Source organism: Pistacia vera, unplaced genomic scaffold (assembly GCF_008641045.1).
Source record: "Pistacia vera cultivar Batoury unplaced genomic scaffold, PisVer_v2 Contig461, whole genome shotgun sequence".
NCBI classification, from domain to species: Eukaryota; Viridiplantae; Streptophyta; class Magnoliopsida; order Sapindales; family Anacardiaceae; genus Pistacia; species Pistacia vera.
Genome location: NW_022196292.1, coordinates 1720795 through 1792883, shown reverse-complemented (window position 1 = coordinate 1792883; position 72089 = coordinate 1720795). Strand labels below are relative to the sequence as shown.

At 35.6% G+C, this 72089-nt stretch overlaps 3 protein-coding genes across 4 annotated transcripts; 2 read left to right on the top strand and 1 right to left on the bottom strand.

Annotated features, from left to right (window-relative positions):
• The first annotated feature begins 23784 nt into the window (after positions 1 to 23784).
• Positions 23785 to 25382, top strand: LOC116145339 (polyubiquitin 4). Its single transcript, XM_031430791.1, has 2 exons — positions 23785 to 23943; positions 24040 to 25382. Exon 2 carries the CDS (start codon positions 24040 to 24042, stop codon positions 25186 to 25188), a length of 1149 nt encoding a protein of 382 aa, XP_031286651.1. The 5' UTR covers positions 23785 to 23943; the 3' UTR covers positions 25189 to 25382.
• A 1566-nt stretch (positions 25383 to 26948) lies between these two features.
• Positions 26949 to 29957, top strand: LOC116145358 (CASP-like protein 5A2). Of its 2 annotated transcripts, XM_031430812.1 has the most exons (4): positions 26949 to 27454; positions 28163 to 28295; positions 29098 to 29126; positions 29335 to 29432. In XM_031430812.1, the coding sequence occupies exons 1-4, from the start codon at positions 27240 to 27242 to the stop codon at positions 29420 to 29422; spliced, it is 465 nt and encodes a 154-aa protein (XP_031286672.1). In that variant the 5' UTR covers positions 26949 to 27239; the 3' UTR covers positions 29423 to 29432. The 2 variants fall into 2 exon arrangements, with proteins under 2 accessions (XP_031286672.1, XP_031286671.1); XM_031430811.1 differs by lacking the exon at positions 29098 to 29126 and having other exon boundaries at positions 26961 to 27454; positions 29335 to 29957.
• A 2026-nt stretch (positions 29958 to 31983) lies between these two features.
• Positions 31984 to 34919, bottom strand: LOC116145398. Its single transcript, XM_031430864.1, has 4 exons — positions 34709 to 34919; positions 34438 to 34549; positions 32842 to 32913; positions 31984 to 32435 (listed from the first exon to the last, which is right to left on the bottom strand). Exons 1-4 carry the CDS (start codon positions 34831 to 34833, stop codon positions 32355 to 32357), a joined length of 390 nt encoding a protein of 129 aa, XP_031286724.1. The 5' UTR covers positions 34834 to 34919; the 3' UTR covers positions 31984 to 32354.
• Positions 34920 to 72089: the final 37170 nt, after the last annotated feature.

Sequence of the window (72089 nt, the reverse complement as noted above, 5' to 3'; positions counted from 1 at the left end):
TGGAGGGAGTTTTGAGCAAACCCTATGGGAGTGTTTTGCCTTGATAGGAAATTAGAGTGTATGAGGGAGTTTTTCTCCCATTTTGGATGAGTAAAGAGAAGAGTATAGTTATAGATAAGTAGAGCTTTGGTATGCACATGAGTTGTTTGAGGAAATGCCTAAGTGAAATCTGCCCTGTCACAGCCGTGACTTTATAAGTTAATTTTGGGCATCTTACGAATTGAACTGGGCTGAGACCAAAACATCAAAGTTGTAGCCCTGTTTTTAAGATTTAAAACTAGACCAAAACCGTAGTAATCCGATGTGTATAACGCAAGTTATGCCCTTTTTAGTGTGACTTGTGCAGAATGACTGTTTTGATGCAATATTGCATTTGGCATTTTATAAGTGCATTAGTGAGCATGAGCTGTCCATACACATTATTTATGCACTTAAGAAGTAGCTTGAGAAATAGTAGAGAATGTGAGTATAAGCTACTTTAAGAGTAAAGAGAGAGAAAGAGAGAATGAGCACTAGAGAACGAAGAGAAGAGAGAATAGAGTAGGTTATGCGATGGGGAACCCGTGAGTAATGGGTAGAGTTTCCCGAATGTACGCCGCATTGAGAGAGCGGCATGAGTATGAGAGAGAGAAAAGTGGTGTAGCCCGTGAGAGTGCATGCGGATGAGGGCTATACCCGAGAGTACCCGAGAGAGAGATTATATACTCACATGGCCAAGGGTTCCGAATCCATGCATAACCGAGTCCGATCGGCTAGAATGAGTAGAAGTCACGTAGAGTGGGAGCGAGTCCCAGCCGTGCCTCCGATAAGATGAGGTCGTGACTACTAAAGAGAGTTAGTAGAAAAGAGTTATGAGAAAGAGAAAGTAGAGAGAAGTATAAATAGAGAGTAATTGAGAACTGTAAGGAAAGAATTAGAGAGAGAGAGAGAGTTACGAGGATAGATGCGTAGAGGATTTACTTACTGAGCATTAGTTGTGCTCACCCCGTTGTTTCTCATGTTTTGCAGGAGCTAGGTGAGGACACGGTCAGATGGGCGTTGGCAAGCGAAGGGAAATGGCTACACTGTCCATCTTATTTTTGATGTTTTGTACATGTTACAATGTTTGTGAAAAGAATATTTATGTACATATATATGTTTAATGAAAGAAAACATTTGGGCCCAATTATTTATGTTACTTTATATGTATTTTATTATGTACATTTTTATGAGTGTTTGAGTGTAAAGCGGCTATTACAGAGCCGCTTTTCATTTTTTCTTTGTTCGATTAGGGTTCTTTCTTTTAGTTCTGATTTCAATTGTAATCTGTGGGTTTCTTGAGTGGTTTGGATTAATCAGTCAAGGGAAGAACTTCTATGTTCTTGTTATAGGAATTTCCAGGTTAGAGTATTCCTAGGGCAGATTACGGGTTTGAATCAGAGTTGTTTGATCTAGGTTTTTGGGCGTATTCTTGTAATCGTGATTGTAAGTGGTTGTTCTATAATCATAGTGCAGCGAACTCCCTTTCCGGAGTTCAACGTGGATGTAGCTTGCTCAAATAGGGCAAGTGAACCACGGTAAAGATCTGGTGTTGATTGTTTGTGTGTTTCTGTTTTCTTGATTGTTTGTGGTTGATTCTTAGGTGATTGCATAACACCAGTTTTATGGCATTAAATTACCCAATTTGATTTCCGTATGGAGAGGTTGGATACAGGGTTTGCATTAAGCATAGAGAATCAGGCGACAAAGAAACATCTACAAGGCATAAACTGACTATGAGACAATTTTATGCCTTGCAATTGCAGTATGGATTGAATGAAGGACACACTTTGATGAAAACTGGCAAACTATTGCAACAATACATGGTATATGGCTATTGAAGAGGAAATGTTTCGTTGGATTAGAAGAAATAAAAAAAAAAAATTAAGAAGTGATTTATATAGCGAATTGATGGACACTATTTCAAAAGGGGATGTTAATGCAGAGAATATCGGCAAGTGTACATTGCTACCGTCCTCTCACACTGGCAGCCCACGATATCGTACTCAAAATTATCAAGATGCTATGGCAATTTGTAGATATCATAGATATCCTGATATTTTTTTGATATTCACATGTAATCCAAAGTGGCCAGAGATACAATATATACAGAATGCTATTAGTCAATGTGATGAAGAAGAAGAGTAACTACTGTTTGTAGAGTGTTCAAGATGAAATTGCTTGAACTGATGAAAGAGATAAAGAATGATAAATATTTTGGTGAAACTATGGCAAGTAAGTTATGTTATAAGTAATATGTATATTTTCTTTTAAACTATTTGTTCGTTTATGATTTATAATATGAAATTTACAATATATCAACAATTACTGACAATATTCTATTATATTTCCTAGTTATTTATACTACTGAATTCCATAAAAGAGGTCTCCCACATGCACATGTATTGATTTTCCTCTACAGTGAATATAAGAATCCTTCACCATCAAAGATTGATAGGATGATATTTGCTAAATTACCAGATAAAGAAAAGGGTCCTCTTGCTTATGCTGCTGTTGGGAACTACAATATCCATGGTCCATGCGGAAATTTAAATACAAGTTCACCTTGCATGGAGAACGGGAAATGCAAAAAACATTTTCCAAAGAAATTTGTGAGTGTAACAACTGTAGATGATGAAGGGTACCTAGTATATAGAAGGCGAGATACTGGAGCATTTATTGAGAAAAAAAGTGTCAAAATTGACAACCGTTTTGTTGTTCCCTATAGTTGATATATGTCGGTTAAGTACAATGGTCACATAAACATTGAGATCTGTAACCAGCATAAATCAATCAAGTATCTATTCAAGTATGTCAACAAAGGACCCGACAAAATCAAAGTTTCTATGGAGGTTACAAAAAATAATGAATGGAGTTTTGGATGCACAAATATTATAGAGGAGGATGAAATTAAAGCTTATGTCGATTGTAGGTATGTATATAGAACAATAAAATAAAATATATTTGTTGTTATTAGTTATAAATATAATATTGAAAAATGCAATTACTACATTTACAAATATATTTCCGCCATGGAGGCTTGCTGGAAAATATATCAATTTGATATGTACTATAGACAACCAGCTGTTGAAAGACTTCCTTTCCACTTGGAGAATGAACAAATAGTCATCTTTGATCCAAATTAGAATTTAGTCAAATATTTGGAGAGCAATTTTGTTACTCAGACAAAATTAACGGAATGGATGAAATGTAATCAACAATATGAAAAGGCGAGATCATTGACTTATTCTGACTTCCCAACATAATGGGTTTGGAATGACAAAGAAAGGAGATGGCCGGTCAACGAGGAAGGTGGAAGATGCATTGGCAGAGTTTACTTTGCATTTCCAGGCAGCGGTGAAAAATATTATTTGCGGATGTTGTTAAATTTGGTTAGAGGAGCAACATCATTTGAAAAAAATCAAAACTGTTAATGGAAGGATATATTCTACATTCAAAGATGCATGTTATACATGAGGCTTGCTAGATGATGATAGAGAATGGAATGATTGCCTAGCTGAAGCATCAATATGGGCTACTGGAACACAGTTACGACAGCTATTTGTAGCAATTCTTTTTTTGATGAAGTCGTATACCTAGTAGAATTGTGGCGAGCAAATGCAAATTGACTATCTGAAGACATCGCATATAATCTCAGGAAAAAAACAGGAATGAGAATGATGAGATATAGTACGAAACTATTACACAATCATGCATTGACTGAGATTGAAGACTTCATTAAAAAAGGAGGAAAACCAATGGCTGATTTTCATGGATTGCCAATTCCAAATCGCACCAAATTTGAAAATACGTAGAATAAGTTGATTGCTGAGGATTTGAATTACGATATTGATAGCAACAAAATCCTGCACAGTGATTTATACAGTGGTCTAAACAATGGACAGAGAGACATTTACAATTCAATTATAGATTCAGTTTATAATGAAAGAGGAATGCCGTTTTTTGTTTACGGGCATGGTGGAACAGGCAAAACATTCCTATGGTCAACAATAATAGCAAAATTGCAGTCTGAAGGTAAAATTGTTCTTGCTGTTGTGAGATCAGGTATTGTTGCCTTGTTGTTACTGGGAGGAAGAATAGCCTATTCACATTTCAGGATACCTTTGGATGTAACTAAAGAGAGTACATGTGATATTAAGAAAAGAACGCAATTGGCAAAATTGATTTTGACAACATCTTTGATAATTTGGGATGAAGCACCGATGGCAAATAGGTATTGCTTTGAAGCACTTGACAAATCTTTGAGGGACATTTTGTCTGATAAAGATCCGTCAAATGCTAATAGAATATTTGGAGGAATAATTGTTACACTGGGTGGAGACTTTAGACAGATTTTGCTAGTTATACCAAAGGGGAAAAAATATGATGTGATGCAAGCATGTTTATCTTCATCTCCCCTTTGGGAACATGTCACCGTGTTGAAGCTAACATAAAATATGAGATTGAAAAAGAATTTCCAAAGTGATGCAGAATTGGATGAGTTGACTAATTTTGAAAAATGGTTACTACAAATTGGTGAAGGAACAAGAGTATCAGAAGATGAAAGCTTTATAGAAATTCCTGAAGATTTGAAACTTTCTCAACACAAAAATCCAGAAGAAAGAATTATGAATGTTGTTTTCCCGAATCTATATACTGAGATAGGCAATGTTGATTATATCAGAGAGATGGCAATATTGACAGCCAGATATGATACAGCACATGAATTGAACAGCTGCATTATTCAAAAATTGCAATCAGAATCGAAGAACTATTACAGTTTAGACAACACTTGCAAAGCAGCAGGGACTTCAAATGATGATGACATTCAATATCCAACAAAGTTCCTTAACTCTTTGATGTGCTCTGGTATGCCAAAACATGAATTGCAATTAAAAATTGGAGTTCCAATTATGTTGCTACGAAATCTGAATCAATTAGATGGCCTTTGCAATGGGACAAGATTGATTGTGACTCATCTAGGGTCTTTCAGAATGATAATGTTGCGATTCCTAGAATAACAATGTCCAATGCAGATATGAAATGGCCTTTCAGAATGAAGAGAAGGCAATTACCAATTGCAGTTAGCTTCTGCATGACTATAAACAAAAGTCAAAGTCAATCGCTCAAAACGGTGGGATTGTATGTAAAACACCAATTATTTACCCATGGACAATTATATGTTGCCCAATCAAGAGTAACTTCGAGAAAATGTATCAAGATTTTATTAGTCCAACAACAAGATGAACCAGAAGAAAAGTTGCGAAATATTGTTTTCAAAGAAGTGTTTCATAAGATAGAAAATTAGACGTGATATTGATTCTGTAACAATGCAAAGTTTCAAATACAGAATATTTGTCAAATATTTCACAACACCATTATACTGTTTCATTATTTGTACAAGTAGTATTGCATGGTGTGCATACATTTTCAGTAGCATTATCACTAGTACAAACTTCATTAGAAGGATTCTGCCCTTTCTTCAACACAACTTTTTCCAAAAATTCAGAGTCTTCATTTGGAAATTTTGACTTGAAAGCATCTACACAAGCTTTTCTGGCGGCCATAAACATATCTGCCACCAAATCTTCAGCTTCATTCTTCTCTTTCTCAGCTTTGACAACCAAAGATTGGATTTTTCTATTCTTATTAGACAATTCGTTCAATCTTTTTAGCACAACTTCTTTTTCTTTTTGTTGATTTTCAATAGATTGTTCAACAAATTTAAATGTTTCGTGAAGATGTTTCAAGTCATCTTCAACTTTATCTACCCTCTCTTTCAAAACCTTTCTCACTTCTTCTAATTTTTGTTTGTCAGAATTCAGAACTTCGATTTCTTTTTACATTCTGAAATAACATTCTCCACTGCTAGCCAATGCTCCCGAGCTTCTTGCCAAAGTTCAAAACCCTATTGCAGAAATACAAGGGAAGAAGATAAAATCTCATTGACACGTTTGAAAAAAAAAAATACAAACTTAACCGACCATTCAATTGTTCCAAAAAAATAATACCTGATTACCAACAAAAGATATCTTATTATCTAATTCTTCTATCAATGGTGATGTATATTTCCTCTCATTCTTTATATTCTCACTCTGTAGCTGAGATGTTTTATGTCGCTTTATAAACCTACATAATGGAACCTCTTTAGTTGCATCATCTTTCTCTTCAATAACTTCAACATGACATGAACCAGAAGGGGATATAATAGGGTTAGGCATTGATACAGATGAAACAGAACTTTGTAATTGATTTATCAACTTCATTGTTGTGGCAATGCTTAGTCTTGTATTAGATGTTGATTTGGCCTCAACTCTACCCATAAACTTCAGCAATTTTTCTGAAGCCATATCTAAAATTTAAAAAGCACACTTCATGACTTAGAAAAAAAAGAACAATAGAATCATCAGTCAACCTAAAAAAACAATATTTCCAAATTGCCTAAAATCGTCAGCAAAGAAAAATAATAGTACAAAAATTTATTTGTACCTTCTTAAAAAATTGCATTAACAAATACTAGAGCATACCAACAAAACAAATTTTACACAATCATGAGTTTCAAGCAATTACAAACCATTCAAATCTGGAAATTCATTACTAATTTTGATTTGGATATTCTATTATACAGATAGGGTGTAAATGCATATCCAAATAAACAATGAAATAAATTTTACCGTTGTAAAGTTGTGCAAACTGATAGGATTTTTGACAAAACTGTTCAACATTATCAATTTGCTTGAAATTACAGTAGTAAATCCGGTGCGATGGAAACATAAATAGATACGATAGGGTTAGAGATTTTGAATCAAGCTGAAAAAATACTCTTAACAATAAAATGTCCTTAAAAGTAATAAACATATTGAACAACAATGTTTAAACAACATATAAATTTTATCAATCTAAACAACAGTGCACATCAAAATAATAATGACAGTGTTTTTATCATTAAATAATAATTCATTTAAAATAGAATAACAATAACTGCATATATTATTTTAAACTTAATGAATACATGTCGTACAATAATAATTGCATATTATTCTTATTAAAAAAAATATTTTCACTGAATAATTTATCATATGAACAATTATAAATTCTTGAAATCCAATTGCCACAGAAAAATATAAAATAATATAAACATGATTACCACTAATCAAATATAATAATTAGTGAAAAAATATAATATCTTATGAAAATGTTGTCTGGTTTTCTTTTCATCTTTCATTACAATAAAATTAGATTCAAATTCGAATAAAAACTTAGTGATTTGAAACAAACATTATTTTTATAATAAATAAAAATACTGATTATAATTTAAATATAAATTGTTAACATTTATTTGGGTTTAAATTTGATATAATGTCAATGACCGTTGTCTTTCACAATTTCCAAACAGTTTTTGCACATTCTTCAATTGACCAGTTTATTTATTATGATACGTCTGTTCATTTCCCAACTGTTCGGTTTCCATATATATTCAAATGATACTTTCATATATATAGAACGATCACTAAAACTGCATCTATATCATTATATAAATTTTTATTATAGTTTAATTATTTGCTCAAGCTTTGTTCACGTTTTTTAAACTGGCGGATAAAGGCAAGAAGAAGGCAAATGAAAATATTTCAAGTTTCTCAACAAAAAAACAAAAAGGTAAGAAACGAATCCATTTGCATTGACAATGTTTCTCTGAATTAAAGTACAAAGAATTTTTTATTTGTAATATTTTATAAATTGATACAATTCCATGAATTTCTTTTTTTTGTCAGTTGGTTTGCTAGTGAATAAAAAGGACGAACTGAAAAACTTGAAGCAACTTCTGCACAAAGTCCAGACAAATCTGGACGATTTAAATGCAGCAAGACTCGATTTGAAAAATGTTACCAATAAAATGCGTAACATCATGGATTCTTGCATGGGCATTGGCTCTGATCTAAATAAACAGGAGAGTTTGGCTGCCGAAGAGGAATTGAAAATTCTTAAACAGAAAGTTCAAGATCTTTCCTCTACATCATCCAAACATACTTGATAGTAAAAAATGATGATGTAATCATGTTTACAATATAAATATAGTAAATAAAATTCTTTTTCAATTGTCTCATTGTCAAATGTTTAACTGATTTAAAAGTTAATTATAGCATGTTCTAAATATTTTTTGTTAGATACAATATCAAACGTTAAAATACTATAATAAAAGCAATTGATATTGTTCATCAATGATAGTAACTAATAAAAAACATAATGAGCAATGTTTAAGTATATCAAACAATTAATCAAGAAATAGCATGAAGAGATGAATGACAAGAAGGGAAAATAGACAACAATTAAATATAACTCACTTTCGAATACCAACTGTTAAATTTTAAGTGTTGTAAACTTTATTGTTAAAAAAAATATATAAATTATTCGCAACAATATTCAACTGTTGGTGAACAATTTTGAATTAATAACTGTACTTGCAAACCCATTGACAATAGTATTTAATCTGTTTTCTAAATGTTTTCAAATTTATACATTTAATAGATAATTATATACCTGTTTTATTGCATATGGTTCGAACATTTGCTTTCATCTACTTCCATAACTATGGTTTGGTGAACCATTGTATTGTTCTCAAATATTTTAGATATGTTTAATTTCATAACATACACAAAAATACAGACCATTTAAATTTAAAGTAAATATATCTATGTATATATATTTAAAAACATAACAATATCAATATGTATTTGTATTATTTTAAAATTTTAATATGTCTGTGTTTATTTTTTAACAGAAATCTATTAATATTCTGACTTTTAGACTCCACATTATATGAAGAGTTGTTTAAATAGTTTTTAATAACTAATGCCTTTATTTATGAACAGATACATGTTGGGTTCCCAACTGTTCATATTCTATTCTCATTTAAAACTGTTAAGTGAAGCTTCAATATGCTGACGTTTTAAAGAATGTGTTAAGTGGCAGATCTCAGCCATTAATCTCAGCCTAATCTAACGGTGGAAATTAGCCCAGATGGTCAACATATTTAAAGCTGAAATTCATTGCAGAAATCAGATTGAAAATTAGATTGAAAACTCACTCTCTCTCTCGCGTTTTCATCAAGTGCTGGGTGCTTAGTTTGTTTCCTTCAAGTAGTAATCAGGTCACAGTTTTTCTTAGAATTGTGGGTAGAAGAAGCTGTATATTCTTCTGGTTTAGACGTTTGTTTAAGTTGTCTTGGTTGTGTTGATTACGGGTAGATTGAGGGGTTGTGTGAGAGGAGAGATTTAGGGGTTATTGAGATTTCTTGTTGTAATCTGTAACGAATTCAATCCTTATAGTGCAGAGAGTCTCAAATTACTTTGAGCTCAACGTTGATGTAGTTTATTCCATTGGAATAAATGAACCACAGTAAAAATTGGCTGTGTTCTTGTTTCTTGATTCTTTAATGTTTGTGTTGTTTCTTGAGTGTTTGTTGGTTGTGTTTGTTGGTTGTGTTTGTTAGAGGAACAGGTTAAGTTGAGTTTGATTGATTCTTAACAGTGGTATTAGAGTGAGATTAGGGTTTTTTGGTCTGATTTGAGTGATTCTTGAAACCTAGGGTTTATACAAATTGGGGGTTTCGGTATAATCAGTCAAATTAGTGTCTTAGGGCTTGGAAAACCTTAGATTATCCGGTCAATTTCTTGAAATCAGTTCTAATTTGATCTTAAACAAATTAGGGTTTCTTCTGTGTCAACCCTAAATTCAAACACCAACCCTAAATCTAAACACTATGACTACTACACGAGTTGAAATCACCCAATTCGATAGGAAATTGATTTCAACAGTTGGAAGAAGAAAATGAAAGCCTTATTATCACATAATAAGGTAGCGATTGCACTGGAAAAAGATGTAACCAAATGGTCAGAGGAGAAACTGGAAAAGAAAGCAAAGCTAGAGGAGGAGGCGTACAACCTAATCATTATGAACCTCTTCGATGGGGTCCTGCGAAAGGTAGACGGCTTTGAAACTCCGACAGCGGTATGGCATAAACTCGAATCCCTTTATGCTTTACAGTCTGTTCCTAATCTAGCTTACTTAAAATGTGTTTTATTTGCATATAAAATGGATAGATCTAGGACCATTGATGAAAATCTTGATGAGTTCTTGAAACTGACCCAAGTGTTGAAGGGTACAGATCAAGAACTCGGAGACTCTAGTTTAGCTATGATTCTTTTGAACTCATTAACTGAAGATTACCAGGTTGTAAAAATGCCTTACAATACACTGGTACTGTCCCAAGCGTGGACTTAATAGTTTCAGGATTAAAAGCTAGAGAGTTAGAGATTAAAGTACAGAGAAGAACTGGTAGTAACCTATTTGTAAAGGGAAAGGGTGATTTTAACCAGATAAGCAATTCTGTCCAGTCTGATAGTGGGCCTAGGAATAAGAAAAAGCGAAAACAAAACAGTAAGGCCAAAGGAGAAACCCGGAAGTGTTTCTTCTGTAACAAGGCTGGCCATTTGAAAAAGAACTGTTATGTCTGGCTTAAGAAACAAAAACAAGGGAACACTGAAAGCAACCTAGCAACCTCTAGGTCCAGTTTAGAAGAATCTAAAGTTCTAACTGTTTCTAAAACAGAAAAAATAAATGATTGGGTGATGGATTATGGGTGCTCATTTCATATGAGTCCCAATAAAGATTGGTTTCAGGACTATGAGGAGAATAGGTTAGAAATTGTGTACATGGGGAATAATAATGCCTGCAGAGTTAAAGGGATAGACAACATAACCTTAAAACTAAACAATGGTAAAACTGTCAAGTTGACTAAAGTGAGGTATATTCCAGAATTAAAAAGAAACCTAATTTCATTAGGTATTTTAGATTAATCTGGTTATAGTTATAAAACTGAAAATGGTTGCCTTTATGTCTATAAAAATAACTGTGTTTTGCTTGAAGGGATGAAAAAGAATGGCTTGTATATTCTATCTGGTTCCTATTATTCTGACTGTTTAAATTCTGCTTTGGTTTCTACTAACTTGAATGCTACCGAAAAATGGCACTTAAGACTAGGCCATATGAGCAAAAAGGGCCTGGACATCCTCCATAAGCAAGGCCTGTTTGGTAAGGACCCAATTGAACCTCTTGAATTCGGTGAGACCTGCATAATAGGCAAGCAACACAGGTTGAGTTTCCAAAAGGGAACTCACATGGCTGCCAACTGCTTAGAATATTTGCATGCTGACTTGTGGGGACCTGAAAGGCTCAAATCACATTGGGGTAGTAGTTATTTTCTGTCCATAGTAGATGATTACAATAGGAAGGTGTGGGTTTTCTTACTTAGGTCTAAGGATGAAGCTTTGGGTAGGTTTAAGAGTTGGAAGGTTCTGGTAGAGAACCAAACTGACAAAAAGGTTAAAACCCTTAGAACAGACAATGGGTTAGAGTTCTGTAACCTGGAATTTGACTCTTATTGCACTAAATATGGCATCCTAAGGCATAGAACTGTTAGGAGAACCCCTCAGCAAAATGAGATTGCTGAAAGAATGAACAGGACCCTTTTAGAGAATGTGAGATACCTTTTCTTCACATCCAGCCTTCCTAAGTCATTTTGGGGAGAAACCCTCAACACAACTGCCTACCTTATTAACAGAAGTCCCTCAAGTGCCATCAGCTTTATGTGTCCCGAGGAAAAATGGAGTAATAGGAAACCTAGTCTAGGACACTTGAGGACCTTTGGATGTGCTTCATACGTCCATAATAGTGAAAGGAAATTAGATCCTAGGTCACTTAGGTGTGTCTTCCTAGGTTATCAAGAGGGAACCAAAGGGTATAGGCTTTGGGAGAGAAGTACCTCGGGAGTTAGAATAGTAATCAGTAGGGATGTAATTTTCAATGAAAATATTTTTCCTTGCAAAGTCACTAACCTTGATGCAAGATCAACAAGCAGCAATCCTATGAACCAGGATCAGCCTGAGAGAGTCAAATTGAGGTGGAGCCTGCTGAAATTCAACCTGGTTTGGAACATCAGGAAGTTGAAGTAAATGAACCAGACCTGGACCCTGACTTGGAAGAGGGAAATGCAACAGAACCTGCTGAACCCCATCCTGACCCCTTAGCCCAGTACCAGCTAGCCAGGGATATAAGTAGGAGAGAAATTAGACCACCAACAAGATACTCCTACGCTAATTTGATTTACACAGCCCTAGTGGCAGGGGCTAGGGGTGAGCGGTTCCGGGGGAACCGGAATCGGAATCGCACAGTGCAAGTTCCCAAAAAAGGAACCGGAACCGGAACCGGAACCGCACAGTGCAGGTTCTTTAATTCAAGGAATCGGAACCTAAAATGCAGGTTCCGGTTCCTTTCCGGGGTACCCTATAAAAAATCAATTACCCCCCTATTAGTTTAAAAAATGACAAAAATACCTTAAAAGTTTACAAATGCACCCCTAACAAACATACTATTTGGGTTTAGGGTTTAATTATAATGTAATATTATAATTAATTAAATTGTTAATCATTTAATTAAGTATTGTAATATTATTTATAATAGAATGTTATAATTAATTAAGTAATCATACCATAAATTTATAATGTAATGTTATAATAATTAAAAATTCTAATCATTTAATTAAATATGTGTAAATTATAATAATACTAAATGTTTATAATATAATGTCATAATCAATTAAGTAACATTTAATTATGTAATGTTATATAATTATATGATCAACATAAATAGTATAATGTAATGTTATAATGAATTTAGTAATTATACTATAAATCTATAATTAATATTATAATTAATTAAATTTCAAATCATTTAATTATATACTAATGGTTATAATGAATGTTATAATTGATTAAGTATTCATATTATAAATATATAAGGTAATGCTATAATTAATTAAATTTTAATCGTTTAATTAAATAATGTAATAATATAGTAAATTCTAATGTTATAAGGTAATGTTATAAATTCATAATTAATTATGTAATCATTTAACTATGTAATGCATAATTAAGTAAGTGATCATAATATAATGTATATAATAATGTTATAATTTAATTGAGTAATTATTTAACTATAATGTAATGCTTAATTAATGTTTATAATGAAATGTGTGCTAATGTTATATAGTAAATTAGTAATTACTAATGTTTAAAACATAATATCATAACTCATAATCAATTAAGTAATCATTTAATGTAATGTATAGTTAATTATGTGATCATAAATAATGTAATGTTATAGTGAATTAAGTAATCAGATTATAGACTTTAATGTTATTTATTAATTAATTAAAATTTAATCATTTAATTAAGTAATGTAATAATAATAATGTAGTAAATTACTAATGTTTATAATGTGATGTTTAAATTTATAACTAATTAAGTAATTATTTAACTATGTAATACTATAATTAATTAAGTGATCATAATATAATGTAATGTAATAGATTATAATTAATGTTATAATATAATGTCATAATCAATTAAATAATCATCAATTATGTAATGTATAATTAATTATGTAATCAACTAATATACTATAATGAAATAGTGAAATGTTACAATGAATTAAGTAATTATACTATAAGTCTTTAATAAATATTATAATTAATTTGTTTATAATATAATATATAATTAATTAAGTATCATTAATTATAATGAATGTTACAATTAATTACATAATCGTACTATAAATTTAAAATGTAATGTTGTAATTAATTAAATTTCTAATCATTTAATTAAGTATTATGCTAATGTTATGTAGTAAATTAGTAATTAGTAATATTATAATATAATGTCAGAACAATTAAGTAATCATTTAATTATGTAATGTTATAATTAATTATAAATCATACTATAATGTAATGTTATAGTGAATTAACTATAAGTAATCATACATAAATTTTTAATGTAATATTATAATTAATTAAATTTTTAATTTTAATTAAGTTTGTATTAATGTTATAATAAAATGTTATAATTGACTAAGTAATTATACTATAAATCTATAATGTAATGCTATAATAATTAAATTTCTAATTATTTAATTAAGTAATATACTAAATGTTATAACTTATAAGTCAATTAATTAAGTAGTAATCAATTAATGTAAGCTATAATTAATTATACTATAAATCAATTAAGTAATATTATAAAATTATAATTAATTAAGTAATCATTTAACTATAATGTAATGTTAAATTGATTAAGTATGATATTTAACTAGTAATTAAATTTATTAATGTTTATCAATTATCATAATAATTAATTAATACTAATTTATTATAGATATACTTAGAACTTATAATGAAGTAAATAACTAAATATATTATACTAATCAATATACTATTTTATTCACAAAATAATTCTTTTAATAACATTAAAATGTAAAACACTTTTAATTGAATCATAATTCCAATTATTTACTTAATTAATCAAAACTTTAATATTAATGTATTATAATATATTAAAGCTTTTAATATGGTGTAATTTATATGTAATAAGTATAATTGTATTCATATGTTTATTTAATTAGGTTATTCTAAAAATTTAACTTTTTCTATTTTAAATTTTTTTATATGTAAAATAATAGAAACCCTCCATCATTCACATTTCACAAATATTTCATTGTAGTCCAGGTTCCAAAACAGGTTCCAAACAGGTTCTAAAATAGGTTCTAAAACAGGTTCCAAAACAGGTTCCAAAACAGGTTCCAAACAGGTTCCAAAAATCGGTTCCAAACTGGGTACCCCTTACAGGTTCCAAACAGGGTACCCTTTTTACAAGTTCCGATTCCGGTTCCGGTTCCGGTTCCTCCACACATAAGAACCAGAACAGGAACCGCACAGTATCGGTTCCAAAAAATTGGAACCGGAACCTACTCGCACAGTACCGGTTCCGCGTAGGTTCCGATTCCGGTTTCGGTTCTACTCGCTACCCGTGCTCACCCCTAGTAGGGGCTCAAGTTCAGAGGACAGAACCAGACTGCTATGAAGAAGCAATCAAATCCAAGACAAAGCAAAATGGCAAGCTGCAATGGAGGAAGAGATGCTGTCCCTAAAGGTAAATGCAACCTGGTCTTTGGTTCCAAATCCAAAAGACCAGAAACTGATTGAATGTAGGTGGTTGTTCAAGCTTAAAGAAGGTATAAACCCTTTTGACCCTCCTAGGTATAAGGCTAGGTTGGTAGCCAAAGGCTACACACAGCGGGAGGGAATAGACTTTAATGAGATATTCTCCCTCGTTGTTAAATATAAGACCATTAGGATTATACTAGCCATAGTTGCTCATAAGGACTTGGAATTAGAACAACTGGACGTTAAGACCGCTTTTTTGCATGGAAACTTAGAAGAAAGGATTTACATGAGATAGCCCATAGGTTTTGTAGATAGAAACCTGCCCAACCATGTATGCTTACTTCACAAATCCTTATATGGACTGAAACAGTCCCCTAGGCAGTGGTATAAACGTTTTGATGCTTTTATTCTTAGCATTAGCTTCAATAAAAGCAAATATGACAGTTGTTTCTATTATGCTTTATATGATGACATGCCTTTATATTTACTGCTGTATGTTGATGACATGCTTTTAATTTGCAAGTCTAAGCCTAGGATAGAAGAGTTAAAGAAAAAATTGAACTCTGAATTTGATATGAAGGATTTAGGAAGTGCTAAATGGATTCTAGGCATGGTAATAGATAGAAACAGAAAGGACTATGAATTAAAAGTCCATCAGAAGGCTTACCTGGAAAAATTAGTGTCTAGATTTGGCATGGCAGGTTCTCAAACTGTGAATGTACCCCTAGCTGGTCACTTTATGTTGAATAGATCACAATGCCCCAAATCTGATGCAGATGTAATAAAAATGGAAAATATCCCTTATGCAAACGTAGTTGGGTCAGTAATGTATGCCATGATTAGTACCAGATTAGACCTTTCCTTTGCAATTTCCCTCTTAAGCAGATTTATGTCAAACCCTGGTTTTGAACATTGGCTTGCTTTTAAATGGCTTCTTAGATACATTAATAGTTCTATGCATGTTGGCTTGAAATATGGAAAAAGATATGACTCACTTGATCTGGTAGGATTTGTAGATTCTGACTTTGCAGGTGATAAGGATTCAAGGAAATCAACCACTGCATACATATTCACCTTGGGAGGAAAATGTGTGAGCTGGAAGTCCCAACTCCAGCCAATTGTTGCCCTATCCACAACTAAGGCAGAGTATGTGGTTGTAACGGATGTTTTCAAAGAAGCTTTATGGCTCCAAGGGTTAGTGTCAGAGGTTAATCTGCTTGAGGGTGCTATCACTGTCTATTCAGACAACCAAAGTGCCATACACCTGAGCAAAAACCCCGTGTATCACGAGAGAACCAAACATGTTGATGTCAAATACCATTTTGTAAGGGACTTGGTGGATAAAGGAGTGGTCGTTCTGAAAAAAGTGCCAACCGAGGATAACCCTTTAGATATGGGAACAAAAATGGTGTCTCCAACCAAGTTCAAGCACTGCTTGAACCTGCTGCACGTTGAGTAAGCTGCAGCAATAGAGCTATGATGAGTAATTTGTGGATGAATTGCACTGATAAGGTATTTGATCAGGTAATGTGTTGAAGCTTCAAGGTGGAGTTTGTTAAGTGAAGCTTTAATACGCTGACGTTTTAAAGAATGTGTTAAGTGGCAGATCTCAGCCATTAATCTTAGCCTAATCTAACGGTGGAAATTATCCCAGATGGTCAACATATTTAAAGCTGAAATTCATTGCAGAAATCAGATTGAAAATTAGATTGAAAACTCACTCTCTCTCTCGCGTTGTCGTCAAGTGCTGGGTGCTTAGTTTGTTTCCTTCAAGTAGTAATCAGGTCACAGCTTTTCTTAGAATTGTGGGTAGAAGAAGCTGTATATTCTTCTGGTTTAGACGCTTGTTTAAGTTGTCTTGGTTGTGTTGATTACGGGTAGATTGAGGGGTTGTGTGAGAGGAGAGATTTGGGGGTTATTGAGATTTCTTGTTGTAATATGTAACAAATTCAATCCTTATAGTTCAGAGAGTCTCAAATTACTTTGAGCTCAACGTGGATGTAGTTTATTCCATTGGAATAAACGAACCACGGTAAAAATTGGCTGTGTTCTTGTTTCTTGATTCTTTATTGTTTGTGTTATTTCTTGAGTGTTTGCTGGTTGTGTTTGTTAGAGGAACAGGTTAGGTTGAGTTTGATTGATTCTTAACAAAAACGTCTTCTCATGTTAATATCTATATAAGGATAAGTAAATTTGTATTTGTTTTCCCTTTACAAAATACTTGATTGATTTTCTATGCTTCTCTCAACATGGCTGACAGATCATCAAATCCAAAGAACTTTGCAGACGATAACAAACATCTAAACCATTCTAATATTTTCATTTCTATGCAGAAACTCTGGATCTCTATATATATATTTTTCAAATTAACAATATTTGATTGTTATACTTAATAGATGAACCAGCTTCAATCGACAAACGGGTAGACTTGAAAGATATTCTTCACAATATCGAAACCAACATGGAGAAACTAAATGCTGCAATCATGCAGTCAAGCATCAGTGTTATTTCTGATCTAACCAAGAGGGAGTTTAGGATTGTTGCAAAGGAAAGAGAATCTTTTGATGTTTACAATACAATTAATAAAAATATAAATATATTCCATTAAAAAATACAATAGCAACATTCCAAATTTGCAAAAATACTTAAAACAACAAACTAACAAAAATAACTCATTTTTTGTAAATATTATAAGTTTAACAATTTTAGTGTATAATAACCTACACGCTGAACAATAATTTAACAACAGCGTTTATACTAAAAAAAATCTTCAACTTTGAATAATTACACCTCTTATATGATAAACATTATTTTATTATGCAGATTATAAAATTACAAAATAATCAAACAATTCTAATGAAATATTATACATCGACATTACAATTATGTATTCAACAAACAAGTCAAACAAACTGAACAATTTATTAAATAAAATTAAAACTTGCCATTATCAATGGTATATGTCAAACAATTTTAATAAACAATACTCTTGCCATTTCAATTACAGAACAACATATACCAACGTTTTGCCGAACAATTGTATCATGCATTTTGAATATTTACAACGAATCTTCCAATGACAAATACTTATTACATACTGTTTTGGCAACATACCTATATCAAGATATGTTGCTAATGAAGAATTTTCCTTTGCCAACCATAACAAGTAATTATTACAAAACCGTTAGCCGAACAATAATTAATAAACATTAATAATCAGTTAATACTGATTATAATGTTTCCAGGATACGTTTATGTTGACACACAGAAAGATTGACTTTGGCAAACCATTTTCACATGATAAATCGTTTGGCATATGATGTACAATTACCCAAATACAATTCAATGCTCAATAACAAAATCAACGTTAAGAAATACTAAAAGCTAGATGCAATTAACAATTTTATTAAAAACAATAACGTGTAATGACTATTCACTATCAACCAAAAAATTATATAAACTACGACGCAAATATCCAAAATGTAAAGTTTTCATACACTTAAAAATCTTACAATGGCTGACGAAGATTCAACAACACAAATCAGTAATATTTTACAACTACTGGCAGATATACTACAACAAATCATTTTCAAAGCAACTCGAAGAATCATCCAGACTCTATGCGCAATTCGGTTGACGTAAGTACTACTAACACCAGTGGTATTGATTACTATATCAAAATACTATCACAAGATATAAATTAATTACACTTTATTTATCTAACATTTTGCAGATGCAAATATCTTAACAAACAATCAAATACAAAAAAAGTAGTGTGTAAAAGAAATATCTACAAGCAAAGATCAAAGCTACCAGCAATCACGCCACAAGGACTTTTAAATCTAAAAAAGTTTGCAAACGCAGAAAATATACATGCTTTATTACTGCTTGGAACACACTTAGTCTTCATCAAACATGATGTACACACAGGTTTACTGATGCTGAATGCAGCTTGCAAAACAAATACAATGCAAGCACTATATCACTTCGCAATTGCTCTGCTAACCATATATGAACGGAAAGGTATACGAATTCTACTGAAGTTGGTCAAACAACCAAACTATTTTGTCAGGATGAGAAATTGTAGAGAAACCTTCAAATCTCTGACTCCAACAGCAAAAATTCTTATCAAAAGAATGATATTTGGGATTTGTGACAAACAAGATGAAAGTGTTGTGCACTGGGACCGAATAACAACACCAAAAAATATCACCTACCAAAATTGTTGTGTAGATTACCAAATAATATGTGTAAAATACAATTTGTAATAGAATCTTCAAATTAGGATTTCATAATATTTTACTGAATTTTAATATATCGGTGATTATTCATAATTAATCCTATTGACGATACGTGCATTCTAAATTATATTGTTGAACCAAAAATCTCAAATTGCATAATCCTATTTCCTAACCATAATAACAAAGTACGTTATTAACATAACATGTAAACGATTTTCCAACACATGATACCATGTTGTAAGCCATGATTTTTGAGTTTTAGATTTTACTGCATGTCATTGATAATGATTTCTAATATATACATAAAAACAATTTGCTATGACATATAGCTTAATATAATTTGTGTTTCATAATTTTTTTGCATGAATAACATATATTAACAACCTTAATCATTGAAGCCTGCTCAATAATATACGTCACTATTAATTTAAAAGGCAAACTTCACATTGACATTAAATATTTTCATTTAGATAAACTAAAATTTACATAAACCTAAAATGTTTTATACCTAAAATTCATTTGATAATAATTTGAAGAATTACAAATATTAATGTAAATATGAACAATTTGAAAAAAACTAACAATTCACAAACAAATTTATTTATTTATTAAACTTGATTGTTCGAATCCAATTGTCAACTTTTCATTGTGGTAAACTTCATTCTCATTGATTGTTGTTTGTTTCATATTGACAATAAATATTAATCTATTAATATTCAATGTTCATGATAAAAAAAAATTTGTGAATGTAAAGGATCTTATACATTGTATGCTATTCAAAATGCATTTATGTGCATTTAAGGGGTTTATGAATATGAATGATTTGATAAGTTTTTATTTTGTTATATTGTATGTGTTATGTGTTGCTCTTTAATATAAACGGTTACAAATATTTATGAGAATGTGAAGAGTTACGAGCAATTTATTAATCTGACTTGATAACTATGCATTACGAAGTACGAACCATTGAATCTATTTCCTTGCACAGTGTTCGAACAATTGTTTTGATCTATTGCCATATATTTTTACCAATCCTTTTAATAATAATAATAATAATTAAACTACCAAATAAATACTTATTATTGCTTCATAGCACACTATCCAACAGTTTTTTTTATCTTCTTCAATCCCTGTGATTATTTTTTAACATATGTCTTTTCGTTTTCTATTCATTCAATTGCTATTAAAATCGACTCTTGATATATATCTATTTTGAAGGTTAAGCAAATTTGTATTCATAATGCATTCACAAAATATTGAATTTTTATTGATGCTTTCTACTTTTTTTGTCTATTTTGCAATGCCAGAAAAAACATCAAATCTAAAGAACTTTGAGAGCGTTAGTAGACATGTTACTCATTTGGTTATATTTTTTTTTATATACATAAACTCTATAATTGTTTAGTTTTCATAAACTAACAATTTTTTTTTTTTTTTCAATAGTTGAATCAGCAATACTTAACAGACAGTATGAATTGAGTCAGATTATAGAAAATGTTGAAAGCAACGTAGAGAATATAAATACTAAAAGACAAAAAGCGAAACATCTCATTGACAGGTTGGTGGATGTCATGCATTCAACAATCATTATTATTTCTAATATGATAATATTTGAGTTACTGATTACTGCAAACGAAATGGAACTGACAAATCATCACGATAAGAAATGAAGAATGTGAATATACACATTTTTTAATAATTAATATATAATAAATAAAATAACAATATATTGAATTCCAAAGTACAATAGCAATAGTTTATGTTTCTTTTTAACTTACAATATTCACATTTTCCAATATCATCTTACGTTTTTTATTCTTTTTTTTTAACAACCCATATTCCGAACAATAATAAATGACATATACATAATATTAATGTAAAAAATAAAAATATATACTTGCTTAATCTTAAAATCATTTTTATAATCTAAAATAAATTACAATAACAAGTAACCCAACTATTAATTAATTTTAAGCATGATAAATTATAATTAGACAATAAATAAGAGAAATTCATAATTATACAAATGTAAATATCATATTCAACACTAAAATTTATAAAAAAAACAACAAAGTTTCACAAAAACTAATTACACATAACTTATATATCCAATTCCTTTTGCCAGATAGTTGAATTTTTGGGTTTGCAACCACGCTTTTTCCTTGGTTTTGATTGACAAGGTATATCCATTGCCTTTTTAGCAGATTTTGAAACATTTGAACTCAAAAACATATCTTTCCATTTCTTCACAGATCCAGAATATGATTCAACATGTTTCTCATGCTATAATAAAATTAAATATTTGTAAGTTATTTATCCAAAAATATAAAAAAATTTATTAGAATAAAATTGTTCTATAATATAAAAAAAAACACATACATGTTATGCAAAAGAACATATATTCAAAACACCTTCCAAACAACACTAATTAAAAAACATGAATCCCGAATAAAAACAATTCAATAAATCAGACAAATATAAAAGCCATAACAAACATACCACTTCAAGTTTACCAAGCAAGTTTTCCAACTTTAAAGCAAGTTTATGATTCTTTGAGTTAAAATTTCAATATGTTTAACAAAACAACATCAAAAAATAAATAAATAAAGCAATTAAATCAATATAATAATGAAAATCCATATAGAAAACAATACTTTTACAACTATACTGATAATATATCTTTCTGCGAACTAAAATATAAATTTCGGTATTTGAATTGACGGGTACAAGAATTATCAAGAGAAGTAAGCTTGCTTTTTTTACTTTCTATCAGTTCAATCAAGTAATCAATTTTCTATTCCAGAGTTTTGTTTTTCCTATTGGACTGAGAACTCTTCGTAATCACATATCTTGGTCATTGATCTTCTTCTTCACTTTCACTATAAACAACAGAATCAATAAGACGCTAAATATCATCCTTTCGTTTTTCAAGATCTGTCTCTTGAAAATGAATAGAGTGTCTAGGATAAACATTAATAGGGCACTTTCCTTTCTTTGATGCTTGATTTGAGGTTGACATGCTGTCAACAATACCAAAACAAAAACAAAAGCCAAATATAAAATCAATCTTACAAAATTATAAAAGCCCAAACATATACTTAATCATTACTCTCATTATCCGTTGTATATCAAACACAGCTTTACAATATAATATGAACAGCAATACAATAACTCAAACAATAAAAAAAACCAAATAAAGCTTCACCTTCTTCAACTCTTTATTTCAGATCTCCATGCGACAATCAAATTTCAAAAAACAATCTTGCAAAACTATAAAAGCCCAAACAAATAATTAATCCTCATTGTCATTATCCAATGTATATCAGACAAAACTACACAATATAATATAAACCACAGATAAACAAATCAAAAAACAAAAAAAGAACGAAAACAAAGAGTTACAAACAAAAAAAGAAAAAGGGACGAAATAAATATTACTTACGTTCTTACAAAATATTGTTTAGATGCTGCCGAAACTTTAAACAAATAAAAAACAGTAGTGGAAGAAACCAGAAAAAAAAAAACAAAAACAGATATGAGACGGCAAGGTGAACAATACCCTAAGTAAATAGTAAACAAATTTAAAATAAAACCCGGTCAAACAATTCATACAACAATAAAAAGGTTGAAATAAAACTCGGTCCAACAATTGAAAGAGCATTAACTATCCGATCCAAAAAAATAACAAGTTAAAGTTAATCCAAAAATGTCCAATTAAAAAAAAGACTATAATTAATAATAACATTTTGAATTAAATATATTTGACAATATATATCCACTATAATTAATTTTAGCAAATTGGATTAAATAATAAATATATATAAATGTGTAATAATGAAAAAAATTACTATTGTTAATTCTATTGTCCAATATACCATAAAATAAATACAATAAAATATTGTTTTTTCACAAAAAGTAATATGTAATTAAAATAAAATATTATTCATTAATACAATATAAAAATCTTTTATCTAGTGTATAAAAAAATAAAATATTATTTTTTCACATAAAATTTATAAATAAATAAATAATCCAAAAGATAAATAATATGTCCAAAAAAATTTATCAAAAACAGCCCACACAACGCCCAAGGCTTAAACTAGTTGAATAAGTATACTCGCAAAACGCTCGGCCCATGTCTAGTATTTATTAATTTCTAAATTGAAAATCAGTGAAATTTTAAGGAATGCTACTGCTAATCCAATTTTATATTTGTTTATTTATTTTAATAAACTTTTGACATACGATTGCGTACAAGTTACGGCATTAATTATTTATAAGTTCACAAGAAAAATAGCCGTTTGAGTTGGTAGGACAACTAGGTATTAAAAAATTAGTTGTATTATTGGTGGATAATAATGTGGCGGTGGTGGAGACTCTGGAGAGGAGCGCGTGGGCCCTTCTTCTGTCTTTTGTAACCTAATTTTAGCGTAAGGGTCAGGTAAATGAACGGTGATCCTTCTCTTACGTATACCATTTGCATTATCTTCTTGGGTTAGGTGACGATATTTCGCCGCCTCATTCGCCATTTTCTCCTATATATATCGTCTCCCTCTTCTTTGTTTCTTCGTTCATTCTTCTTCATCCCCCTTTCTCGTTTTTCAAAAGCTAGCTCCAAATCCTCTCAACGTAATTTATCTTTATTTTCTTTTAAATTTATCTTTTTATTTTATTTTCTGTCTTTGTTTCTGATTTGTTTGCTTGTGCTATTTTTTATGGTTTCAGATGCAGATCTTTGTGAAAACTTTGACCGGCAAGACCATTACTCTCGAGGTCGAGAGTTCCGACACCATCGACAACGTCAAGGCAAAGATTCAGGATAAGGAAGGGATCCCACCGGACCAGCAACGTCTGATCTTCGCCGGAAAGCAACTCGAGGACGGCCGTACCTTGGCCGATTACAACATACAGAAGGAGTCAACCCTCCATCTTGTCCTCCGTCTTCGTGGAGGGATGCAAATCTTCGTCAAAACACTCACCGGAAAGACCATCACTCTTGAGGTCGAGAGCTCTGACACCATCGACAACGTCAAGGCCAAGATCCAGGACAAGGAGGGGATACCACCAGACCAGCAGCGTCTGATCTTTGCCGGCAAGCAACTCGAAGACGGCCGAACTTTGGCCGACTACAACATCCAGAAGGAGTCCACGCTCCATCTTGTCCTCCGTCTCCGTGGAGGCATGCAAATCTTTGTCAAAACACTCACCGGAAAGACAATCACTCTCGAGGTTGAGAGTTCCGACACCATCGACAACGTCAAGGCCAAGATACAAGACAAGGAAGGAATCCCACCGGACCAGCAGCGACTGATCTTCGCCGGCAAGCAGCTTGAAGACGGCCGTACTTTGGCCGATTACAACATCCAGAAGGAGTCAACTCTACACCTCGTCCTCCGTCTCCGTGGAGGAATGCAGATTTTCGTCAAAACCCTCACCGGAAAGACCATTACTCTTGAGGTAGAGAGCTCCGACACCATCGACAACGTTAAGGCAAAGATCCAGGACAAGGAGGGTATCCCACCAGACCAGCAGCGTCTGATTTTTGCAGGAAAGCAACTGGAGGATGGGAGGACCCTGGCGGATTACAACATCCAAAAGGAGTCAACACTTCATTTGGTGCTGCGTTTGAGGGGAGGTATGCAGATATTTGTGAAGACGTTGACCGGAAAGACTATTACGTTGGAGGTGGAGAGCTCCGATACGATTGATAATGTGAAGGCAAAGATTCAGGACAAGGAGGGGATTCCACCGGATCAGCAGAGGCTTATCTTCGCTGGAAAGCAGCTGGAGGATGGCCGTACTCTGGCTGATTACAACATTCAGAAGGAGTCAACCCTTCACCTGGTGCTCCGTCTCCGCGGTGGTGATTTCTAAGGCCGTTGTCTAGCATGGTGGATTGGTTGGGTCGTTTGTGTCTTGTGTGTGGTCTGTCAAGTGCGTCGTTGTTGTGATTGAATTGCTGATATGATTGTAGTATGCCTAATATGGCAATTAGAACTTTACATTTAAGTTAATCTATCAATAAATTTCTCTGGTTTTTAATATATTCTGGGTTTCAATGTGTTATATATCAGTGACTTGAATTATCAAGCTTCCTTATCTCTGCATAATTATGAGATTTTAGTATCAATATTCATGGTGTTTACTTAGTAAATGGGAAATGGATTGGGAATGGAAGGGAAAGGATCGGGGTTTACACATTGTTTGTGCAACTCATGGTTTGGTTTTACAGCATTTTAATGGTTTTCTCATCACATTGGGTTATGCTCAACTGAAGACATGTTTGGCCAAGAAATGAGTTTGCGTTGGAATTCACTATTTTTTTAACAGATTCAAATCAATACATATCTGTACATTTAATAGCGCAACTCATCGGATTAGAATGAAGTCTTTCATTTAAATAAATAGAATACATAGAATCCGTATATAATATAAGAGAGAGGATGAATATGGAAAATTTTGATAAAGAATAATTTTTTTTTTTCAAGAGATGCTATTGAAACCCACCTATTATGTAATTACAATTTTATCGTAAATGAAATTACAAGAAAGAAAAATAAAAATCTACTTCATATTAAACTCTATTTTCGTTTATAAATTTCAATCCCTTTATCTTAGATTAAAAAAAAAAAAAAATCATTTAAAATCAATCTGAATTGATGTGAAAGAGATTATTCCAAGGAGCAGGGCAAAATATGAAAAAAAGAAAACAAGTCAATTTTAATTTTATTAAAAAAATCGTTTTGGTAGGTGGAATTACGTGCATTTAGTTGAAAAGCACCAAATTTGTATTTAACATAATCAGAGGGAATCCAATATTTTGCAACAATTCCAGCAACACTTATTATACAAATATTATAATGCATAATTTAGAGTACATATATCTCATGTCTTGGGCATTTTTTTTATTTGAGTATCCATTGGTTTTGAGAAGTGTATTTGTTTTTTTCTATAGTGAGTACACCCTTTAGTTTAAAAAATGTGACCATAACCTCTAATATTCACGTAACGTTCAGTTATTTTGTTTAAGTTTAAAGAAAAATGATATTCTTATTATTAATTCAAATTCAATCAGTATAACATTCAAAAGCTACCAATAATATTGAGAAATTAATATATATATTTTAGAGATTGAATTGATAAAATTGATGATAAATTTGAAAATTGAATTGATAATGTTACAAAAATCAACCGATACTCACTATAAAAAAGGTGGTTAGAAACTTATAGTTACACTTACTAAACTAGTAGATAATATAAAAGAAAACCATCAAACCAAACACGCGAGAGTTGGGATAATTTTTCTAAAGCTAGATGCTCCACAAAAAAGGTGTACTCCAAAAGGCAAAAAGGTTAAACCCACTATTACTAAATAAAAAAAAACCGTATTATAATTTCGTTTCGTGTGTAGTAATCTAAAATTAGGAAATTAAATATAAAATGAGAAACTAAGAGCTATATATATAAATCCTTGCTGACTTTGACTCGAATGACTTCACGTTTTGAAGTGGTGGTTTAACAAAATAATTACTATAGCAGCGTCGTTTATTGTCCTAGAAGCTAATACAAACACTCCAATCTTTCACTCAATTTACCATAAAACCTTATCAGACCTAAGCCAGCTGCATTCCCAACTTTTTACAATGAAAAGTAAAAAGAACCAATGGCAATCATAACCATTAATACAAACCGTCCATTCTATGGAACCCACCGAGCACTTCACTCCTTTTCTTGTATCAACGGTTCAAATTTAACGGAGCTGAATGAATCATATGCTGTAGCCCAGTGAGGCAACTTTCAGTACGGCATAATATTAGCAAATGTACACAACTTTCCTCTTTCACTTGATTCCCCTCAACCATTTCAAAATTTGCTGTTGGGTTTGATGATTGGTTGATTGACTAATCGGGGCTTAATCGAAAGCTATGAACTTGAGCCGGCCGGCGGTGCACCCAGTGGAGGCCCCCCCTTTGACGGAGGCGGCTATCCAGAATGGTCCCAGACTCAGAATGAAGGACGTCCAAGGCATGCCTGGGACACGTGGCGGCTTGATTCTTCGTCTCTGTCAGTTTGTTTTTTCATTCATCTCTCTGTGTGTCATGGCCTCCACCAGTGACTTTCATGAAGCTACCGCGTTTTGGTAATTATTTGTTCCTTTAGATTTCAGGGTTCTGTTTTGTTTTAGAGATGCTTATTATAAGGTTTTCTTTGATTTTAGACAGTGAAGGCACCATTTTTGTTTGTTTTATGTTAGATTCATTTCTGAAATGAGCCCCAAGTTGTAACTTCAGTAACTGAGCTTAATCAATGTTAATTTTTTTTTCTTTAATAAAATGTTATGATGAAAATCTAAGAAGTTTATAGGAAATTTGATTCCGATTGCTATAGAGGCCAAATGTGGATAAACAGGAGGAATAGGTTAGCATCATGTGTCTTCTTAATGGCCTGCTTTATCATCCTTACCTTGGTGTTGCGAATTTCTTTTATATGTCTCTCCAATCATTGTGTATATATTCTGTGATTGTATGTCTATGGATTAAATCTTGTAGGCTATTTTGTTTTTTGACAAGAATTAATTTGTTTACATTATTCTATTTCAGCATCGGATTAATTCGTAAACTCGGGACGAAATCCATTTTCATTTAAGTTTGTGCTGTCCTGCATGTATGATGCTTGGTTTGTAAATTAGAAGAGATGTTTGTTTATTTTCAATATGAGAAGATGGTTTCTTGCATTTAATTTCCTCTTTTTTTTTTTTTTTTTTTTCCTTTTCAGTTGAAAAGTGTATATATATTGAAACAGGTAACATGAAAATGATTTAAATTTATTATTCATTTTACTGCATCAGCTACTTAGTTCTTGCTGTTGGCTTCCAAAGTTTGTGGAGTCTGTCCCTGGCAGTTCTTGACATATATGCCATCTTGGTGAAACGAAGCTTACGAAGCAACATAATTATGCGTTTATTTACCATTGGTGATGGGGTAAGAAACCTTCTATTATTAACCTAGCAAGTCTCCAGATATGCATTTTATGGAATTGTTGTTGGTTATGTGTCAGGTGGTTGCTAGTTAAAACTCTAGGAATAGCTACCTGTATGTTCAGTATCATTTTATCATTTCGTGAATTAATAATAATGAGCTTTGATATTGATTGATGTCCTGCGGGGGTTATGGTTTTATATACAAGAACTTATTGCCTGGTGTCAGTGTCTGCTGTTTGTGAAGGTTAATCTATCTGCTATAAATTCATATTTTCATTTCTTGCAAATATTTGTATTATGTTTTTGTTATTCAACAATTGGCTTTGACTGAGTTGAGTATGCAAGCATGTGGATTGTTATTATAATCTCAAAGGTTTTATTTCTCGTTGTCTTTAGGATTGAACTAGTTTTATTATGCCTTCTATAATAGTTTTGTAGTTTCTAGCATTTGATGGGTCAAGGGGGCCAATAGAGGGAGTAGTGTGTAATTTCGGTTGGTGGAGATAATATTGAGTTTTAGGTTTAAATCTTTTAAAAAAATGATACTGAAAATAGCATAGATACACATAAACTTGTTGCAATTTCCAGTGACAAAGCATACCCTTTTCTTGACTGACATGACTCTTTAAAGAGAAAATGAAATCTAATATGAAGTTTTCAAGAGAAGGGATTCCAATTAATTCCAATACTTTTTAAGGAAAAAAAAAAAAAAAAAAAGGTGCTTGGTAAAACTAGTTGCTCATATTTTTCCATTTTGAATTTCTAATTTGAACGTGTTTCAGTTCTAATCCATGCTTGAACAGGAATTCCTTCTTTACACCCTATATAAAAGGTATTACCTTGCTCATAGTAGATAATTTAGACATTAATTGGGTAATGTAACCATTTGTATGATACTCATCATTCTTATTTTTTCTTCTTTTCTGATTTAAAAACCTTAGGATGTTTAAAGACTGGGATATCTAACAATTGCCTTCATAACCTGAAATTAGATTTTCTTTCACTTCAAGCTTAAAGAAATGGATGTTTTCTTGATGCAGATCACATCCACTCTTACATTTGCAGCTGCTTGTGCATCGGCAGGCATCACAGTCCTCATCGGCAATGATCTTAATAGATGTGCTGTGAACCACTGCACAAGGTTTGAGACAGCTACAGCAATGGCTTTTATCAGCTGGTTTGCCATATCACCGTCCTTTCTCTTGAACTTCTGGTCATTGGCTTCCCAGTAAATTTGGGTTTATGGAATCTATAATCAGCAAACGAGTCTAACTTTGATGCACAGAGTTTTCCTATGGAACTCCAACAATGGAGGTCAATTAGTTGCTCCTATAGTGTAAATAGATAAAGTTTTGCTAGAGTATTTCATATGCAAGAAACATAGAATCCAGAACAACTTCTTTGAAATGATTTTTTCGCCTTTTCTTCTGGGGTATTGTGGTTTATGGTATGTTCATAGTGAAGATGGCATAATTAATTAATTATCCATTCCACATTATCTTCTGCTGTTATATTATTGGTTGTTCCTGTTATTAGTTGTAGAGATTATACTTTCTTCGCCTTTCAAACCCGGTTGTTGCTTTAGAGGAATGCTACACACGAAATGTTCATATTCATATGCAGTTACGTTGGATATTCACAAGTAAAACTTTTTTACGTTGAAGTGAAATGTTCATTCATATTCTCATTAGTTTCAACGTCATGTCTTTGTTACATTTGTTCCGAAACCGTCGGTCATGACATAACATAATGGTTTTACTTTTACCGTTTTACGTTCACACCTCCAAGCTGCTGCTTTTGTTTCATAAAATTCTTGACCACAGTTCATGATTTACACGTTCTTTGATTTTGTTGTCACATGAATCGTTCTTTCATCTGGGAAGTGTTGAATTGGGGTTTTTATGTGGCGTGTAGTTACTTTATTAATTAATAAAGTGTAAAACTCTTATTATGGAATGTGGTTTATAATCTGTTACTGTCATTGACTGAGTTAGTTGTTTATGGAAGTAGTTAGCAAATATATGTGTGAAAGTTTTGACCAAGTTTTTTATTCACAAGAACTTCGTTTACAATGCGTATAGGAGAAGAGAAGACTAAAATTGGCGGTAATAACTGTCGAGGTCGGTAGTAACGGCCTTTTATCAGATATCTTAAGTAAAAGCAAAGCAACCCCCATTTCATGTTAATAACATGCTCTTAAACAGCTATATATATATTAATCACCATAACTACTACTATAATTATCCGAAACCAAAATCTAACAAAGACTGAATCTCTTCCTTCTTCATTATGTCCACCAATGAACAAGAAGACGAAAGAAGGTTCTATCAATGCGTTAGGAAGTATGCCAAAATGTTAAAGCAGGTATCTCACCAGAATGAAGCTTCTATGTACTTTTAATTATATTTAAGGGTTTGAATTCACCAGGAACTGATTTAAAAATTTTGGGGTGTGAATGGAGTTTCAGTTTGATCAACTGGTTGAGATGATGAATGCCAGAACCAAGCCACAGAAGAGAAGAAGGGTAGCATCTGTAAGTTGCCGAAACCTGCTGTTTTGTGCCTAGTTTTTGAAAACTACAATTTATGCAATACCTTTATTGGTTTTGTAGAGTTCTGTGGGAAGAAGTAATGCAACCACTCCAGTCTCCTCGAGTCAACCTGACAACAATGAGGTATTTGTGCAGACGCTATCAAGGTTTCTCAAGGAACTGAGAACTGACTCAACAACAAATCCTGATTGTTCAACAAGCACCCAAAATCAAGAATAGCTAGCTATCTTTGTGTAAATTAGGAATAATTTCTAGAGATATAATATCTGCCATGCATTTAACTATAATAACTGATTATCCAATATAACAGGTTCTGAATTATGACTTCATGTTCAAAATTTTTAAGCAACTGAGAATTGAGAGGTAGCCTACAAAAAGAGGCCAAAGTGCAACATTTTTACATCCTGCAAACTCATAAAGGTAACAAAAATGTATTTTGATTTCACAGAGATGTGATTTACCGATATTTAAGAGCTAATAAGAAAAAAATTGAAAATCCACTAATAGTTAGTTAGATCTATTAAAACTTGAAGGGAAAATAGGACCTGAAAAATAAACTCTGGCATCCATTCAAGATGAAGAAAACTCATTATAACAATTGCTTAGAGCACAAGACCATATTTTTCTATGAGAAGAAGGGGCCTAAGTTTGCTCTTAATGCACTTTAGTTTTCTTCAGGAGGAAGAAAAAGCATAAAGATAAAAAGGAAAACACAACAAAGCACGATAATATGACACAAACATATAACAAAAAAACTGCCACAGATCCTATAATTTATCATTGTTTCCTTTCCATTCAATCATCTGCATTACCAGACAATAGATAAAAGTTCATTTATATTCTCTTATCTTCATTTGCCTTTAATAATTTCTGTGTTTCAACCCTCAATAATTTGCCAAACAAAGCAGCAGCATATGTTTGTTGTTCCCCCCTCTTTCCTATAAATATACATATATTTCGTTAATGAGCATGTTAGAATTAACAGTGTTGCACCTAGTGATGCAATCGAGCCTTGACAACATGAATTAGCAACAGTACGAATCTCCAGAAAAGACAAGATAATATTACCACTGAAAAACCAGCAAAATTATCTCTTCAACAAATAATAACACTTCAAAACTGTTAAAAAAAATGCATTACAAAAAATAATTATTTCAAATAAAAGAAAAAAATTAAATTATTTGGCATCAAACAACTGCAAAATTGACCAAGCACCCTCTTCTCAGCGTAAACAGTAAACCTCAAGAAAGGAAAACAGATTCTTCTCTTGAAAAGAGCAACGGTTTTGCCACTCCTTGGATGCCCCTTAGCTGAAAAAAATGATAACTAATTGGTCCTGTAAATAGCTGGTAAGGCATGGCATCTTAAAAAAATAGCTTTTTTTCCTGAAGTGGATTGGAAGCTGTAAACTCAGCAAAAATTGTGACCCAATACTTCTCTCCGACAACAGCTAGAAAGCAATGGAAAGATCCACTCAACCCAATGTTAAAGTTTCAGGAATCAATTATCCTATATTTGGCCGCACTTCAACTTCGCAGTCACTAGCTGTTTATTTAAGAGTTCCACCTGTTCAACCAATGCAGTGTTTTCCTAGTACATTGAGAACTTGTCAGAAATCAAATCAAAATAAAACAAAAGATACATTTCTAAGTTTGATTTAATACCCTGGAATTATGTGGTCTTCTTTGATCAATAAAGCAGAAAAAAGATTCAGGGGTCATTATACAAACACATATGCACAATAGATCCTTTCAAATAAGCCCCAAGAACTGCTTCTGATGAAGTTTTTAGGGTTTGATAAGAAAAAGCACGGTTTGGTTCAGTTTCAACAGAAGCAAAGTATATTAGTACAATAATGAAGCTATTCTCAGCAAATATTGAGAAAAGTTACTGATAATTGGTGTTCCATCAAATACTAAAAAGATACATACAGAGAGGTAAAGAAAGGGTAGTCGATGAAAAATGAACCATGATGGATTTGGTATTTAAAAGTCACCTTTTGGAGTGTTGACAGTTTTGCGTTAATGCTAGCAGAATCCTCAATTTGCTTCTCTAAACTATCCTTAACCTGTTAAGGTGACAAGAATTATTCAAGTTAGAAAACACTCATGCTTCACTTCCTAAATATGATAAAAATAACAAATCAAAAGAAAAGAAGCTTCCATAGTTTGACATGCATGTTGTTAAGTAAAACACCACTATAATTTAGTTTGACATATATACTGTTAACTAAAAAACCGCTAAAATTTGTTATAGCAGGAAAAAGGAATAAGACTTCACAATTTCAGTTGCTGAAAACCCACGGATACTGTTAGATCAATATAATGGTTCATACTTCATATTATACATCTACAAAAAGTTCTTCACATATGATTTGAATATTTATGTTTGAAAAATTTTCAGAGTAGCCATTTTGGAGATATCCTTTAGAAAAATTTTAATTGAATTTTACTATTAACCAGGGTGGATCCAAATTTATGAGTCTTGATGATATAAGGAAACCGAATTAATAAAAAGCTACTTAATTAATATCATAAGTTTAATAATTTAACATATATAATTTCTTTTGGAAAAGAAGAGAAATTAAGATAAGAGTACCAACATGATAAATTGAACTTATTTTAATCTTGTTTAGAAGAAAATAAAGTTTCCATTTAATTTGAAAGCGCGGAAACAAGAGAAAAGAGCAAGTATGATGATTTCTAACAATAATGCCTCCATATCTTTCTTTTTTCTCATGACTTTGTTTGAAAATTATTTTTCTTCCACAAAAAAGTGGCTAAGAAGTTGGAGAATTAAAATCATTTAATAGGATTGACAGGTTTATACTGTATATACATGTAGGGTAAGCCTCCCCCTCCCTCCACTCCACCTATGATTATCAATAAAATGTGCTCCAATATATATCACTGCTACTCAAAGTAAGAGATAAATAAGCTGACAAGAACCATCAGTTCAGAAAAATGCATTGTCTATAAGCCTAAATAGATAGATATCAAAACGGTTGCTCTACATCCTACAAGCTAAAGTGTTACACAAAAGATCCAGCTAAAAGAGAGAAGGTAGCTAGATACAGCAAAAAGCAGCCATCAGAAACAATGTTTCAATTTTCCCACAGTGATTTAGTGGCTGAGTTTATCCCGATCCCATAATCTATGCAGTGTTTTAGGTTATTTGTAAGTCTCTAAGCAAGCAAAACCAGACCCGTATCATGAGTTGTAATATGTCACCTTCACAGGAATCTGTTCCACAAATACAAATCAATACCTCTTCCCCTCCCACACCAAAATAAGAAATTGCGCAAATGTGCATGAGTGACTAGTTAAGATGACAATTTTCAAAATACTATAAATGAGCACATCACATGGAATTCGGAAACATAAGCTACCCATTACATGACACCTCATAGATAGCACAATTCACAGAAAAAAATCGAGTAAAATTCAAGGCAAGCAAGAACAATCTGAACTTGAACTTGAATTTCATTTCACAATCGAATAATTACCTTTTCAATAACAACATCGATTATAAAATAACAATTTCACAATTGAAATCATAAAATTCTATCATTGAATGAGCAAATATAATATACCTCGCTAAGTTCCTTCGAACACTTGTTAACCTTATCTACCTCTCTATCATATTTATATCGCCATTCTGCAGATTCATCCATTGCCTCCCTATTCGCAAGATCAAATTGCCTCCTAAAAAATTCCAATCGACGGAAACATCATTTGGCAAATGCTAGACAAAATTTCCCAAAGTAGCAAAATACCCAAATACCAATATCATTTAAAAAAAAAAAAAAAAAAAAACTTAGTTCTGCAAATACGTAATAATCGGAGTAAAAAAAAGCCCTTTACCTGAGCAACTCGTTGTCAGAAGATGAAACAGAGTAATCGATAGTCCAAAGCCTCAAGTAAATGGCAATTCCCATTACCATAACCAAAAACAAACCCAGCAAAATGGGTTTCCTTCCGCCTGCCATTCTGTATTAAGTTTTATTCTTTTTAGAAATTCTGATATCTCTGTATCTGAGATTTTTAGTTTCTATGTGAACAAAGAGATGAAGAGTGGGAGTTTAGCTCAGATGTCTCGCTGAGAGGAAGACATGTCAAATTGTCAATAATCTTGCGTTCATGGGTCATAATTCAGTGCGGTTGTTGTTTGTTACTTTGTTTTACTATTCTGCAGATCTCTTCATCTGTTTCAAAAGATGTTTTGCACGTGTTTTTAAAATTTCTTTTATTAATTATTTTATAATTCGGAATTAGTATATCTAATATCATTTATCTTAATTATTTTTTAATAATAATTAGATCATCATAAATTGTCTTGTTCTCATGATTATTATTAATATGTATAATACTTAAAAACTTGAAACAATTAAACATAATCTATCTATGTTTTCTTTCATATTTTGATTAATTTAAACCTCGTTGAACAAAAGTACCTTCCATCAAAAGAATTAGTATAATAATCACTCCAATCTCATCTTGTCGTGCCTGAACTTCCCCAAGGGCAAAAACATAATTTTATTTTACTGAATATTACTTATAAGAATAATACCACACCAATAACCTTCTCTCACAACTCTGACGGGCAACTTACAATCGATCAGTTTACAAAGGATCCCTTATCGGCCCTACTAATTAATTATAAACTAACCAATTGCGAACTATCACGTTAGGATTGTTAGAGAAAATTACGCGAAAGAGTTGTTGGTGTAATATTACTCTACTTATAAATAATCCAAGGGATATTCTCCTTAATATAAAATAGAATCATAATTAGTGAACTTACTTAAATTAGCAAATGAATATGGATAAGATGCGATTCAATAGAGGTAAGGGATTTCACATTCCTCTAAAACACCCTCATTCCTTAACTTAGTGTCCTACAACAACAAGCAATTCTCTCAAACTCTCTCTTCTTTACTATATCAAGGAGGCTAATGACGTAAAAAATAAAAAAATAAAAATTAATATTAGAGCATTCCAAGTGAAACCTGACCGTAGCCTAAATTAGCCTCCCTGATCCCTTTTCTATCCCAAACGCTAATCCATTTTCTAATCTTGTTCCTCCAATCATGGTACCTTGTTTTCTATAGGGTATACTTTGATGTTTTCTACAGATATAGGGAGCAACGTTGTAGTCAATGATGACTCTAGAGACACCAACACCAGTTCGAGAGCAGAATGTGACAAGGTCAACGTGGTCCAAGGGCAAGATCATGGTTTTCAAGTTTGTCAAAATGTTAATATCAACACATCTACACACTTTTTTGTTGAAGTTTGAAAGATTTAATGAAAGAATCTCATAGTTCTAACATTTTTGGTGGTTCTCATATTGTTAGAAATGATGAATCCACTTAAATCCCATGATTTTAGTACTTCATATTCAATGATACACTTATAACGCTTGATTTTGATGTGTGCTCCAACCATAGATGAATATATCGTTTAAAATTAAAATGTGCAATCAATGCTACCAACATTCAAGTTTCTTGATAACGCATATATTCTATTTTTGGTAAATGGTAATTTTATAAAGAATAAAGAGATACACTTAAATGAGGAGAACCATCCAGCACCATGAGACGAAGAAGCTCAAAAAAACAAATGAAACGAGGATGTACAATCCTTTACAAAGCAGCCCACACCTAAAGCATAAAAGAATACATTGAGTGCATGTATAATGAATCCACAAAAGAGACACAACAAGAGCAGTGCCGCCACATGCCACAGGGGGCAATAAAAAACAACATAAAACAAAAGCAAACTGTTTAGACGACCCTCCTTATCCAGCACACCGCATACCAAAGTAATATCTTGAGCCTGGAAGTGATTGCCTATAACAATCACACTAGTTTCAGACCCAAAAAGCTAACCTATTAAGTGGAGGGATTCTCCTCATTTACAAGCCTAAAACCTTCCCAATACGTTTCTGATGTGGGATTCGTTACATTTTTCATGACCCGACTGTTTCCCTTCGGACTCGTGCGGCCTTAGGTGCCAATCTCCTGAAGATTGCCTTAAGTCAGCCTTGCTCACTTACGCTTCTAGCCCTGTAAATAAGAGAACACTCATGCAAACTCACTCACAAGAGATGCTAGACGAGAACTCTTTACTAATGAGAGAAAGCTTAGATGGTTTTGGCCAAATGAAGGCCTCCCCCTTTTATAGTAGATGGAGCTTACAATGGACGGTCTAGATCTTCCACAATCAATGGTGGAGATTAGCTAACTCCAAACTATCACCTACCAACTACCATCTACCAACTACCATATTAACTAGCAAATACAAGAGTATTCTAGAAGGTTCTAGAGTGTCGGGGTGACGCACACCAAGTGTTTGATGAAATGCTTGAGAGGCGTCACATTCTCCCCCACCTAATTCAGAGACGTCCTCGTCGACTCTTCGTGGAATTCTTGGACCTTGTCTTTGAATTGTCACAATGCATTTTTGGGTTCCCAACTAGCTTCACTCTTCGGTGGCCCCTTCCATTTGACAAAGTATTCCTGACTTGGAGGATGACCCTTTCGTCGAATGACACGATTGGCTAACACACACTCTACCTCTTTGTCATAGAACTTGGTGTTTCTAAATAGCGCTCATTTTGATTCTCCTCTTCCCGGATCTTCTGCATCTTCATGGTACGGCTTCAAAAAACTCACATGGAAGACCGGATAGAGTCTCAACCAAGAGGGCAATTCAAGCTTGTAGGATACATTACCGACCCTCTTGATTATAGGAAATGACCCCTCATATCTTCAGATAAGGGCTTTGTGTAATGGCCGGGTGGACTTGTGTTGTGATGGGAGGATTTTGATAAGTACTAGATCTCCCACATTGTACTCCACATGCCTCCGCTTCTTGTCCGCCCACTTCTTCATCTTCTTGGTTGCTTTGCCAAGATATGCCCATATGATGTCGGGCTTGTTCATGCCATGACTTAGCAACTTTGAATGCCGTGGGGCTACTCCCTTTATAACTTATACCCAAGGTATGCAGCGTGAGTGGTTGTTGACTCATCACCATCTTAAATAGACTTTTGTTGGTGGCTTCACTCCTCTGCAAATTATAGGAGAATTGGGTTACATCAAGCAACTTTTCCCAATCAAGTTGGTTGGCGCTCACAAAGTTTTGTAGATATATCTCTAGCAAAGCATTCACTCTCTCGGTCTGCCCATTGGTTTGAGGATGAAAGCTTGTAGAAAAGTGCAACGCCTACCCCATAAGTTTGAACAACTCAGTCTAAAATCTCCCTATGAACTGACTATCCCGATCACTGATGATAGACTTCGGAAGACCCCAATACTTCACCACATGCTTGAAGAAGAGCTTGGCCATGTTTTTAGCTGTACACTCCTTTGGTGCGAGGATGAAGGTAGCATACTTTTACAACCTGTCCACCACAACAATAATGGTACTAAACCCCTCGGATTTTGGTAAGCACACTATGAAATCCATTGAGATGCTCCTTTATGGTCTACTTGGTGTGGGCAACAGTTCCAACAATCCTACGGGGCTTCGGTGTTCCACCTTATCTTGTTGGCACACAAGACAAGTTCTCACAAATTGCTCCATATCGTCCCGCATTTGTTGCTAATAATAGGCTGCCTCTAATAGTGCTCAAGTGCGCCTTTGTCCTGGATGTCTGGCCCATTGATGTCGTGACACTCCTTGATTAAGTTCCTCCGCAAATTCCCCCACTTTGGAACATACACCCTTCTCCCTTTGGTGTAAAGAAGGCCATCTTCTACCAAAAAGTGCTTGGTCTTGCCATCTTGAGCTAAGGAGATGAATTGCTTGGCCAATGTGTCATGTTCGAGACCCTCTTTTATGAGCTTAAGGAGGTCCCCTTGTATCTTGCTAATGGTTGTAAACTCGACCTTCCAACTCAATGCATCCGCCACCAAGTTGGATTTCCTGGGCTTGTACTCCATCACATGGTCAAACTCGTCCAAGAAGTCTTGCCATCTAGCTTGCTCGGGGTTGAGTTTCTTCTGACTTTAGAAGCAACTTGTTGCCACATTATCCGTCTTCACCAAGAACTTGGACCTAAGCAAATAGTGCTGCCAAGTACGTAGATAATGCACCACGGCTATCATCTCTTTTTCTTGCACCGTGTATCCCTGCTCCGTACCATTGAGCTTTTAGCTTTCAAATGCTATGTGATGTTCATCCTGCATTAACACACCTCCAACAGTAAAGTGAGATGCATCAGTATGTACCTCAAATGGATGGGCAATGCTAACACCGGCTCCTCCATGATGACCCTCTTCAAAGAATCAAAGGCATGTTGGCGATCAACCATCCACTCCTATTTGTTGGTTTTCTTAAGCAAATCTGTGAGTGGTGCGGCAATGGTGGAATAACCTTTGATGAATCTTTGGTAGTAATTGACGAGACCCAAGAAAGAGCATAACTCGGTAACCTTTATTGGGGCTTTCCATTCCTCAATAGCCTTCACCTTGGCTTTATCCATGATGAACTTCCCGTCTGTTATCTTGTGGCCGAGAAACTCTACCTCCGGCTTGGCAAATAAGCACTTCTCCTGCTTGACATACAACTCATTTTCTTGTAACACTCAGAAAACTGTCCGCAAGTGCTCGACATGCTCATCAAGAGTATTGCTATACACCACAATGAGATCAAGGGAGACCACCACGAACCGATCAAGGTATGGATGGAAGATGTGGTTCATGAGGGTGTAAAATGTGGTAGGGGCATTAGTGAGGCCAAACAGCATGACTTTGAACTCAAGGGCTTCATAACGCGTAACACATGCGGTCTTCAGCTCATCCCCTTCTACAATCCGCACTTGGTAATACCCCGATCTCAAATCATGCTTAGAGAAGTACTTGGCTTGTCCAAGTTTATCAAACAAATTGGCAATTAGTGGAATGAGATACTTGTTTTTTATGGTTACCTTGTTGAGTACTTGGTAGTCGATGCAAAGGTGAAACGACCCATCATGCTTCTTTTGAAAGAGAACTGAAGCTCCGTATGGTGCTTTTAAAGGCTTGATAAATCTGGCTTCTAAGAGCTCTTTGAGTTATCTTCGCAACTTGTTTAATTTTGGTGGCGACATCCGGTATAGGGCTTTGGCAGGTGGTTTAGCTCCCGGCTTTAACTCGATCTTATGATCCACCTCTCTCTTAAGTGGTAGGCATTTTGGCAACTCAGGTGGCATGACATCCTTGTACTTTTCAAAGACTCGGGATATTTCCTTCGGTACTAGCTCCATGGTATGTACACCTCTCTCATCTTCCAACTCATGCACCATGGCAAGAAATATCTCTTCTTTCCGCTTAAGTCCCTTCTTAATTTGCATTGCAGAGAGTTGATTGTTTGGTGCGGCCTTGCTCACTGTCGTAACCATGCATGAAACTTCCTCAAGGATGCACATAGAGTTGTATCATGGTAGGGGCACCGCATTGAATTGCTTGAGAAACTCCATACCAAGAATAAGGTTAAAGTCATCTAAAAGTGCAACTGAAAATGTTACCTTGCCATTCCATGTGCCAAGATGTGGCTCAACATTTCGAGCCATGCCCCTAAGTGGTTTAGCTTCTGCATTCACCGTCTTGAGCCAGCCATCTGATTTCTCCACCATGAGGCCTAACCGTCTTGCCTTGCTATCTTTGATGAAGTTGTGGGAAGCACTTGTGTCCAACAAAGCTTGAACTTTCTTCCCATTGATGGTGGCTTCAAGATGCATGAGAGACTTATCTTGAACTTTAGATTGTGCGAGCTTTACCTTCAAGGCATTAAGAAGTTGGAGGCATCCCATGTTGGCGGTCTCAGATGCGGGTGCTTCAGGTTACTTCTCTTCGAACATGACATTGAAGGCCTTGCGCTTGGGGCAATCTCGGATCCAATGATCCCCATCGTAGAGATAAAAGTTTTCCCGACGCTTGTATTCCTTCTTGACATCCTTCCGCTATTCTTTCTTATGAGGCGGCTTGTCTCCCTTTTCTCGGTGATGAGATGGTTTGTCTCCCTTCCTTCCCCCAACCTTTTCCGTAATACGGCTTGCCATCTTTCTTTGGCTTGGATGATTCGCCCTTGTGGAACTTAACAAGGGTGTTGGCTTCGGTAAGGGCTGTGGAGATATTGACAACTTGATGCCTTTGGAGCTTCCTTTATGCTTAGGGTTGGAGCCCCTCTATAAAATTGAATAGCAAATCTTCTGAGTTCATATTATCAACTTGAAGCATAATTTTAGAGAACTCATCCACATACCTGGAAATAGGCCCCGTGTGCTTAAGCTCCGGCATTTTCTTTCGTGCTTCATATGCTACGTTGCCCGGATAAAATTGCTTCTTGATCTCACACTTGAGCAAGTTCTAAGTGTTGATGATGCATGTACCTTGTATAATCTCAGCATGCTTCTATTGCCACCACGTGATAGCATGATCCTCAAGGTACTCGGTTGCGATGTTCACCCTCTCTTGCTCACTTTGGACATTAGTAGCTTCGAAGTACCTCTCCATGGACCATAGAAAGTTCTCTAGCTCTTGGGCATCTTGGTTTCCCCCATACTTCCATGGTCTTGGAATTTCGACCCTTGTAGGAGGTACGACATTGGTGACGACCCCGTTTGCCACCGCTTTCTTGCAAAATACCCAATCGCCCTTGCTTTCCTCTAGACCTAATCAGAGCTCTTCCACTTGAGCTTGTAATGGCCTAAAGGAGTCCAACACCATCGATTGGAACTCCGTAAGAGCTTGGTGCTTCTCGGCAACATCTTGGCAAAACTCTCCTATAGTTTCGACCGTGCCTTCCACATCGTCCATCTTTTAATCAAGGACGTCGAGTTGCTCCTTCACTTCAGCAACATTCACCTCGTTGAGCATCACCCATGCTTCCATGGAGGTCATCACGTCCATGGACTTGTCTTTCCCTCCTCGAGAGTTCTTCTTAGAAGGATTAGGGTTAGGATTGGCCTCCCTCCCCCTTTGCTCTTCATGGCAAACTTCGGACGACATCTCCAACCAAGAATCTTCCAGCTCTGATACCAAATGTCACGACTCGACTATTTCCCTTTGGACTAGTGCGGCCTTAGGTGCCAATCTCCCGACGATTGTCCTAAGTTAGCCTGGCTCACTCACGCTTCTAGCCTTGCAAATAAGAGAACACTCACACAAACTCACTCACAAGAGATGCTAGAAGAGAACTCTTTACTAATTAGAGAAAGCATTACAATTCTTGGATGGTTTGGCCAAATGAAGGGCTCCCCATTTTATAGTAGATGAAGCTTACAATGGACGGTCTAAATCTTTCACAATTAATGGTGGAGATTAGCTAACTCTAAACTACTATATTAATTACAAGATTCTAGCAAATACAAGAGTATTCTAGAAGGTTCTAGAGTGTCGGGGTGACGCACACCAAGTGTTTGATAAAATGCTTGAGAGGTGTTACACTAGGCAACTACACCAGACCTGTACATAAGACAACGCACCACAACTACCAACCTCACACCCAAAACCAAAAACCAGACATATAATGAGAAACTGTCGCAAGAAAAAATAAAACAGTCTTTTTCCAATGTTTCATCCAGCGAGAGGAAAAGGCATAGGATGGGAAAAGACTGTCGGGGATAGAATTCCTACATTGCTCAACCGAGCCATCTTGTCAACCCACATATGCACCCGCCCGACCAAATCCTCCATGATAACAAACAAGCATCGGCATCCAACCTCATTAACATACACACTACCATAATGCATCATGAGCTGCACTAAGCAACACCACACACAAAAACAACACTACTGTAATGCATCATGAGCTACACTGAGTAGTAACAAGCAACACCACACACAAAAACAACACCTAACAGCATTTGCCCACCTACCTGTACATAAGTACCCTCTCATGCACCCTCCTCACAAGCAAAACAAATCCTTCCCTTAGGCACCAAAAAAAATTCTCTATAGCATCCTCATCACAATCACACTAACTCCTCCTAATCGACGTCAAAATCAGCTCCTCCATACCTACATGAAAACCAAAATTAGCTTGAAAAACCAAGCCCAAATCTCCTCCCCCCAAACTTGCACCCTTACCAAACAACAACATCCACAAAAGTATAAGGTCACTCATTTCCTCTCGTACCCACCCCTAAGCAACACCTAGGAATACCCCATTCCTCCATAGCTCTTCTAACCCGAGCATTGTCCGTAAATTTAAGGCTTAGTGATCTAAGCATAATAATCACAACAATGTGTTGTTTTACTCACTGACGGTTCTGTCTATGGCCTTTAAAAAACTGCAAATTTCTCTCTCATCAAATCTCATATACAAATGCCGCTAGTAAGAGACGATGTATGACAACCCATACACCTTTACCTTGAACTTACCCGCACACCAAGTAATGGTGTTATCCCAACCATCTACCTGCACCTGAAACTTACCCTTTGCTTGGGCCATTCTCCAAATAGCTGAAGAGAAGGGACAATTGATGACTAAGTGATCATGAAAGTCCATAGGGCCATTACAAAGAGCACATTCCATGCTTTTTGAGTCTATCCTTAATCTCATTTGATCCTGAGTGAGAAGCTTATGCTTGATTGCAAGCTACATGATGAAGGAGTGACAAGGGATACCATGTCCTATCCACACGAGAGAGTGCCCAGCGACTTGGTTTCTTACCAGGATCATGTCAAACCAAGCTTGCCTTATAGAGAATTTAACATTCTTACCATTCTTAATCTTCCAAAACACCATACCCTCATTACTATTCTAAAGGATAAAAGATGTTTGGTTAACCACCTGAGGGCACCGCTCTCAGATAATCTTCGACCACGCCCATTACCCATTTTGAATTATCCCACTTACTTTAGCTCTGTAACCCAGTCTCGACTCATAAACAGTTTTGGCAGGGATAATCTCATCTAAAGGACCCAAAAGATGCCAAGAATCGTGCCATACATAAATAGATTAGCCATTTCCCAATATAACTCCGATGTGCCTTTTGACTTTCTCGCTCATCCTAAGAAGCTTATGCCAGCAACAGCTACCATCCCCAAGGAATTCTAACACTCCAGAGATTTCTTCCTCGTAACCTAAATGTGTGGATCCATTTCACTCACGGAGAATCCTTCCCTGAAACAACACTACATAAATAATAGGCCATCAGAGTAATTCCACCTCTTCAAAGGCCGAATCCCCATTCCATCATTAGTCTCAAGAATACGTAAATCCTTCCAAGCCACTTTAACCTTTCCTCTAACCATATCATTACCCGACCATAGAAATCTCTCATCATATTCTCTATTGCTTTGGAAACGAAGCTCGAAAGGATGAATATAGATGTCCAATACACTTGCATGGATGATAAAACCGAGATAACTAATTGAAAGCGTCCGATATAAGAAAGACACTTATTTTTCCAAGATTTCAGTCTCTTCTCCACCTTGTTAATAAGAAGCAGGCAGTCACTGTGGCGAAGATGATAAGTGATCAAAGAAACCCCAAAGTACCAAGCAAGGAGATAGCCTTCAGCAAAACCCATAATGTTCCTAATAAGCATTTTATTCTCCTCACTAACATGACAAACAAACATAGAACTCTTCAAGAGATTAGGATGTAAACCCGAGACTTGAGCAAATTTCGTCAAGGTATCCTTAATGACCTTAGCCGAGAGAGGATCCCCATCGCAAAACAAGAAAAGGTCATTTACAAGCAAAGATGACTTATCTTTTGGTTCTCGCATCTATAGTGGAACTTGAATTCAACACTCTCGATGATCCTTCTATGAATAATTAAGGATAAGACTTGCATTATTAGGGTGAACAAGTACAAGGATAAAGGGTCACTTTTCTCAAACCTCTTTTCCTAAGGAAAAAACCATGAAGTTCTCCATTAAAAGACACTAAGAATAAGGCTGCAGTGACACATTCCTGGATCTAATGAATCATTTTTCGAGGAAACTCGAATATGCAAAGGATCTGCAAAAGGAAACCTTGATCAATACTTGTTGGGATAGTGCCTTGAATCTCACATTTTTTGGGAAAGGGAGTTGCTATGAGACTCTCCCTTTTAAACATACCAATAGTTTGGACTTTTAAAATATCTTAAAAAGTGTAAGAAAATACACCAAAAGAATAGTCAGCGGGTTGTTAGTAAGAGTGTAATAGGCTTTTTGGGATAGTATAAGGAGTTTACAATTTTTTCTTCTAAAAAGTGCACAGTTGTAAGCTTTTGCATAGTAGATTATTTGAGTGGATAGTAGATATAGGCTAAATTGATTGGGCCAAACCACTTTAAAATTCCTGCGTTTTGTTTGCTTTATTTTTAGTTTCTTGCTTTAGTTTTGTGTTTAAGTTGTGGGAATCTTTTTTCCCAACAAGTGGTATCAAAGCCGACGGTTCGAGATATGGGAGAAGGCAAGCTAGAGAGACAGCCAAATTTAAGATTAGACTAATGACTATTAGGCATCTAAAATTTTTTGGAGATATGTCTAAGTTTGAGGTTCCTCTATTTGATGGTAAAATTAATTTTATGTTATGGCAAAGTACGAATAAAAGACCTTTTGGTACAACAAGGTCTTGATCAAGTATTAGAAAAGAGTAAGCTAGAGAAAATGTATGATAGAGAATGGAATAGAATTCAGAGGACAATTGTCAGTACAATCAGATTGGTCCTAACTCTAAAGATAAAGTATAGGGTGCTGACTGAGGCTACACAAAAGGGTTTGTGGGAAAAATTGGAGTGTATTTATGCGACAAAATTGTTGACTAACAAACTGTGTTTGAAGATGGATTTTTGTTTTCGAAAGATGGATGAAGGTATGAGTCTCCATGATCATTTAAATGAATTTAATAGGCTAGCATCTTAATTATTGGCTATTTTGGATGAGTTAAAGGATGAAAAAAAGGCATTGATATTGTTGTCATCTTTGCCTAAATATTATAGACCTTTAGTTCTACTTTGTTGATAGACATATCTACTTTAAAATTAAATGATGTGACTCCCTTGTTGCGAGAGAATGAAAGATCTATGAGATCACAAAACTGATCACTTAGAGGAGATCTGGTAGTTGCAGAAAGATTTAATCGAGGGAGAACTCAAGAGAGTGATGATGAATCAAAATGGAGATCTAAATCAAAAGGCAAAGATTACAATAATAAGGAGTGCTATTATTGTGTAGAGAAGGGACATATCCAACTATAGTGTAAGAAATTAAGGGAGGATATGTTTACTTTCAAGAAGGCTCAAGAGATGAAGGATTCGAATGATGAAGGGAAGAATAACATTGGTGTTGTTGATAATGAAGGTGAACTTTTAGTAACATGTCAAGATGAAACTCAAACATTAAAGGGTGAAAAAGGTTGGGTTTTAAATTTTGCTGCATCTATGCATGTTTGTAATGATAAAGATTTTTTTTGTTGAATTGAGAGAAGATGGAAATTATGGAAATATTGTTGTCGGTAATAACAAGAAAGTGAAGATTGAAGGCTAGTAGCATTAGCCTCAAGCTTCACATTGGTGTTGTCAAGAATCTTTGTTATGTGAGGTATGTACCGAGTTGTAGTCACAATTTGATTTCTTTGGGTGAGTTAGCTTCTTGTGGATATACCTACATTGGTCAAAGAGATAAGTGCGAAGTGTATAAAGATGATGCTCTGATTATGCAAGGCAAAAGGATTGAAAAACAACTATTTTTGCTTGATAAAGGTGTGTTTCTTAAGAAATCAAGAGATAAAGTTGTTCCAGTTCTTGTTGTGAAAGAAAAGAAGATTGTCAACCAAGTAAGATTTTTAAATGCTATTGTGATGCTTGAGGATTCAAATCAAGGGAGGAATTGTTGGGATAATGCCTTGAATCTCATATTGCTTTGGAAAGGGAGTTGCAAAGGGACTCTCCCCTTTAAATAGACTAGTAGTTTAGGTTTTTAAAGTATCTCAAAAAGTGTAAGGAAAGACACCTAAAAAATAGTCAGTGGGCTGTTATTAAGGGTATAATTGAGTTTTTTGGGATAGTATAAGGAGTTTGCATTTTTTTCTCTTCTAAAAATTACACAGTTGTAAGGTTTTGAATGGATTGTTTGAGTGAATAGTGGATGTAGGCTAAATTGATTGAGCCGAACCACTTTAAAATTCTTGCATTTGGTTTGCTTTATTTTTAGTTGCTCACTTTCATTACAACAAAAATGGCCTACAGTAACACTGGACAATAGCATTTTTCCTTAAAGTGTTACTGTAGACTATTTATGGTAACACTTGATGTTAAAATGTTACAATAACAATTTTTATATGTAACACTTTAACTTTTTGTAACACATTTTATATCAATGGTAACTCTTTTTTGTAAAATGTTATTAATACAGGAACTACAGTAGCATTTTTAAAGTGTTACAATAGACCTAATAACATAGTAGCATTTTTAAAGTGTTACAATAGACCTAATAATATAGTAGCTTTTTTATAATGTTACCATATATCAAATAACATTGTATAAGTGTTACCATAAACCCAATTATTTACCAGGATACAAAACATCATTCCCACCAACATGAAATGAGGTTGATTTTGTCTCATTTTATTGTTTAGGGGTCAAAACATATTATTTTGGGTTTATTTTGTCACTTTTCATTCATGTAGGGACCAAACTAATTTTTTTTACTTAACCAGGAAAACAACACCTAATACCCGCTAACCCAAAATTTCACAAAATTTTCCAAAATTTCATAATACCCTCATTCACTCATTTTCAACTCTTCCAACCTACTCTCTCAAACAAAAATCCCTAATGGCTTCACTTAATCATTTTCATTCGTAAAAATCTATTGAAAATCGTTGGCTTCATCCAATTTTTGGCTTAAAATCTCCAATATCCATAACCTATTGAACCCTAAATCGAAGCCCCTAGCCTTTGAGAGGTAAATCAGTGAAGCACTCTTCATAATTGGTGAAACACTTCCAAATCCATGAAGATCAGTGGATTTTTCATTCACTTTGTTTTGTGTTTTGCTTTTTCGTTGGTTTTCGACCCTCACTGTTATGGTTATTACTTTTGTAAGGAAGTTTATGCAGTATCAATTATTGGGCCTTTCCCAATTGTTGTTACCAATTTGTTAGAGTTAACCAGACTGTAAGTTTTTCCTATTCCATTTTGATTTCTTTAAGTTTTTTCTTATGAATGAGCTTTGGAGTGTATCACATTTAATTTATGTGTCTTTGAGGTGTGTTCACAATGTAGTTGTGAAATATTTGAATGAGTTGATAAGAAATGTTTGTATTAGTTTGATGGGGTGATGGGAGTTTGGTTAATATTTTTGAAACACAGTGTTATTTTCAGTATATTTTTGTTTGTTGAATTTTGTCAAATGGGTTTTGATTAATTTTGTAGTAGATGTTAACAGAATTTTGTTTGGTTTGATAGGTAAATTGAAGACTTTGGTAAATGTATTTGGAACACAGTGAATGTTTTACGTTTTTGTTGTTTGTGGCATCACATTGAATGGGTTACGTTAAATTTTATAATTGTTATTGAGAAATGTTTGGTTTGTGTGTTTGGTTTGTGTGTTTGGTTTGATGAGTAATATTGAGGTTGGTGAATTTTTTTCAATAGGTGGCTGACATCAAAAGGCTGAATGGGTTGGCTATAGATCTTCTAATGTTTGCTCTATTTTGCTGAAGTATTAGATGTTGGATACGTGCCCTTGCCTTGGATGACTTAAGTATTAAGCATTTTTCCTTGCATGCTCTGAGAATTTTTAAGTCATTAAGTAGTATTAGTTGTGCAAAGAACTCAACAGTAATTGTTGTCAAAAATGTTTGTCATCCTTTGAGTTTATTTTTGGCTAAATGCTTGTGAATTTTAGCAGTTCCTCTTTGACTCATGTCTTCCTATTTGGATGTGTGCTTTATGTTCTGTAATTCTTTGGTTCATTGGTTTTTGATCATGTAAGATTTTATGCATTCACTAGTCAATGAGATGATTCTATGTCTCAAATTGCAAACTGCAATTTGCAAACTGTGTTTTGCAATGCAAAATTGCAGTTTGCAAAAAGCAAACTCTCAAACAGTTTGCATTTGCATATTTGAAGATGAATTTATTGTATTTGTCAAATTGTAATAGTGTTTCTGTTTGAGCAGATTGAAATTTGTCCCATATCAAGAAGGAATTAAAGATTATTGCAACAAGAAGGATTGGAGTTAATAAGCTACAACCATTAAGTATTCGGAGAGTAAGCATTATTGTGTTGTTCAATGGAATTTGCAGATTATGTTTGTTAAGTTTTCATTGTTTTCATAATGTTCTTGTCATGTTTACCTATCATTATTCATATATTGTTTGGCTTTAATTAATTGTGTAGATTAAGTAATGTGAAAACTAAAGGATATTCTTGTAGAATTTAGGCATGGCAATGAGCCCCGAAATTCTAGGGCCTCGTCCCGACCTGCCTTGTATGGGGTGGGGATTCCCCGATTTCTTCGGGGATAGGGGCAAGGATGGGAGGAGTTTTAATCCCCATCCCTGGAGATAAAGCGGGTGTGGGGGTGCCCTTCCCCCACCCTGCATATAATATATAAAATTACATATATATTTACTTTTCACTAATACCCTTATATATAAACCCATATTTTCCCAATTTCCCTCAACCTAATCAATTGAACAAGAACAAACCCTAACCCCAAGTCTTAAACTTGTCGCCATTGCCATTCACCCTTAGCCGACTTCATATTGTCGTTCGTCATGTGGACGAATACATAACGAGTTTGTATTTTGGACAAGTACAATGCCTTAGCTTAAGTTTAAACAATTAATTTAAGTGTTTGTCATGTGGACAAATCTAAACATTGAAAGAGAATTAACTATTGTTTTTGGTAATGCTCAAATTGATGTTAATGTAAAATTAATGGGGCGGGGACGGGCATCCAACATTCCCCGCGGAACGGGGATGGGGAATTCTTGGCATCCCCACAATGAGGATGGGGCAGGGCTGGGGATTGATGTTGAGAGCGGGGATGGGGACGGTGATGAGATCCCTACCCTGCCCCATTGCCATGCCTAGTAGAATTTAGTTAGCAGATAGTTTTTATAGTTTTAGAATTGACCACAAACTTCATAAACATTATGAGTAGCATGCATAATTTGTGCCTAACAAAAGGGATTTGAATTTGAATTTGAATTTGATGCATTGGTCATATCAGGACAAACATTTCACTAGTGCTATAATAATGATGAATAAGAATTTGGTGCATCTGAATAGGTAAGAAAAAGATTAAATGACACACTTCCATATGTGTATGAAGTAATAATGATTTTCCTTAACAAGGTTTTAGATGTTTTAGGGGTTTTTTTTTTTTTTTCTTTTTCTCTTTTGATAGAGCTACGGATGCATACATGCAAGGTGCATGGGACTTTTCCATTATATCATTTCTTTTAGGTTTCATCTATTGTAACATATATTATAATGATATAATTTGGAGATAAGATTTGAAAATATGTAATTTTGATATATCTTTTAAACTTGCATGGTGCCATTTTTTAGAACTAGTGATTGTGAAGTTGAAGATTTAAACATGTTCTTTTCCTCTTTGTTTTGCATTAATTATTTGGGGTGCTTTTGTCTTAATCTTTTCTTGAATTTACAATATATATGTGTTGTCATCTTTGAGAATATACATGGGAATTGAAGATGTTTTTTGTATTAATGGTTTTGTAGGTTATGAAAATGCAAGAGTACTTTTTTGGTGAAGCACAATTGAGAATGGAAGATGGTATGCATGATTGTTGTTTTTGTTAGAATTTTTTGAATGATTGGAAAGTATTAACTATTGTTCATAGTTAATTTTCCAATCATCTAGGTATTATAATGTAAAAATAATTGGTCCATATTTGTTAGACATATATGAAGCTTTTTGTATATGAAGGTTTTATATGTTACAAAATATGATATGATATATGAAGCATGTTAGATTTTATGGATGTAAAGTATGTTGGGTGCCTATGTATTAGGCATATATACAAACTTTTTGTATATAGAGGTTCACCATCAATGAAATGTTCTTTGAAAAATTAGTGTATCATTGTTTATAATTTGTATTATTAAAATAACAACTGTAACAATTTTTATATATGTTATAAAAGATTCATTGATAACACTTTCAAAATGTTATAAAAAATAATTTTGTAACATTTACAAAATGCAATAAATGATACTTGGTAGCACTTTTAACAGTTGTTATTAAAACTCTTCTATAGCATTTTGAGAATATTAAAAAAAACTAAACTGTAACAAGTTAAGAATGATACAGAACTTATTTATAGCATTTATTAGTGTTACAAAAAATCATTCAAACTACGAATAAGTGCTACATATACTTAACACAACATGTTATTGTTGTTACTGAAATGATTAGTAACAAAAGTGTTACCAATGTCTACTTTTTATTAATATGGGCTGTCACGACATCCTTATAATGCTACCAATTACCTACGGTAACACTTTTTGCATGTTACCGTAGGCCATTTTTCCTGTAGTGTAATTTAGTTTTGTGTTTGAGTTGTCGGAATTTTTTTTCCCACACACACTAACATAGGCTTTCTGGATATCTACTTTAAGGCACATCAATCAGCTCCCACATCTTTATGTATAGTTTTAAAAAATCTCCTGCACAAGCAGAATATCATCAATAATTCTTCTTCCAGGGACAGCTGACTGAGTATGAACAACAACATCCTCAAGGTTATCCTTAATATAGTTGGGTATAATTTCAAAAATGCACTTGTAAACCACATTACAACAAGAAATAGGTCGGAATCACTTACTATCAGGGAATACCTTTTTCGATGCTAAAGTAATGATTGTAGCATTGAATTCCTTGAGCATTCTCCCATAACAAAAAAAATCAATCATAGCAGCATTAATATCTTGGCCCACAATATCTCAAGCCTTCTAAAGAATTAGCGTAGCCATCCAAGCCTGGGGCTTTGTCATCCCTAATAAAGAACATAACCCCAACAGCTCCTCAGTGGTGACAGGTGAGTCATACTTGTGCAATGAGAGTCTAATATCCTTAGAAAACATGTCCTACAATCTCTCTAAACTTGTAATTGGAGGAATTGTACCCAACATATTTTTAAAAGACACAAATGCCCCCATCATATCCCTATTCTCTATCAAATCACTCAAATTCGTCTAAGTAGACCTCGAAACGGGTTGTATCCGCAGGTCGACCCTACCACTCAAAAATGTTGGGTATGGTCCTTCCTTATAGAACCGTTTGAAATAGACCCGTACCAAGCCTTGCCTGTTTTCTGGTGGGTGGGCCAAGTAAACCCATGGGTACTTGTATAACTTAATTATTTTCCTAAAAGCCAAAACACATCAATCTATAAAGTCTGAGAGTTACAATTATGATTACGGATTTCGTTTTGGTGAGACTGAGAGTTACGATTACGAGTCGTCAATGTTCACCATTCCTCGTTTCCGCCGTCAGCTGCATAGTAATTAGCTAGTCTCCTTGCATTTTCTCGCATTCCAGAAACCAAGGTATTTCAGACATGAAAACTGGGTTTATACCATAATAGAACTGGGATTTTAGTTCCTTTTTTTTTTTTTTTTTTTACCAGGGGTGTCTGGCCAGCTTACACGTACCTCGACTAGTCCCTCGACCCCTAACAGGCTTCTGAAACAAGGCAACCCTACGGTCTATGACAAACAATATTAGCAACCCTCTTTTTCATTAGATATGTTCCTTTTCATTGTTTTTTGAGCAATATTTCATTAGGTATTTCATTCTTTTTTTTTTTTTTTTTTTTTTTTTTTTTTTGGAGAAGAGAGATGGTCTGAGGAAAATGAATTTGAGGTTTTGGTTTCTGAGTTGTGTTTACATTTCTAGGGCTTTTAAGGTTATGTGTTGAATTTGTGTTGTTGAAGAGAGGTATTGGGATTTGTTTATCTTGTCAATATAGAGATGTGATTTTCTTCCCACATTTTGTGTTTTTTGAAGGAGATTTTGGGGCTAGGATTACTTTTGAGTGTTCTTGGTGCTTAGGGTGGCTGCCTTTGAAGAGTTTGTGCATATGATCTCAGCAATTTGTGGACATAATGCAGTCCAAGTTTTGTTTCTGATTTTCTTAAATTGAATTTCAGGTTTTGGTTAGTTTTTGTAGTTGGTTTGTGCTCGCCTTTGCCACCTCTCTACAAACACATAACGTGAGTTTTCTTTATTTAATTTTCATTTCAGGAATATTTTTTTTTACTGTAATTTGTGTTTACATCTGAATCATTACCTCCTGTTCTTGTTAATTTTAAGTTTATGTTGATGTGGTGATGCTTTGCTGGAAATGTTTCAAGTGGTCAGTCTGCAAGTTTGTGTTTGGAAGATGCGAAGTTACATGCATCATGTCTTAACGTGCATGGAGTGCTTTTGTGTAATAACTTGTTTAGGAAATAAGGGTATTTAAGTAAATTTAGAAGTAATATGTGTGGTGATTTTTGAATTTTGAAATTTGTAATGTCTACTGTAGTTGGTGTTATTAGCAGAGAGTTGTTAAGTGCTATATACTATCCTTCTTCAATGAATATGAGTAGTCTTTCTGTTCAAATTAGTTTTTTCCTTTTACGGTGCTCTATTTTTCATTCTCTCATATTATCTCCGGCTGAAACCAACAAATGGTATCAGAGCCAACGCAAAAGAAACTAGAAACTTAGTATTCTAAACCTTTCGTTCACAACACACCAATTCTTAGCAAAAAACTTAGCCTGCATCTGCCTTCTTTCTCCTCTGCATCAGACGTGAAAAACAGAGCATGACAACTCAATCTGAATTGATGGCTCCACCGGTGTTCAATGGAGAACATTACCACACCTGGCAGTAAAGATGAAAGCCTTCCTTCGTGACAGGGACTGGGGCAGTATGTGGAAGAAAACCGGCAACCACCACCACTTGGACAGAATCCCACGTTGAACCAGTTGAGGATGCATGAGGAAAACAGCCAAACTGCGAGAGCTCTTTCTCACATACATGCTACTGTGACTGATCTTGTTTTTACAAGAATCATGCATACGAAAACCCCAAAGAAGCATGGGATAAATTGAGAGAAGATACATGGGAGCACTACAACAAGGAATATGCATATTCTTAATTAAGAGGGAATTTGAGATGCAAAGAATGCAGGAAACGAAAAAGTAAAGGAATTGTTGATAGACTAATGAATGTTTCAACAAAATCAGGCTTATGGGAGTGGAGTTGGCTGACCGAAGGGTTTGTGGCAAAGTTTTGGTAGTCTTCCAGAAAGATTTGAGGCCAAAATTTCTTCTTTGAGGACTCTAAGGACATGACTCAGATCACATTGACTGAGCTTGTTCATTCTCTCCAAGCGCAAGCAAAGGAGACTCATAAGGCAAGAAGACATTAGTGAGGGTGCATTGGTTGCAAGCTTCAAAGGCAAACCTGCACAGACCAAACAAGGAAGTATGCTAGAGATAGAAAGGGGAAAGAGAAGAGTAGTAATCAGTGGGAAAGGGCTGGTGGAGTGAAAGAATTTCCAGCCTGTACTCATTGTAAAAAGAAAGGGCATCCGGAGAGAAGATGCTGGTTCAGGCCTGGTATACAGCAGAAGTTGCAAACAATTGGGCATATGAAAGGGTGTGTAAACAAAGGAAACCAGCAAACCAGCAAGCAGCAGTTGGAGAGGATCAGCAAACATGTCAAGAGGCTGAACAACTTTTTGTGGCCACTTGTACACGGCACAAACCAGCAGTGAAGCTTGGTTAATTGACAGCGGTGCACAAATCATATGGCTGCAGACCTGCAAAACTTTGTGAACCGATAGATCATATTGTTCCAAAGTAAAGATAGGAAATGGTGAGCTCATGGAGGTCAAAGGCATGAGGGATGTTGCTGTCCAAACTTGGTCAGGTACAAAGTTAATCTCTCATGTGTTGTATGTTCCTAGACTTAGCCAAAATTTATTGAGTGTGGGGCAGATGTTAGAGAGGGGTTATTCATTACTTTTGAGATCAAGCATGTACCATACTTGATCCTAAAGGAGTCGAATTGATGAGGGTAAAATGCAAGGAAAAGTTTTCCGATTGATGGAAAACGAAATGAATCTGCCTTCTAACTAGACAGGAGGAGGTCAGAAATGTGGCACAAACGACTTGGACATTACCATTATAATGCTCTTAAAGAGTTGAAGAAGAGAACATGGTCCAGGACTTACCGAGATTGAGAAAAGAGTACCCTCTGCAGTGTTTGTCAAATTGGCAAATTAAGTAGACCTTCATTTCCTTCGATCAGACCTGGAGATCAACAACAAAACTTCAGCTAATCCATTCAGATGTTTGTGGTCCTATGCAGACAGCATCATTGAGTGGAAGCAGGTATTTTATACTCTTCATAGATGATTATACACGGATGACATGGGTGTATTTTTTGAAGCTGAAAAGTGAGGTTCCTGCAGTGTTTAAAGTATAAACTGATGGTGGAAAATGAGGCTGGAGTAAGATCAAAGTGTTTAGAAGTGACAATGGAACTGAATTTACTTCAAAAGAATTCAGTTCTATTTGTCTTGAACAGGAATTAGGCAATTTACTAAACCATACACCCATAGCAAATGGGGTTAGTGAGAAGAAATAGGACCATCATGGAGATGGCTAGGTGCATGTTGGCAGAAAAACAACTTCCTAAGTGTTTTTGGGCTGAAGCTGTAAACACTGGAGTTCATCTTCTGAATAGGCTGCCAACAAAGTCAGTTAAGGGACAAACTCCAGTTGAAGCTTGGACTGAAATTAAACCTGCAGTGGGGTATTTAAAAGTGTTCGGAAGTGTAAGTTATGTCATGGTTCCAGTAGTGAAGAGTAAACTAGATGATAAAGCTGAAGTTGGTATTCCCGGCTACAGCAATCAATCAAAAGGTTACAGAGTGTACATTCCTAAAACAAGAAGATTGTGATAACAAGGATGTGAGGATTGATGAAAATGCAATGTGGAATTGAGAGAGTAAAGATTGAGGTTGATAGGTACATGCAGCAGCCGATTGAAAATGTGTTTGATGAAGGTGAAATTGAAGCAGATCAGAATCATCAGTTCGGGAACCAGGACCTTGGCTGATGTTTATGCAAGGTGCAATGTGGCTGCATTGGAGCCAGAACATAGCTGAAGCTGCTAGATCAAATGCTTGAAGAATGCTATGCAAGAAGAGATCCTACGATTGAGAAGAACAATACATGGAGACTAGTTGAAAGACCTGAAAACAGAAGAATAATTCAGGTAAAGTGGATTACAAACTAAAGTTAAATCCTGATGGCACAATCCACAACACAAAGCAAGACTTGTAGCAAAGGATTTGCACAACACAAGGGGTGGATTACACTGACACATTTGCTCCGGTAGCTAGACATGATACTATAAGGTTGATTCTTGCCATGGCAGCCCAATTTGGTTGGAAAATTTCCAACTTGATGTCAAATCTGCCTTCCTAATGGCTGCCTGAGGAGGAGTATTTTGTGGATCAACCTGAAGGCTACCAGGTGAAGGGTGAAGAAGGGAAGGTGTACCTGCTAGAGAAGGTTTTGTATGGCCTAAAACAGGCACCTAGGGCCTGGTATAGCCGCATAAATGAGCATCTTAACAGCCTAGGCTATGTACGAAGTCCAAACGAACATACCCTTTATGTTAAAGAAGCTGAAGGTGATCTAATTGTGTGTCATTGTATGTGGATGACCTTCTGTTGACAGGGAGCAATTCAGACCAGTTAAGATGTTTAAACAATCCATGCAATCTGAATTTGAGATGACAGTTTGGGGGAATGTCAATTTCTTGGTATGCAATTTTTCAGTCCAAAAGTGGAATTTTTGCATCAAGAAAAGTATGCAAATGAAATTCTCACAAAGTTTGGAATGGAGAATTGTAAACCTACAGATACACCCTGGTTTCTAACCTGAAGCTGAGTAAAATGATGGTGAAAAGGAAGTGGATGAGAGTGTGTTTAGAGGTCTGGTGGAGCTGCTTGTTGTACTTGACAGCCACACGTCCACCTGATGTTTGGCAGTAGTTTACTCTCTAGATTCATGAGCTGTCTGAGTGAATCACATCAGAGAGCAGCAAAGAGGGTGTTAAGGTATGTGAAAGGAACTTCAAATCTGGGAATTTGGTTTAGAAGAGCAGAAAAATTGGTTTTGCAGGGGTACACACAGTGACTGGGAGGTTCCGTAGAGACATGAAAAGTACCTCTAGGTATGGTGTTTTACATCATAAAGGTGCCATTGGTTGTTGTCAAAGAAGCAAGACTTAGTGGCTCAGTCCACTGCAGAGGCAGAGTACATTTCTGCCGCAGCAGCAGTGAACCAAGCTGCATGGTTCAAAAATCTGGCTGTTTGAAGCAGATCAAGATAAGCCAACCTCATATGGTGTGATAATCATCAGCAGTGGCATGGCAAAGAATCCAGTTCCCACGGCAGGACCAAACATATAAATTAAATTTCATGCTTAGGGAGGCTGAAAATGATGGAAGTGACCTTACTGCACTGCCGGGGTGTGGACCAGATTGCGACATTATTAAGAGTCTGCCTAAAGCCAAGTTTGAGGAACTAAGACTAAACTTGGTGTTTCCGCATGTGCATCAAGGGGTGTTGATGTGGTGATGCTTTGCTGGAAATGTTTCAAGTGGTCAAGTGGTCAAGTCTGCAAGTTTGTGTTTGGAAGAGCAGAAGGTTTACATGCAGCAGTGTTCTTAACGTGCATGGGGTGCTTTTGTGTAATAACTTTGTTGGAATTAAGGGTATTTAAGTAAAGTGTATTAGAAGTAATATGTGTGGTGATTTTTGAATTTTGAAAGTTGTAATGTCTGCTGTAGTTGGTGTAATTAGCAGAGAGTTGTTAAGTGCTATATACTGTCCTTCTTCAATGAATATGAGTAGCTTTTCTGTTCAAATTAGTTTTTCCTTTTTACGGTGCTCTGTTTTTCATTCTCTCATATTATCTCCGGCTGAAACCAACAGAATCATTACCTCCTGTTCTTGTTAATTTTAAGTTTACGAGTTCAAACTTAAATCTGAACTGGAGTTAACTTCTTTAATAATCTAGTTATATAATTCCTTGAGTGCTAGTTGGTTTTGGCTTTTGCTAGTCTGTTATTTTTCCTCATGTCTGCTGCTGGTGCTTATTGTCGTTTGGCAGTTTGTCTTTTTAGCTGTGTTGATGCTTCAGTTGTGCTGCTATTTCTTTTGTGCGGTTTGATTGAATTTTATTCTCACTATCTCTATCTATTACTGTTTGTTGTGGATGTGAGAAAAGTAATTTAAGGGCAGTTGAGCATGAGCTGAGTAACTGTCTTTCAAATGCATCTTCCATTACCAAAATAAATAAACTCAAAATAAAACAAACACAAACAGTGGTTGATTTGACTCAAAATGAGTTTCTGAAGAAACTGCTTCAAATGAGGAACAATTACAGAGAGACTTTGATTAAGGCACAGGCGAAATTGTTTCAGTTTTCGATCCCCATGGAACAAAATATTGAGTTTGTCAAAACAAAGATGTGGTGGATTTGCAAGTCCTGAAGCAACAAGTGAGATGTGCTTAAAGGAGATGGCGATATTTTATGAAAATAATGTGGGGTTGGAAGAGAATGTGATTAAGGAACGACTGAAAATGATGAAGAAGAAGAATATAGGAATGTATGTAATGAAGTTGAGGAAGATTGAAAAACTAGAGATGAAACTGAACCTGAAGAGAGCGGAGATTGTAAATAGCCAAATGAAGTTTTTCTTGGATGCTTACGATGGAATATTAAGAGTATAACCCATCATTTTTTCATTAAGGATTTGAATTAAACTATATTGAACTGTAATTGCACACTCCCTCACTTGACTAACTAATATCTACTTTGCATTTTTCTGGCAAACTTGAGACTGAAATCACCAACTTTGGACAGTCTCGAATAACAAATCTTTCCAATGAAGGAAGATCTGCAAATTCTCCAACAAGTTTGGGACATTTTTTGATGCAAAGCTCACAGAGCTGAGCTAATCGATCTTTCAACATCTTCATTTCCTGTCCAAGTGTCCCAATGCTCCCATTCTTGCAAATTCTTAAAACGAAGAACCTCTAATGACTTCAAAGGCATTTGGAAATCTATTCTTTTTAGACTTGTCATTCCTTTGATGGTTTAAGTGTTTAAATAAGCTCAACATTTCAAGTGAAGGCAATGATGTGCATCTTTTACAGTTCTTTAATTTAAGGACCACCACATTAGAGAGTGATGGCGGATCTTTGAACCAATTAGATGGGAAACTTTGACCACCATAGCACTTGATTGTGAGTTCTGCTAAACTGCTTGGAGGTTTTAGCTTGTCTAGTACATGCATTTCTACATCCTCTTTCCGTGAGTCCTCAAACCATTGATCTCCCCATTGTAGCAACAAGACTTTTAGATTGCTCTTATTGCTTAGTATTTGGCCCCCTGATTGCTTTGGATCTGTCATATTCTCTAATTTTGAAATGTGAAGCTCTCCTTGAAGAAAACTTAAGCTCTTCAAATCTTCCAAATTCGAGCTTGGTTCCTTCCCCACAATAAAGTTAGACAACATTCGCAGATTTTTCAACTGTTTTATTCTTGACGGCATCTCTTTCAATAAATTTTGACCACTTATATCAAGCTAATATAGATTGGTCAAATATCTCATGTTGAAAGGTAACCTCACAAGATGAAAACAATCTTTTAATAACAAAGTTTGCAAGTTAAATAATTGGCATGTTGACTCAGGCAAACTTTTGATCTTAGTGTAAGAAAAGTTGAGATACCTTAAATGTATAAAATCTCCAATAGGTAAATAAGTGATGTAGTATATTTTCAAAGATAGTACTCTAATTTTTTTTATCTTTGATAGCAAATCAAATAGAACCATAGCAGTTATGTGTTGATCAGTAAAATTACTTCCATATATATAATTAGGCCTCGTAAATATTAGCAAGAATGTTCTTAAACTCTCAAGTTTTTCTAAGCCTTTAAATTTCTTTTCTCCATCAATACCATCATAAATATAAGAAAAATGACAAGTCCTTTTAATATTTTTAGGTAGCTCGATAATGGCTTGCTCAGATTTGAAGCATAATTCTTTAAAAATAGATTCAGCTAGATCGTGGATAAGAACATGCATTACATATTTAGAACCATCATTACTTGATTTTTGAAAAAGCGAACTTAAACACAAATCATTAAAGCACTGACTTGCCAAATCTAGTTGCTCTTCAGATGATTGAATAATACCTTCTGCTATCCATAGAAGTACAAGTTCCTTTTCCGCAAATTCATAGTCTTTTGGAAAAATCGTATAATACGCAAAACATCTTTTTAAATGCGAAGGGAGATTGAGTAACTTAACTTTAATATGGGGAGAACATCTTTCTCTTTAAATGAATTCCATATTTTGCTGTCTAATATTCTTTCCCAAGTATTAATCGGTTTAAAGTGTAGAAGACCATTGAGGGTCTTTGCTGTAAGAGGTAGACCACTACACCTTTGGAGCTCGACCTTGAGTGGGAAAATTATGAAACCTTGAGTGGGATTCACTCCTCTACACGATCTCCTCCTTGACCATTTTGGAGCTCGACCCTAAGCCAAAAAAAGATTAAAATCCTCTAACAATGCCCCCGCTTGCCTCCCTCCCATATGCTTGATCTTTCTCCACTCTCCAATCACCAGAGTTTTGCTCGCCGGTGGCCACTTTTCTAGCTATATACCTTCGTCGCCCTCTTCTCTCCCTTCTTTCTTTTCTTCTTCCTCTCATTCTCTTCTTCTTCTTTCTGTCCTTTCTCTCTTTTTTCTTCTCTTTTTTCCTTTGTTTTCCTTCTTTTTCTTCGTTTTTCTTTTCTTTGAATGGTCATTGTTCATCAAAATATCTATAAAATTCCAATTTAGTCCCCACTTGTTTCGGCTATTACACTATACTCCCTCAAAACTTTTAAATTCTTACACTTACCCCTCAGATTCACAAAATAAAATTTAATAAAAATCCATACAAAAAATATGGGGTATTACAGCTTGAGCCATTGTCACTTTGCCGATCCCCCCCATGCCGACGATGGCTATCACTCGAAAGTTGGTGCCACTTAGTTGAGCGCTTATCACCATATCAAGTAGTTTGGCTTCATCTTCAACTTTGCCATAAACAACTTTTTTCAGGTGGGACACTTGAAGTGTCCTCTGGTCTTTCGGGTGTAGCGATGTTACTTGATGTCCCTCGAGTTCACAGACCACAGGCTCAACAACAAATTCCATGGTTTCGGTTGTTGAAAGAATGAAAAGATTGTAACAAGAAGAGAAGGATGAGAGAAAGCAAGAAAAACTGGTTAACTTTCTCTTAAGAGTGATTAAAACTGAACTCAAATACAAGAATAATTTACTATGTTAATGCTGGCACCACTATAATATTTAATAAGAAAAATTAGACAATAATTTCTTTGATAAATACTTTGCTTGAGCAAACAATATTTACTTTGTTCTTCAGCATTTTGAGATAAAGAATGGAGAATCTTTCACGATGATCAACTTTTAGTTGTTTGATTATGAAGCCTTCTGGATTCCACTATGCCTAGAAAATCAGAGCTAACGTAAGCTTACATCAATAAGCACCAATCAGAGTTTAGGAAGATTTTACGTCATCCAAGAGCTGCCACATCGGCCCAAGACAGAAAGAATACGTCGGGTTTTGTCAATAAGTGAATGAAGACTGCACACCTGTCCAAGCCCCAGATAATTTGAGGATATTTCCTAAGTTATCAACCAATGGGAGGCAAGGAAGGACTTGTACGGCACCTACTCTTTTGTAAATTTGTAATCATTACCTTGAATTCATCTACTATAAATAGAGGAATCCCCCTCTCATTTTCGGGATTCTGATTCTAATTGTAATCTCTCTTTTCATAGCAAAGATAACCTACAAGAAAGAGACTAACTTGATATTTTCTCTAAAAAATCAGTTATTGCACCCCTGCTTGCTGTTCGCTATATACGACCTCTTGTAAACTCTCATATATAAAAGAAACAGTGGACATAGGAATCGCTTTAAGGTTTGAACTTCTTTAAAAATCATCTCTCTAATTTATTATTTTGTCTTTACATTCAATATTATTGTGTAACCTTGTCCTGACTCATAAATCAATTATATCACGTGTAATTTCTAAAAACAGCATAGCACTTTGCACGTGCGAGTCGTTGGTGTCAAAATCACGCATCAATAGTTGGGCGCTAGAAGGAGGGCTTGATTTTATATCTGCTCGTCATTCAGAATTTTTGATCAACTAGTTCTATTTACGAACTTATGGCTTCCGGTCTTGAAATCGAGCGTACTAGCACCAATAATGAGGAGATCCCCTAAGTACAAGATGTTACTTCTCCCGAAGTACCTCCAATTCCCCAAGGTACCACGGCGGGCATCCCTTCATCCTTTCAGCTCAATCCGGTTGTAATGGATTACCTATCAAGGTTCAACAATACTCTCCAAATGGTTAACCGAAGGTTAGACCATTTGGATCAAGTCGTATTGCCTAATCCTGGCCTCCAAAAAGGCCTGTAGATCATGCTAAAGCGTGAAAATAGGCGAAAGCTCATACCACGTGCACTATAGCATGTAAGAACAAGGGAAAGTAAGTAGCTGACAATGGGCCAAAAGGCTCAAAAGGATTAGTGAATACCGGTCGTGAAACAGGTAAAATATACGTAGCTTTGCGACTTGGCGGTATGCCACATCGTGAGTCGTCTCATGCCACATCGCAAGGGCACCCCTACAAGAATGCTTGGTATGGAGATTCCCACTATCGCTGGAATGATGGTTCCGACCATCACCGCGAGGGAAATGCCCACCATTCGCGGGTCAAATCGAACCACTGTAGAGGTCGGGATAACTCCCTAAGCCATTTAGTGCCTTCACAAGGCTCTAGCCAGCATGTGTCAAGGTACGCCGAAGGCTCTGGCCAAGGCATGGAAGATTCCAATCTGTGATCTCTCTTTAATCGTAATTGTGGGGAGTGAACCCACATTACGAAAAGTGATCCTTAGGTGGCTCCGCTTCCTCAGATTGAGGAGTTTCAATGAGCCATGGATTAGCTTAGAGCTTAGAAGAATGAGCAAGGGCAGGTCATTGAGGTGTCTCTCTTTTCTTTGGCAGTTTTGACTGCTCATCTCCCGTCAAGATTTAGAATGCTTGATATACGACATTCGATGGGAATTCTGATCCGCAGGATCATCTCTATGAGTTTAACGACCTTATGAAGCTTCACCAAGTTTCTAACTTGGCAAAATATCGCTGCCTAGTAGTGACTCTGACTGCCCATGCTAAGCACTGGTTTAGATCGTTTCCACCAGGATCTATCAACTCGTGGTAGCAAATGAGTTTGTTATTCTTGAGACACTTCTAGGACAATAGGAAGTTCTCAATGCCGTTGAGTTATCTTAGCATATATGACAGGAAAGGAATGAATCCTTCTAGTACTATATTGATAAGTTCTACAGGGAGCTGAATAAGGTGGCTAATACACCCGAAGATTCAGTTCAAACTCTCATCATTTCTAGAGTTCGCCCACAAATCGACATGTGGAAGAAACTGTAATTTGAGGTCAATATTTCCCTCGCTTCTACAACCTCACTGGAAAATATCTCAGAAATAAAAATTCAGTGGCTGCTTTGAATCGCCAAGACCCCAGTCCTTCAACCAGTGCTCCTAGTCGGAGGGAGAAAACCCGAGGAGAGAGTAGTAGAAGGGCTGATCGCAAATGGGCTAATAACGACCAGAGAAAGGGAAAGAAACAATGGTTTGAGCTTAAGAAATCTTATGCCCAAGTCCCTCGTCGCGATTGCGACAAGAATTTGTTTACTCCATTGAATGCATTGGAATCAGCTATTCTGGACAAATCAAAATAAGCTAATCTGTTCGGAGAGCCAGAGCCCATGAAAAATCCCCCTTTTATAAGAAACAGCAAGAAGTGTTGCCGTTATCATCGGGATAATGGGCACAATACCAATGAATGTCAAACTCTTAAGCATGCTATAGAAGACCTCATTAAAAATGGGCACTTCAAGGAGTACATTGATGGCCCAACTCCCACTCGGGAGAAGGACCAAAAGGACGATGGGAAGAAGTGTCGTGGTTACAAGGGTCTCCATTTTGTGCGGTTTATATTTGGAGGACCATACCTCGCAAGGAATTCTCAAGGTGCTCAGGAGAAGTAGCTTGAGAAGCTCATCATGAGCCTTGAGTGTATTAAACACGGCATTGCAACCTGCTAAGGTGCGCAGAGAATATGAGATTACTTTCTCAGAGAAAGACGCGGTACAATTGCATCACCTTCATGAGGATTCACTCGTTATCGCGGCTGAAATAGGACGGTGCGAAGTCCACAGAATGTTGGTGGATAATGGGAGCACCATGAACACCATGTTTCAGCGCGCATTCGAGGAAATGCAATTGGAAAAGAAAGATCTGAAGCCTGACTCTATCCCCCTCTATGGATTTACTAGGGATCATTTGATTCCCAAGGGAACGATTACACTTCTAGTCACTTTGGGTGAGACCCACGAAGTGACTAAGATGACAAAGTTTTTAGTGGTAGATTGTTCATCCGCTTTTAATGGCATATTAAGACAACCTCTATTACGGAACTTTAAAGCTGTCACCTCTATCTATCATTTGAAGATAAAATTTTCCACCCCAAAAAGGTGTGAGAAAGTCAAGGGGTCTCAGCATGAATCTCGTGACTGCTGTGTAAGAGTAGTGTAGATGACATGCAAAAGGAAAGGGAAGCCAGTGGGTGTTCCCGAGCAGGCTATGATGATCAGTAGGATCAAACAACAACTCGATCTAGTGAAAAACAGCATTGATCCTCATGTTCAGGAGGAGTATTCCCATAGTGGGCATGTTGAGACTCTATCTAAGGTATCAGTCAACGAGAATGAGCTGACTCATGTGTTGAGAATTGGAAGCAATCTCAGCTCTCAGCTTGCTACTGATCTAACGAGCTTCTTCAAGCAGAATATAGATGTTTTTGCATGGACTCATGCTGACATGGTCAAGATCAGCCTAAATGTGATATGTTATACACTCAACATCAATAGTGAGGTCAGACCAGTTCGCCAGAAAAGAAGAGCCATGGACCTGGAGCGTTATGCTACTCTTAAGATTGAGGTGGATAAACTCCTCTCAATCAGGTTCATTTATGAGGCTCATTACCCAAGTTAGGTCACCAATCTTGTTTTGGTGAAGAAACCTAACAGTAAGTGGTGAACTTGTGTTGATTTCACGGATCTCAACAAAGCTTGTCCAAAGGACAGTTTTCTTTTGCCCAAAATCGATAAGCTTGTTGATACCACTTCCTAGCACGAGCTGTTAAGCTTCATGGATGCCTACTCGGGGTATAATCAGATCCTGATGTACATGTCTGGCGAGGAGCATGCCTCATTTATTATAGATCAAGGATTGTACTACTATGAAGTCATGCTTTTCAGTCTAAAAAATGTTGGGGCGACCTATCAGTATTTCGTTAACCGTATGTTTTCTGAGCAGATCGGGAAATCAATGGAGATCTATGTTAATGATATGCTGGTGAAATCTTATGTTGTTTTAGATCACATAGCTAACCTTGCAAAAATGTTCGATATATTCCAGAGATATAAAATGAAACTTAAGCCTCTCAAGTTTTCATTCGGAGTATCCTCAAGGAAATTCCTAGGGTATATGGTTAACCATCGAGGAATTGAAGTCAACCCCGAAAAGATCCAAGCTCTTCTAGATATAAAAAGTCCCGCCAATCAAAAGCAAGTTTAGAGCTTGAATGGGAGAATAGCGACTCTCAGTTGCTTCATATCGAGAGCAATAGATTGTTGTTTGCCATTCTTCAATATGCTCAGAGCCAACAAGAGATTTAAATGGACTATAGAGTGTGAGCGAGCCTTCTAGAGCATAAAAGAGCATCTCGTCCAAGCCTCTTCCTAAGGAAATCTTATTTCTCTACATGTTCGTCTCCTAGTATGCTGTCAGTGCAGCTCTCATTTGGGAAGAGGGTGGAATTCAATGGCCAGTATATTACACAATCAAACAACTACTAGATGCTGAAACATGCTATCCAGAGATGGAACGATTAGCTTATGTCTTACTGATCGCTTCCAAGAAGCTGCGACCTTATTTCCATGCCCACACCATCCATGTATTGGCCAACTACCCACTCAAGCAAGTCCTTTAGAAGCCAAAGGCTTCAGGTAAGTTGCTTAAGTAGGCTAGGGAACTAAGTCAGTTTGATATGCATTACAAACTGAAAACAACAATCAAAGGTAAGCTGTTGTTGATTTTATTTTGGAGTTCTCTTATCAATCAGATCGGGAATCTGAATAGCCAGCTAGCCAAGTTGTCTAGGAAACTATTCAAAACTTGTCAACTTGGAGTCTCTATGTTGATAGGTCTTCAAACAGAAGAAGAGCTGGAGCTGGTCTTCTTCTCATTAGCCTTGAGGGGAGTCGCATTTATGGAGCCTTTAGGTTTGGATTCAAAGCTACGAATAATGAGGTCGAATATGAAGCGTTATATGCTGGTCTACGACTAGCAAGAGAAATGGGGTCAAATATGATCAACATCAATAGTGGCTCCCAGCTAGTTGTCAATCAAATTCTAGAAGAGTATTAAGTCAAAGAAGAGAATATGATCAGTTACTTGAAGAAAGCCAAGGCCGCACTCAAGCCTTTCAAGCATTATACGATCAAGCAGATCCCGAGAGATATTAATTCTATCGCAGATGCTTTGGCAATGATAGCCTCTTCACTAGACTCCGACGCGTCAAACAATATCCCGGTTAAGTACATCGAAGTTCCCAGCATCAGTTCACCTAAACAGGTCACAGCTACAATTGAATTCATTTCTTAGATGACTCCGATTATTCAGTATCTCAGAGATGGGGTTCTTCCTAAAAGCAAGATCGAGGCAAGACTCTTACGAACTAGAGCTGCTCGTTACATTCTCATCAAAGATCAGTTATATAAACGAGGGTTTGGCACTCCCCTCATCTGATGTGTAACTGATGATGAAACAGAGTATATTATGAGAGAGATACATGAAGGGATCTATAGTAATCACACTGCCGCACAATCTCTCGCCAATAAAATTATTCGCCAGGGATATTATTGGCCCTTACTTCATGAAGATGCTTTCAACTTTGTGAAAAAGTGTGACAAGTGCTAAAGATTCGCGAACATCCCACGAGCTTCTTCCCACCAGTTAACAATGATGACTAGCCCTTGGCCATTTTCTACGTGGGGAATTGATCTCATTGGACCCATGCTAACCGGTAAAGATGGTGTCAAATATGTGGTGGTTGCAGTGGATTATTTCACTAAGAAAGTTGAAGCAGAGCCTTTGGCCGCGATCACTACGAAGAAGCTCAAAGACTTCATCTTCAAGAATATAGTATATCGATATGGGATTCCTTATACACTCATCTCTGATAATGGGAAACAGTTTGATAATAAGGAATTCAAGCAGTTTTGCGAAGAGTTGGGGATTCATAAGAAATTTGCCTCAATAGCAAGACCACAAGCTAATGGTCAAGTTGAAGCTATCAACAAAACTATCAAGCACACATTGAAGGCCAAGCTTGACACAGCTAAAGGCAATTAGGTCGATGATCTCCCAGAAGGTCTATGGGCATATAGAACGACTCCAAGAACCTCTAGTTCAAAAACACCCTTCTCGTTAGCATATAGCTATGAGACAATGGTTCCAATGGAAGTAGGAGCTGATTCACTTTGGAGAGAATTCTACAATGAAACAAACAATGAAGCACTTCTACGTGCAAGTCTGAACTTAGTTGAAGAACACCACGACAAGACTTGATTAAGGATAGCTTCCTATTAACAATGGAAAAAAAGATTCTTTGACTCTAAAATCAAGAGAAGACTTCTAGGTTGGTGACCTGGTGTTAAAAGAAGTCATTCTCGGTACAAGAGAACCAAGTGTCGGGGTATTGGGACCTAATTGGGAAGGCCCATATCGCGTCACTAAGGTGGTATGACCTAGAACATATCACCTCAAAAGGCTCGATAGTTCTTAAGTACCGTGAGCTTGAAATGATGAACATCTTCGCCCTTATTATCAGTAATTCCTAACTCGTGTATAGCTTACTCAATTTGTTTTTACTTGTAATTTTTCTTTGTTGTAAATGTTGTGAATAAGATTATCTCAATTCTTCTCAAAGAATTACTTGTGTCGTAATCTCAAGTTTAAAATAATCGTATTGCTTACAATATTTTACAAGTTTTATGATCAAATATGCTATATTTGTCTTATGAAGTACTTCAGTTATAAAAGTGCTATCACAATTAGTCAAAAGTTCTTTTATATATTGCAAAATATTTACAAAGGACGACCTAGAGCTACAATAAAGACAAAAAGAAAGTACAAAAAACTTTTCGCGAGCAGAGGAGAGAACGATCACCGGCCTTGAGTACCAAAATCCCTGACTTCACTTACCACGACCTCTAGGTCGTTCGCTTGATTTTTAGAGGCTTTTGTTTCTTGTTGATCATCTTCTAGAGTAGGCTCTTGTTCTTCTTGCTCTTCGATAGATATCATGGAAGCAAGAGCAACTTAATACTCCTCAGGGAGGTCGAAGATGTTCATATTAGGATTGTTCGGCCGCAAGCTGTGAATAGTTTGCAGTGCCCAATGAGCAACTTTTCTCTCCATCTCAAGGTTCATTTGCTTCATCTGCTCAGTCAGCGAAGTGATTCACCCGTGAGCCAGTTCAAGATCTGTTTGCCTCGCTCTCTTCCCTTTTTCTAAGTTTTCCCATAACTCAGTTCGAGTCTTTTTTACCGCCTTTTCGCACTCTAAGCTCTCTCGCAGCTCCTTTTCTTTTTTGCCCAACTCCTTAGTGAGCCTGGCTACTATTAGTTGGAACTCCTTATTGTCGTCATCCTTCTTTTAGAGCTCGATCTTCTGGAAGTCTACTGTTCACATAATAGAGTTCCTTTTTGTTAGATACACATTTGCCTGAATGTGGGAAACCTTTACAGCTTCGTTTGAAGTCACAAGATCTTGCTTCAACTTGGCAATCTCCTTCTTCATCTCGTGGAGCTTTCCGGAAGAGTTGATCTTCATCTTGTTATGGGCCACATTCAGAGCTAGCAAAGGCTACAAGGAAGCGAATAAAGAGTTAGTTTTTTCTTTAAGACTAAAGGATTGACTTATATAAGTTAGTTTTCTCTTTAAAGCTAAAGGATCAACTTATATGAAAGAGTTCTTGAAGAGAACAAATCATCTTACTTGACTTTGCATCTGAAGTGTAGTGGCCACCAGGTCGGTAGGTCGGGAGGCCACGAACCTATCAAAGGTTGTGGCTAGCTGGCATTCCAAAAGGGTGTAAACCACCGACCTTAAATGGTCTGGCAGTTGCCTTAAGAGATCCAATATGGATGGGTTGTGCCTCGTTGCGACAGGGACCTCTTCGACCTGTTCCTTGCATGTTCCCTCATGAGCGGTTGTGACCACTCCCTCTTTTCCTTGAGAGATCCCAAGGGCAGTCGATGTCCCAAGAGCGTCTTTTAAGGTCATCCTCAAAGTGAAGAGTTGATAGGGTTATAGCCTATCTAGTAGTACCCCAAAGCCTTCTGATTCAGTTTCTTCTTCGGTGGGTATTGTTTTTCTCTTCTTCATCTTTGAGGTTGTGGTCTTCTTCCTCGTCGGACAAGCAACAGTAAGCTAATGAGCTTCTTTATGTCGCTTAGCAGGTGGTTGCCTTTCAACACCAACTTGTATCCTCGTTACAGGGATATCGTTGGAGGTCACTCCAACTGTTTCAGTTAGATTAATTCTGGGGAATGTGAACCACCCAGATTTTTTTGATGTCTTTGTCATCTTTGATGGCATGGCTGCTGTATAGCATAGCGGACACAGCAGCAAAAAAGGTTTACTTTTGTTAAAAAGACTTGGGTTTGTTCTGTATAAGAAATACTTACAAGTTGAACCATCCAAGTATGCGTCAAGAGTGAAAAATTTGTATCTCCGAAGGTTGGCGGTAGTCACGAGCAGCTTTGTGTCGTGACTCTGGTCGGGTAATCGACCAAATGCTTCGATATGGCTGTGATAAGCTAGCACCAACAACCTGATCATTTTTTTTTTCCTGCAAGGAAGCAAAGAGTTCGTTAACTTAATATGTTAAAGAAAATTTAAAGTTAAAAGATTAGCGATCTGGAAATTAAAAGGAAAACCTACTCGGTTCCTTAAATCTATAGACTCCATCATACTTGAAGAAAAAATATTTTGTTTCATAAGCCCCCACATCGTTGGGGTAACCAAATATCTCTCCCTCGATCGTTGATCACTTGGAAAGGTTGTACGAATCTTTGTCTTTGCTCTTCTTTAAATAATAGGCACAAGCGAGCTCTTCTACCATTGGCTCGCCGAGGTTGTGCTCGCCAAATGCAATAGACATAGTGACCACTATCATATATGCATTTGGTGTCAGTTGGAATGGCACGACCTGGAAGTGATCGAGGATTGACTTGATGTAAGGGTGGAGGGGTACCCTCACTCCACATTTGAAGATCGCTTCTAAGATCGCAACCATTCCCTCGAGAGGATCCTGAACAGTGTACGACCTATACCGATACATGTCCACGTCGATCGTGTACTAATCTATTACTCTCTTCATCTCTTCCTTCATGACGGTAGATCGTATTACCTTTATAGGACCTACCGAGGTGCACGGTGGTTGCGAGCTTCCGGAACCTACCGATGTGCCCGGTGGTTGTGAGCTTCTAGGACCTACCGAGGTGCCCGATGGTTGTGTGCTTCTGGGACTTGTCGAGGTACCCAGTGGTTGCAAGCTTCCCTCTCAAGTTGTTCTTGTCTTAGGGAATCCATTCCCCTTTGAGTCTGTAAAGGTGTGACATGTAGGGGTGACTCAAACTCTGAATAATCTACCTCATACGACGACTCAGAAGAGTAAAAGAACCCTGGTTTCTCTTCCATAGCCACCAAAGCTCCTAAAAACTCTAAATATTCTTAAGAATGATTTTCTAAAGATCTATACCCTAAGTTTTAACTCTTAAAAGTGTTTCTTTCAAACACTACCCCGGAATGTTCATCATCTAAGTCTATTAGACGTGCATGACCACCATTACTGTAAAAACCAAGTTTTTTGACATAAATGAAAAGGAGAAAAAGGGAACCAATTTCTTTGCCTCTCGATTGCTTAGAATGGATGCTCTGTCATAGCGTTGAGTGCCTATTAACCGGGAAGAAGATGAATTGATTTTTTGAGTGTGAAAATGTTGTTTTCTCTCTAAAGATTCAAGTTCTCTAAAAAACTTGGGATGGGTTTAGGGTTTTATAAGGTGGGAGACGATGCTTGGTTTCTTTCATAAGCAACGTTTGAGTGGGAACGCACCCCCAGCCATTGATCGTGACCACGTGTCACCAATCCATGCAAAGAGTGACCTTCACGCTTCGCAAAGATCAACCGTCGTTCTTCTTATATCGAGATTGCCAAGCGTCAACATGATTATCTCCTCCACATTAAATGCGCGCTCATCCGTATTTAATGCTTCAAAAGGGAATGTCATTTTAGCATGGCTTGCATTTAATGCTCATAGCTGACACTTATTGCGTAGAGACACGTCTGTCTGATAAAGCTTATTTTATTGACGAAGCCAGCTATCAAGCGCAACGAATAACATCTAAGGAGGTCGTTCGAATAAGACATTTTTTCCACGTGTCAAACTTGAACACTGAACAAGATGATTCTTAGCTTTTAACAGCAAACTGTTCTAAGTATTTTTAGGTTGTAAATGACATATAGAGTTCGAAACACAATTTTATAGCACTGGACAGGATTTGGCTCAGGTTGTTAGACCTCTATACATGATCATGTCAGGTCGCTTGTGTAACTCTTGAAACCCATGTCACAATCCACACTCAGCTCGTTGGTCGGCTCAAGTCGTCAGCCTCATGTCGTTTGTAACAATGTGGCTATTTTCAGCTGTTGGCTTGAGCAGACATTCTTGGAGACAAGTCAGGTCGCGACATAATCATGAAGTTCTCAAGATTCAATTCTTGAACCTTAAGAACTGGGGAGCTTTTGTTATGCCTAAAAGATCAGGACTGACGTAAGCTTACATCAGCAAACACCAATCAGAGTTCAGGAAGGCTTTGCACCATCTAGGAGTTGCCACATAACCCCAAGATAGAAAGAATATGGTTGTCATCAACCCAACAGATTTAGGTTTTG

Bases quoted from the DNA above. Each gene is read 5' to 3' on its own strand.
- LOC116145339 (XM_031430791.1), top strand. From the start codon at position 24,040: ATGCAGATCTTTGTGAAAACTTTGACCGGCAAGACCATTACTCTCGAG.
- LOC116145398 (XM_031430864.1), bottom strand. From the start codon at position 34,833: ATGGCAGGCGGAAGGAAACCCATTTTGCTGGGTTTGTTTTTGGTTATG. The intron at 32,914-34,437 runs GTATATTATATT...TCACCTTAACAG, and splicing joins GTTCGAAGGAACTTAGCGAG to GTTAAGGATAGTTTAGAGAA. The intron at 32,436-32,841 runs GTGACTTTTAAA...TCAATGTACTAG, and splicing joins AACTGTCAACACTCCAAAAG to GAAAACACTGCATTGGTTGA.
- LOC116145358 (XM_031430811.1), top strand. From the start codon at position 27,240: ATGAACTTGAGCCGGCCGGCGGTGCACCCAGTGGAGGCCCCCCCTTTG. The intron at 27,455-28,162 runs GTAATTATTTGT...TTACTGCATCAG, and splicing joins CATGAAGCTACCGCGTTTTG to CTACTTAGTTCTTGCTGTTG. The intron at 28,296-29,334 runs GTAAGAAACCTT...TTCTTGATGCAG, and splicing joins TATTTACCATTGGTGATGGG to ATCACATCCACTCTTACATT.